This window comes from Siphateles boraxobius, unplaced genomic scaffold (assembly GCF_051911475.1).
Source record: "Siphateles boraxobius isolate OS27281-9 unplaced genomic scaffold, OSU_SipBor_1 48, whole genome shotgun sequence".
Classification (NCBI taxonomy): Eukaryota; Metazoa; Chordata; class Actinopteri; order Cypriniformes; family Leuciscidae; genus Siphateles; species Siphateles boraxobius.
Window position 1 is genome coordinate 9,907,185 of NW_027509119.1, and position 72,089 is coordinate 9,979,273.

Consider the following 72,089-nt stretch of genomic DNA (forward strand, 5'->3'; position numbering starts at 1 on the left):
TGAACTTGCACGTCACTACGTCACAAATAACGGCACGCTTGTTCATTCGCATTGAAGCAATAGCGAAGATTAAAAAGCATTCGGTTAACAGAAGAAAAAAAAAGTTCTTTGTACTGCATTGATCTGTCCACCTAAAACACATTTTGGTGATGAGGATGAAAGAGGAAGGGAGGTGATGGCTGGATGACAGGATTTTGTTTGACTAAGAAATTAATGTATAAAATCTAAATTTTATTATAAATACAGTGGTGGCCAATAATATTAGAACGGTAAGATTTTTTCATGTTTTAAAAGAAGTCTGTTCTGCTCACCAAGGCTTCATTTATTTGATCCAAAATACAGAAAAAACTGATCTTTTTAAAATATTTTTATAATTTAAAATAACCGTTTTCTATTTAAATATATATTAAAATGCAATTTATGCCTGTGATCAAAGCTGAATTTCCGGCATCATTACTACAGTCTTCAGTTTCACATGATCCTTCAAAAATTCTAATATGCCGATTTGCTGCTCAAGAAACATTTATTATTATCATCAATTGTTGATACACAGTTGTGTACAATTTATCTAGGATTCTTTGATGAATTAAAAGTTCAAAACAACAGCATTTATCTGAAATAGAAAGCTATTGCAACATAAATGTCTATAGTGTCACTATTGATCAATTTAATGCATCCTTGCTGAATAAAATTATTAATTTCTTTTAAAAAAAAAGAGCCTAGTGACCCCAAACTTTGGAACGGTAGAGACAATGTTACAAAAGCTTTCTATTTCAGATAAATGCTGTTCTTTTGAACTTTCTATTCATCAAATAATCCTGAAAAAAAAATGGACAACTGTTTTCAACATTGATAATAAATATTTCTTGAGTATCAAATCATCATATTAGAATTATTTCTGAAGGATCATGTGTGCTGTGACGTAGTTAATCTGGTTCGTTTGTTATTATGCAAAATTGTAACAAACCTACGCAGGTTTGTGCAGGAAGTAAGGCTGGAATTACTGACGTTTCAGGCAGAATAGGTTCTTACCTTTGGGAGAAAATAACTCCATTTATCTGGATCTTTGAAACTTTTACATTCACAAACAGCTATATAACATCCCAGAGCAGCATAATAGAGGCACTTTGAGAACAGGGACCAGTTGCATATACACACAGTAATTTGTGTCTTAAGAACTAGTTTGAATTACTAGTAGACAGCTAAAGTGTATCAGTCTTACTTTTCAGATTCAAATTAGACCAATATACGTTTTTATTTAACTGACTTCTAAGTCTTGAAGAAAACAAAATTATATGAGTAACTGGTAAGACTAGTCAAGCACTTTATGCAACCAGCCACTGGTTTCCTTTCCATTCATCAGTGTGAATTAGCATTAGCACTCCAAATGTTGAATTTAAAGTTGGAGGAATTTACTAAATTGACATGACAAAAATTACTTTTTATTTTTAAATTAGTCATGTGATTCTCTTTGAAATTAATATTAATTCTACTTCCTTACTTTCACACCTGAATTCTGCATCCTTTTTGCACCTTAAGTTCCAATTCAGTAACTGATTTGGAATTTAGAAGGTATTCTTAATTCTGTTCTAAATGGAGCAACTTTATTTCGTTGTTGTGGCTTTTGAAGTGTTTCACAGGCCTCAAGTCTGCCTGGATGAATTTCAGCCACTGCCATGCTTCCCTTCCCTTCCTCTTTGAAAAACTGATTAAGCTCAGTCTGGTTTTATGAAGATTGTGAATGGACCGCATTTACTTCAGGACTATCGTGTAACTTCGGCTTCATGCTTAGGTCATTGACCTGGAAAACAAATCTTCTGCCGAGTCGCCGACTGAATTGTGTTTTCCTCCAGGATTAACCAGTGTTTTGCTGCATTGATTTCAGAGAAGTTCCCCCGCAGCATCACCACGCTTCAATGGGTGGGATGGTGTGTTTCTGATAATGCACAGCGATTGGCTAAAACCAAACGTGGCATTTAGTTTGATAGCCAAAAGCTCTGTTTCAGTCTCATCAGACCAGAGATTCTTCTTCCATCTGGCTTCAGAGTCTTCCTCGTGCCTTCTGGCGAACTGCAGCAGAGATGTCATATGACATTTTCAACAGCGGCTTCTCTCTGTCACTCTTCCATAAAGCTGTGACTGGTGAAGCACCCACATGACAGTTGTTGGATCCAGTCTCTTCAATCTCAGCCACTGAAGCTTGTAAGTCCTTCATTGGTCACCAGCCTCTTGGTGGCCTCTCTCAGTGTCGTCCTTGCATTTGACACTCGGGTTTTGAGGACATCCTTCTCTAGGTACATTGACAGCCACGCTCTTTCCATTTCTTAATTATTGATTTCACTGAACTCCAAGGGCAAGGGCTAATCAATGACTTGAATCCATCATCTGCCTTGTCGTCTTCAATTGTTTTGTTGTTGTTTTACTTTCAGGCTCTGCAACAAAACACTCACCAGAAGTTGAGTATTGAGTATCAAATATTTATTTTTGAATCAATTGAAACCCTCGGATGCTGCACAAATTACATGCATTTATTAATATTTAAAAGTAGCTTTGACTTCTATTCATTTTATTTCAAGTCTAAGAAATGATCTGCTCTTTTAATTTGATAATTATTTTAGAATAAAATAATAAAACTAAATAATATCTATTGTATAAGTTGCCTAGGCAACATTTCTTATTTTCCATCTACATTTTTTAAGTTTGTTCATCTAATATTTATTTAGATTTTAAAAATCTTCATTTAAACTAATAAAAGACTTTTTCCGGTAACAGGGCATAACAGTGATGCTTTACAAACTGAATCAAATTAAGAGACCAGAGAAATTAAATTAACTTGAATGATCTTGAACTCAAACCGCACAAAGTTTTCCAAAATATAATATGTTGTGCTCCAAATAGCATTCAAGGTATGAAATACCTAGTTTTTTCTCCATCATTAACAGATAAACAAGCATCCAGATAATGGATTGTTGCGTTTGTATTCAACGGTGTGAAACAACTATTCATGGTTCAAAGTATTTCATTGACCAGTCTTTAGAAATCAGAAGGAAAATGCTGGAATCCCAAATTGCCCGAATATGATTAAAAGTTGAACGCTGTAAAACATGAAATTAACCTCATAAATGAGCAAATTAACATGACTGCCCTAATCTTAACCCTAACAAAGATGACCACTGATGTACATTCATTTATTGAAAAAAAATAAAGAAATAATAGCCGAACAGAACTCATTAAATAAATCTCAATCAAACCATTAATAATGATTATGGTCTAAACTTCTTTATTTTGATTGCAACTGCAAAGCTGTGAATGTATTTGTGCAATTTAGGCCCTCCTCAGAAGCTAATGCAGTAAGTATCTGTATAATTTATAATTTTATTTTTATTCAACAAAAATAATAGTGCGCATGAACTTGATTGAGCATGTCTGATATCAAGGTTTTTTTTTTATTATTATTGAAGTAAAAGCTCCTTTACAGAATAAACAGGGATTTTTTTACTCAATAACATAGCAGGAAGTTCTCAATGTCAATAAGGAATGTCAACATCCACATGAATGCTCATGCAAAAAAAGTTGATGGTGGTATCCCTGTCAAGCATTTGCTCCCAATCAATCCTTAGTGCCTAAATTGACCAATTTAACTATGTTTTTATCTGGTGCCAAAATGCACGGCGGAGCTCGGAGCAAAGAGTTATAAAAAAATAATTATATCTTGACGACAAATCAAAACAAAAAAAAACAAAAAACAGACAGATATCTAATGTTGAATGACAACGTGTGATGATGTACAACCTCAGAAGCATTGCACAGCGCATACTGAAATCAAAATGTATAGTCCTTATACCGTTCAGTTAGGTTCAGTATTGAGAGTACTCCTTGGTTTGAAGTTTAGCAACAATGCGCTCCAGTTGCCTCTTAGCCTCGCACTGAGGGAAGTTGCCCATTTCGTAGTATTGTGGAGCGATTTTCACCAGCCTACAGGATGAGACGGTACACAGAATGTTTACAAACTATTTCCTTTCTTTGTTGCAAAAACATGTACTCTTTGCCAACAATGCACAAACAAATCCTGCATTTGCATGTTTTAGCTTACCATTCGGGTTTTATATCAGTGCAGGTGCGGATGTAGTTCTTGGTGGTCAGCACAAACTCATTGTAGAGAACCCACTCGGGCTTGTGGTCCAGTACGGTGGAAGGGTGCAACTGGACCACCTGGTTGTCCTTCACTGTGAGATAGTGGCCGGTGCGCTCCAGGTGAGCAACCTGATAAAACCAGACACGCAAATTAACAAATAAATCAACCACAAGCAAACCAAATGCGCACACACTGACGTTTCTTCAGGCACCTACACAGGCAGTGTGAGGATGTCGAGATTAACCCGGGCAATCAGTCTCAATAAACGGCCGACTCAAACAGAGACGTCGGGAATGCAACTCCCGGTAATTCGTGCACCAAGGTGCAAATTTGTCTCACCAGTAAAGGTTAATGTTGACAAATATTTCAATATTAATGGAGTAATTCAACTAGTCAGGTCACTTGTTTCAGGTACCCCCTTCCCGGAGAGCGACTCGATAAAAACGTCATTTATTTTCGCTACGTGGGACGAAAATTGCCTTGATTTCTTGTATGCATTAAATGGTCACACTTTGATAGAAAGCCTAGCATTACATTAGCAAGCCTCAGTGATTCTGCATTCCCAACAGACACGCATCTTTTAATTCAGACAGAGAATAAAGGGAGAAATCAAGCTCTACTTTAAAACTAGCTGTACTTTAGTTAAGGATAAAAAAAAAGTGGACTAAGACTTAACTAAATCCTTAAGTTGCAAGATCATCCAAGGCTGTTCTATTACAAATGATCATGGCTAAAGGGCGTTACTGTCTTGACACCACTTCAGCTGTGACTATTCACTATACCGAATTGATTTGGCTGTTGGTCATTTTGACACTGAGGGTGATCTATTGTAACTTGACTGGTCTATATACCTCATATATATATATATATATATATATATATATATATATATATATATATATTAGGGCTGTCAATCGATTAAAATTTTTAATCTAATTAATTACATACTCTGTAATTAATTAATCTAAATTAATCGCATACACAATCTTACAATGTTTACATGGTACAATTTCTGGTAAGCTACGTTTTTATTATTATTGCTTGACACAAATTTCATGATTTCAATTTAATTTAATTATTGTGATTTGATGCAATATTGACTCCTTTGGATAAATATTAGCTACACAAGATAGGCATTCATTTTTCTCAAGAAAAAAAAAAAATCTCACCCAATGCTGTAAAAATACAGAGAGCAATATCAGCTGGTAGTATTTAAGGTTAAAAATAGCTCAAATTAAATATAATGCGTGTTTATTACAAATAACAACTTTGATATAAGTAAAAATATAATACATACGTAATATAGTAGTAGGCTACATAAATTTTGAAAAATACTCTCTATAGCTCTTTTTTTATAGCCAACTATAACATGATACATGGTCATGAAATGGCTTTCCTGAGGTAACTTAGGGCTAAATGTTATGTGACAATTGTTCTCCAGCTGTTTTATTGACCTCTTTTCGCGGTTGAAAAACACTGATTGATCGAGGAATATACATTTCGGTAAGTTTTAGGCTGCCCTACTGTATCTTTCAACATTGGTCATTCGTGTTTATTTACTATAAGCTAGGGATGATCGGTTCACGTGCCGCTATAGGGATCTGTCATGTCACATTTACAAGCGCCAGAACGGTATTGTTTGATTTTCGTAATAAAATTAACAGAATCTGAGAGCTGAGATTTTTTTAATATCATAAGTAACGTGCTCTGTCTTGTCTGTTTCCGTGTCCTCTCTTTGGTGCGCGATTTTTCTGTGCGTGAGAAAATGGTTGTGTGACGTGAGAGCGCGTGAAAAGTTACAACACACACACACAAGCGCGTTTTCTCTCAGACACACTCACCGACTCACGCACACACTCCTGGATGCTTTGCATTGATGTGGTACTTTAGAGTTTGACGAACTCCGTTTGTTATAAGTAAATGTTCCAAACAATGATCCAAGCAGCGCGTTCTTGTCTCCCTCCTTTTTACACGAATGCTAGAACGGCTCCGCAAAGGTCAAAACGGAATGGATTAATCAGCGTTATTTTTTTTAACGCGTTATTTCTTCTCAGATTAATTAATCGAAATTAACGCGTTATTTTGACAGCCCTAATAAATATATATATATATATATATATATATATATATATATATATATATATATATATATATATATATATATATGTATGAGGTCGACCGATAGTGGATTTCACCGATACCGATATTTAGGTTTGACCATACATGCCAATAACCTGGATAAATGGATACTAAAAAAAAAAAAAAAAAACATAACTCAAAGTTAAACAGTGCTGAACTGAAATGTGCTATATGAAATAAATATATAAATAAAGATATATTAAAATGAGAAGTTCTACAGAACAAATTCTATAGAAAATAATTTAAACATTAAATTATTACAAGTTTCTTTAGCTATAACCTAGAAACATACGTACATTTCATAGGTAACACTTTGCAAGTCCCATTTGTTAACAGGATGTATTAGCTAGCTTTCATGAACTAGTATATGCATTTTTTTTTTACAGCGTGTATTAATATTTGAGCAAGACAATTGTACCGTGATCATTCATGTTAGTTCATAGTACATTAACTAAGGTTAACAGATAAAATAAAAATTAATACTCAATTTAAAATGTATTAGTAAAAGTTGAAATTAAACTAACAATGAACAATACTACATTTATTAACCTTAGTTAATGCTAAGTGAAAAGTGTTACCATTTCATAAAAATCTAAAGAGTCTGCTATGCTTAAAGATGGCCAGTTTTAAATATCGGCAAAGGCCAGAGCATTAAAATTGTATAAATGTAAATTATATAGTATGGTCTCTCACTTTATTTGCTTCTATATTAGAACACTTGATTATCTAAATCAAAATAACATGTATTGCTGTGATAAAAAAAATAATAGAATCGAATGCATTTCTGATTTGTTCATGTTTCCGTCGGCTTCATGAACATATCAACGTTGAGAAAGCAATCATATATATATATATATATATATATATATATATATATATATATATATAAAAAAGACTTGGCCAACAAAGATGAGAAAATTGGGTGCAAAAGCATTGGCGTCTGAGAATTAAAAAAATGATATATCAGTGAGCCCAATTAGATATGAACATTAAAAAGTAAGATCAGATGTTTTATCAAGCTATTATTATTTTTTAGATTTAGATACACATGTATGGCAAAAGGCCATGTGACTGGTAAAAAATAATGCATGGTATCTCCGGGTTTTCCTCTTGAAGCCTGGACCATTTTCATATTTGGCTAAAAATAAGTATCTCCTAAAAACAAACAAACAACAATCAAAATGCTCTCATTATGTTCAGAAAACTAATTTAACTAGTAATTTCAAACAAATGTGCAGAAAACAAATTTAACTAGTAATTTCAAACAAATTGTCTTTACCCTCTACAAATAATTCTCTCATTTGTAACTATGTTTATTATGAAATGCTCTTAACATGCTGATTAATATGCCTAAATTCTAAATGTAGATAAAAAAAATAATAATTTAATTTAAAAACCTGGTTTGAATGGTCGGAGTCATATACTGAACGTAAGATTATTTGCTGCGTTCTCGTTTTCTGAATTGTTTCAGCAAATTTTTGAATTTTAATTGTTGGAACGAAGCTGTGGTCCGGACCACGGTCTGCTATTTGAGGATGCCTGCTCTAGGCTGACGACATTGCCCAGGATAAAATGAGGAAAATAGCAATGAACATTGTGCAAAGAGATGTATTTTGGGTAAATTGTAATATCATGCATGGATATCTACAATTGCAATTCAAAACACACTGCATCAAAACCTTAGCAGGACTTTTTCACATTGTTAAATAACCTATAAACTGTCACCCTCCACCTTTTTGAGCATAGATCTGAACTTTAATGGTTGCAATTCATGAAAACTTTAGAATATTGACCTAAGATTGGTCTCTTTTTATAGACCATCAGCAGATTATTGCAGAAGTGAAAGCACTTCTTAAAAAAAGTTATAGCTTACTGTAAATCATATTTAGTCAACAAAACTTTTTATTTCACACAAAATCATCGAAAAAACAAAACAAAAAAAACAAACACCCATATGTTGAAACACGTTGTGATGCAAATAGTTTTTGGTATCACAAAAATTAAGCCTATTAAAAGGTTTTGAAGTACTGTTTCCATAATTTCCAATTTCAAAATAGTTTTCAGTGATGAATTTCATCTTGGGGGGGAGGCAATTAAAATTCAAAAACGCGCCAACCGTCCCGTTATCAGGACACTGACAGTTAACAGGTTAAACAAATGTAAGTGAATATTTGTGTCAGATTTAAAGACAAACACACCTGCATGAAGAACCCGGTGACTAGAGCTCGGCGAATGTTGATGTAGTAGTCTCGGCTGGTGAACTCTGTGCTGCGTCGTGGCAGGTTGAAGCGGTCCATGATGCGTGAGAGCTGCTGCCGCACGTTATCAGCCGACATCAGTGAGCGGTAGTTAACGAAGTTATCATAGCACCACTGCACTGACTCGTGGTCTTGGAATAGAAAGATTAGACATTAAAACCAGGTTAAGGGCAACATACAAGCAGACCTGCACTGCAAAATCATCTATAAACTTAGAAATTGTTATATATGCAGAAATCTGTCATTTTTAAGGTAAAGTGTGTAACTTTTGCAGCACTCGCGTCACAAAATGGACTTGCTAAAAAAAAAAAATTATAAACTAATTTTTCTAAACACTTTTCCATATCTGCTACTGGCAGGCTAAACAAAGTAGCACCCCAAACTCAAGCCATTGATTGTTTGTTTGAACATCCTGACAACATTGGCTCAGTCTCAGAACCACACGCTTCGTGCTTTCGTGGGAATCAACCTACAAATGGCTTGCTTGACTTCAGAAATATTTACACGTCACCTTTTAAAATCATCGTCTAACAATGACAGAACAATATATACATGTAGAGTGTTACTAGGAATGCAAGAAATATTGTGAGCATACCAGCTATTGGCCCATATTGTTTAGTTGGAAGAAATGCAACCCTCAGAGCCCCAGAGTAGTAGAACTGCAACATTTGTATAAAGAAATTAAATACCAAATTGTCATTAAAAATGGGTAACAGAATTGAATTCTGTAGAATTGACCACAACCATCGTTTTTGTGAGGAAAAATAAAACCACATATTAACTGAACAATTTATCTATTTACAAAGTATTTAACATCTAATATTTTTCTTATTTTACTTCTATATAAATACATTAAAATGTAAAATACTAAATTAATGATTTTACGACAGTACACTTACTGTTTGAAATAAATTACTTTTCAATTACATTTGTGTGCTGAATTGTGTTGTGAATACAAAACTTTTCACTTTAACTTTGTGTATTGAAAAACAGTGGTGAAAACCCTAAATGGCCAGCGCTGCAATTTTTCCACGGGTTATACCCAAATGAAAATTCTGTCTAAATAGAATGGTTTAAATAACCAATTGCTTCGTAATGGGGTGAAAAAAAAAAGTATCATTAATATCAAAGCTTTGGTCTCTGAGTGTTAACTGTAGACTCTTGTTTATGCTAATTTCAAAATGTATGTAATCTGGTTCTAATGTAAAGGGTTTATACAATTTACACACTCAAATGCACTGGACTTTTTTGTACTCACAAATTAAAATGCCGCAACATGAACCTTGTCAGCATCACATGAACACAAACATACACTCATGGTTTTTAGAATGTTTCAAATAAGCACTGAGTCTACTAAATAACGAGTGAGATGCATGAAACCCCATGTGAGTTTGAGAAAATATGGAAGCTAAAGTGGGAAATGAACTGCATGTGCCTTTCAGAACAGTTTTAGTACCATTGTGCCTCGAAGGCACTGATTTTGATGAAACAAATTACGATTTTCAGCCACCTACAAAAACAACCTGAAATTAGTTATATTAGATTTAGGCAATAAGGCTAATTAAAAATGGGGGGAAGGAATCATTTCACATGAGTATAAGATGCAAGTGTATATGTGTGTGTGTATACGTACTCTGTTTAAAGGCATGGTAGACGTTGAGCAAGGTCAGGTGGTCCCCGTCGATGTGGGCAAACCTCATTTTGGACTCGTCAGCTGCCTTCTTGGCTTCGGTGGGACGCACAAAGCACTGTGGGACTAAACAAGGTTGGTATGGGCCCCAACATAGCCGCCCATAGGGATGAGTCAAGCGTTCACCCAGACAGGACAAAAGGCCTAGTTCTGAGGCTAGAGCACGGCACAGGGTAGACTACACCAAATGGTAGGACGGGGTGGGGGGAGAGCTTCTGCTTTCGGCTTTTCGTTTTGCCTTTTTGGAAGAGAGAAATTATTGCAGTGGAAATTAAGCTAAGCCTGTGGCCTGATCATTTCTCTGGGGGGACGAGGTCCCTCGACACAGTCAAACCTGACTGACGTTCATTTAAAATACATGCTGCCATTTACACAAAAATACTTAGGCCTAAATTTATTTACTTTAATTGCATTTACATTAGTTTGGATTGCAGTTTTAAACGATTCAACATTTTTTAATGAGTTCATTATTACAATTATTTATATATATTTTTTCACATTATAAACAATGTCACGTTTTTTGAGTGCAGAAAGCTTGTCCGTTTCATTTATGACTGACGAATATGCGCCACTAAGTTTTTAATTAGGATTAAATAAAAAAATAATATTTAAGTTCCTTATTAAATTTGTTAAAACAGTAATCAACATGGATGTAGATTTGATTTACATACAAATACATAAATCTTAAATTTAGTCCTGACAGTGAATATTAAATATTAAAATATATATTTATATTTTTTAAATGGGAAACTGTGAGGTTCATATTTTTTATTTTAGGTTATATTGGACCTGATTTGGAACCCAGAATTGTTTGAAGGGTTACTCGAGTCAGTTCAGATCTGACAAACAAAGCTTGAACCTCTAAAGTGCTAGTAAGTGATAGCTCTTAAGCCAGGGGTGTCCAAAAAGTTTGTCTATTTAAATATATAACGTGTCCCGCCACGCATAATTTACAAATCATGCAGTTTCACAATGTCAACATAAGGTGACAGCACTACATTTTTCGCCAGGTGTAGCAGTAAACCGTGAGTTAGCACAATTTGATAACCAATAAGTGCTGCCATTTCCATTGTGTATGAGGAACCTTAAACGCGCCAAAAGCGGATCAGCACTACTTGTTTGAACCGCACCACATATACCATTTATTGCGTTTGACCAAAAGACAGCACAGGGTGAGCTTAGAGCAATTGAGTTTACTCGCTGAGCACAACACCGCTCTCAATCACGCAACCAATAAACAGCGCAGTGAAATCCAGTGAGAAGTGTTCCAGTTCGGTGCAGAGTTCTAATACAAACACAAATGTCTTGGTGATTTAAACTAAAGTCAGATAAAACAATGCTGACATTCTCAACACTGACACGAAAAATAGGAGAAAGATTGTGCCACAACAATCCAGTCAGAAGGCTCTTTAAATCCACAACATTGAATCTGGGCTCCTTTAAACAATGTTTGGAATACTGTTGTCACGATACTGACATTTCCAAATTATGATACCTTGAAAAATAACAATATTTGATATTTTTCTATATCATTGGGGAAAATGGACTATTCACCAGAACACTCGGCAAAATGGGCATTTTGACAATTTTTTTTAAATGTATTTGACCGTTTAAGAGCAACAAGCCACGAAAAATAAGTCAATTTGGTACTCGCTAATGGTTTGAGAGGCGGCTTTATGTGAACGGCACTTATATAGATCAGTGGTGTGCACGCTTTTGTGTGAGCGTGAAACCTGTGGTAATTACTAAAATTGTGCGCAATACAAGCACTATACAACAGGGGCGATCGAGACGAGTGAGTGAGAGGAGGGTTGTGTGTCAATTCCCTGTCGAAGGAAAGAGAGCGAGAATGTGCAGCTGGGATTGGTCAATACTGCAGAAAAAGAGAATTGGAACCGTTTCAGATATTTCAGTATCGACACGAATCGAAATCTCACAACACTAGTTTGGACACCCCTGTGGTTGTATCCTATGTCCTACTCTCCCCCACCCCTCTGCATCACAGACATTTAATATCTTAAGCACCATTCTGATTTGGCAGTCTTACAGTGCGACACATTAAGAGACTTGACTGTTTGCGAGTCCTTCCTTGAGAGTCGTATAATGACTAAAAGCATAAACTGACTGTTTATGCAACCAACTTGGTTGGCAACTTAAAATTGTGGATATGTAGAAAATAAAACAAGAGACTAACATCTTTTTGTCATTTTGTCCTGAGCATATTCAGACACACTTCTAATTGATGAGTGAGCTACAAAGCATTTATATTTCATAGTCCGTTAGATTAAATTTCATAGCCATTCTTTGTCTAATAATTCATATGCAGGGGTCATGTGTGTACATGAGCACATACTACCTGATAACATTGCGGTGATGGACAGGATCTCATTGGAGCAGTTGAACTCGCAGCTGGCGATGACCATCTTGGCCAGCTGAGGGTCGAGAGGGAACTCAGCCATCATGGAGCCCAGCTCCGTCAGGTCACCATCATCATTCAGTGCTGCAAGATAGTTCAAAAGCTCCAGGGCTCGCATCAGGGTCTCAGGAGCTGCCAGAAAAATATTAAATTACAATACAATAATACACTGAACTTTTTGAAAATTAAACTATGCCACTGGAAAATGCCATGGGTAGTTGCCAAGCTGTTGTTGGTGTTCTGTGTGTGTGTGTGTGTGTGTGTGTGTGTGTGTGTGTGTGTGTGTGTGTGTGTGTGTGTGTGTGTGTGTGTGTGTGTGTGTGTGTGTGTGTGTGTGTGTGTGTGTGTGTGTGTGTGTGAATGGCAAAAATGATATTTTTGTTGAACAATAATTGGACAATATTTTGTCAATTGGACCTTAGTTAGGGCAGGACTAGGAGTGTGCCCTATTATACCACCACGATAACACCCGTTAATTTTTACATGATATTTTTTTTTAAAAAGTGTAATATCGCGTTATCAATGATATAGCGACGCGATGACGTATGGCACATTTACGTTCCCTAGCGCGCTCAACACCTGTCTGACCATAAGAGCAGCATGTCAGCCTCCGATGACAATTTATTACCTAAAAATGGAGCTTCAAAAACTTCAATAGTATGGAAGTGATCTGGTTACATGAGGTCAGACCTCCAACAAAGAACAATGTTTTGTAAAATATGCAAGAAAACTGTTACCGCTAAAGGTGGAAACACAACAAACTTGTTTTACCACTTCACGTCGAGTACAACCAGGCTATGAAGGTACGCGAGGAGGAGATACTAGCACAGGGCTCGAATTTTGGAGCGAGGCTGCGGATAAATACACTTACAATGCGGGAAATTCCCCTCGCAAATGTATGAGTAGCCGAAATTAATCCACACAGATTATACAATCAAATCACTCATTTTAAAACTTTCTCCGAGACACAATTTCACGTTTTAACTTCTTTCAAGGCAAGTGCTGCAGGCGTCGATACTACACTCTCGCGTTTAGGAGTCGGGACATGATGGAACTGTAACTTGCACAATCGGGCCAGCATTGCATCGTAACTAAAGTTTATAATTTTCACGTCTTTTTAAGTCTTATCAGTGTAACCATCCAAGCAATTTTAAACTATCCAGTACTTGCGCGCTCTCTGAGAGAGGTTTTTCTCTGCGTGCATACAGTAAAGGCGCCTCACTAACAGCTCGAGAGTAACAAGGTATTTTTCGCGGATTATATCGCTTTAACGGGGGGGTGTCAAAAGTGTCGACAACATTAATGACAGACACATATGGCTGCTGTCAAAACAAAAGATAGCTTTAATTGTAAGGAATCAGAATTAATAGCCCAAGTATTTAATTTAGTCAGGACTCAACACTGATAGTCTTTTAGTCCTATTTTACATTTGATTACTTTATCCAGTTTTTGTAGTATCTCTGAATACTAGTAGTGTTAGACCTACCCAAAAACTTCTTTCTCTTTATTTGTACCTTTATTATTTTGTACACATTTTTGCTACTTTTTTTAATTTCATTGAAAGATTGAAATCAAGCTCCCTTGTGTAAAGTGAAAGTTAAACATCTATTGCGATCTCAAAATTCTGGCCAGTTGATTATACCTAGAATATCAAAATCAACTGCTGGCGGTAGATCCTTTTCCTGTTTAGCACCAAAACTTTGGAACAATCTTCCTAACATTGTCCGGGAAGCAGACACACTCTGTCAGTTCAAATCTAGACTAAAAACACATCTCTTTGGCTTAGCATACACATAACACATTATAGATTGCTATAATTCAATGTTAGGCTGAATAGTTTAGATCAGCCTGAACCGGGAATACTTCCCATAAATCCTGATGTACTTTGTACATCATAAGAAGGATGGCATCTACGCTAATATTAGTCTCTCTGTTTATCCCGAGGTCTAGCGCATACTGCCGGATCCAGGCCATATCCAGATCTGATGAAGGACCATCACATGGACACGATGACAACGCATCCCTGAAGTGCCAGCCTCAACACTGTGAAGGCCTCATGGACACCTCAACAAACTCATCTCCATACCGGCGTGAGGACTCCGATCCCTAACCAGATGAACTGGACCAATATTGTGAAAGTTCTGATCCAATCTGACTTCTGACCTTTTATGCCGCCTAAATCATAATCATACACGGTTGGTTTGTTGGCCAAAGGAGAACTGGCCCCCCGACTGAGCCTGGGTTCTCCCAAGGGTTTTTTCTCCATTCTGTCACCTGATGGAGTTTTGGTTCCTTGCCACTGTCGCCTTTTTTTCGCCTTCATTCGCCATTGGCTTTTGGCTTGCTTAGTTGGGGACATTTAACATTTAAATTTGAATTTAACAATACTATTACAACTTTACTTTCCTGTTATCTCTGTAAAGCTGCTTTGAAACAATTTGTATTGTAAAAGCACTATATAAATAAAGGTGACTTGACTAGACTAAAGTCTTAACAAAATTACCCCATTGTAAAAACACAATGAATGAGCAAATATTTAGGTGAGATAAATGTAATTTAAAAAAATTAAATAAATTTTTTTCCTATATTGTCAAATACCATTATCGAAAAAATTCTTGAAATATCATGATATAATTTTGAGGCTATATCGCCCAGGACCATATTTAATGAAAGAAATTATGAAAACTAGGCACATTCTTAAAACAACAATTACAATATTATAATAGATGATACATATCACTCATTCTAGACCCAAGCATGAGCAAACGTATGGGATACTTGCATTAGCTACATTGGAGGTATATAAAAAAGCAACATAAGAGGCAAATAAAAGCCATCGGTTTGCAGTAAAAACATTGTGGCTGTGGTCCCCTGGACAACAAATAACTTTTAATTCAAGACAAAGGGGGCTAATTTTTCATCTGACATGCAGGCAGTTCCAAACAGCAGCGCCACTAATTCAATTATAGGGAGGAAGCTCTACTTAATGCATCAACACTGGTCACACACCAACAAATTCAATTACTGACCTTTGGCTCTAGAGAGTTTGGCTCTAATGACCAGTTGCATGTTAACTGAAAATTAGCATTGCCTAAGGTTTGGAGAAGTTTGCTGAATAGGATGAAAGACTATGGCTGTCTTTATCAATGAGTCAGGCAAACTTCATTTAAAAAAAGTGCAGCGGTCAGTTTGTTATTATGAACAAGTATTGATCTAATATATCAGAAATACTTTTTCTATTTGTTTTGAAAGGATGTAGCATTTACTCGTGCTAAGGCAAGCAATCCGTTTTGGGCGATAATTAAGTATAGATAACATGCAGTGAGCCCGTCTGGAAAAGTAATTTACACTGCGGACACCACATCAGAAATGAACTATAACAGGGAACGTGCCGATGTGTTAACTGAAGGCAAATCAATGAGAAGGAAAGCTAAAAGGTACATTAAAGTAAGGAAAGTTGAAGCGAGTATTTGGGGAATGTCAACAGGCAAATGGCTTCCATCAGCCTCATCCAGTGCTACAAATTCCTGCTGTTTTCAGTTGGCCTCTTGTGTGCCAGATTGAGTGCATCTAATCCCGTGCTTACTAAATACAGGTAAACAAATACATAAGCTATGATTCCCTGGGAACTTCAACTAAACAACCAATATTAGTTTCAGCATATTTGTTAGCATCATCAAAAAAGTTGGCTTTTTTTTACAGTTTTTAATATATTAATAAATAAATATAATTGTGCGTGTGTGAGAGAGATATAATTTTATTATTACCTCTTATTGTTACATTGGTTTATATAAATGAAGTCAATAACTAAATTTTCATTTGTATTTTTTATTATTTGAATTCATTTATCTATAAATCAATTTGACTGCCTTGTTTATATAATGATCCCGCTTTATTTTTTTCACCCAAAAATGAAAATTGTCATTTATTCACCCTCAAGTTGTTCCAAGGTGGTATGAAATTCGTCCTTCTGCTGAACACAAAAGAAAATACTAGGAAGAATAATGGTGACCTAACAGTTGATGGGCCCCATTGATTTCCATAAATACTATGGAAGTCAATGGGGCCCCATCAACTGTTTGGTTACCGACGTTCTTTAAAATATCTTCAAAATATCAAAAACCTGAGGGAGAGTAAATGCATATTTGGGTGAACTATCCCTTTAAGGTATTTCAGAACAAATGCACAAATAACGTTACAAGGGCTGCCCCCAATAGTTGACTAAACGTTAGTTGACCAAACGTTAGTTGACCAGAAGAGAGTTAGTCGACCAACATTGTATTAGTCGGTTGGTCGCAGAAAAAAGAAACTAATGGCAAAGTAACGAAGTCCATGAGGGACAGATTGTTAGCGGCGGTTCTTTGTGGTAGTCGCAGTATGTTGGGCAGGAAATCCAAACATTAGCCTTTCAACATCGCCCTTAAATATGCCTCAAACGAAACAAGTAACTTTACATGGCTGCTCGCTCCAATATTAACCAAGATAGACGTGTGCTATTATTGTGCTATATCCAAGTGTTTGTGCAAGTGTGAAAGCTAAAGTATAGCTTGCTTATTAGTGCATGACATGGAGTTAACAACGTGATCACTTGAAAAAAGAAGAAAAAAGAAAAAAAAAAAAAAAATAACAAATTTCTACATCATTCGAAATTGTAAACATACTTTTGTGTAAGGTCACAATAACAAGAAAACACTGTGCCTTTGTAAAATTAAGAAAAACAGAATGCCGCTTTCTGCCATCTCGGGCTCTATGAACTGAGCGCGTCACAAAAATAAACCGAAACTCAAGGGTATAGACTACTTGCCTCACAGACATGAGAAATATATCTATAGAAAGCTTGAAATATCTAATTTCAACCTAACCAATTTAAACTAAACTACAACTATCTGCTAATGTAATCTGTATGAAAGGGACATTTCTCTCTATAGGCAGTCACGTTCACTATACTGCGGAGATGGCAAGTCAGCATCGTCAACATCTTTGCAGCTGACATGGACACCGAAAACACTAGTTTATTAATAAATAATTAAAATGTCGTCTTGCTCTTTTTTTCAACATTCATAATCATTACTTTTGCCGATGCTTTGCGGCAAGCTTTATGTGTGCACTTCAGTGCATCCATACATTTAGTTAGGTGGTTTTAAGTAGTCAAATATATCAGTATTTCAAGAATTAGAAAGCTTCAATAAGACAGCATTTTTAGGGTGACTTTAGATATCTTTAAGGTCATGAACCGTTCAGAAAAGATGAGCCAAATCACAAGGAAATGTTCCAGTCGTTACTATTCAGCGACTACAAGTCTGGTCATCATGCAGTTTTAATGAATTTCCACATCAGCCTTCATATAGCATAAAAGCAATTACACTATCAAAGCAATGACTCAGAAATATCAGTCCATTTATGTGAGGAAGTGTGCTGCCCCATAACACAGAACCATTTTATAGTATCAGACACTGAGGAACAAACTCAAAACTTTATTCTATACCTGGTGGGTCCATGAAGTCAAAGTGCACTAGGTCATCGATTCCAAGCTTCTTGAGCTGTAGCACCACAGAGCCCAAATTCGACCTGAGAATCTCAGGGTATGTGTTATCCTGACAGGAGAAATGAGGATAAACAAAGAAAAAGGAAAACAAATTAGCTGATGTTTTCTAATTAATACCCTCAAGTTGCAGCTCCTGAGGAAATATTCAAACTCATTTAGTTGATATGGACATTTTCCATTTGTACGTGTGTACAGGCTAGAAGTGACCAGAAGTACTAAAGACTTGTGAAGGAACCAGTGTCTGGCTTGACCACTGAGTCCATCTGTTGTTTGATCAACAAATGACCCAACCAACATCGCTGGCATCAAATCGCTTACCAGATGCCTAAAGCAGTAATGATCCGTTACACAAACCTGCATCTCAGTCTTGTAGGCCTTCTCGGTGTAGAGCCGGAAACACTTTCCCGGGCGTGTACGTCCAGCACGACCGGCTCTCTGCTGGGCTGAAGCCTTACTAATAGCCGTTACGAGCAGCGACTCGACACGAATACGAGGGTTATACACCTGCGCGACAAGGAAAGAGCTGGGTGAATAATAAATGCACACCATTGCACCACAGCAATATGCCAAAGCGAAGCCATCCTTCATCTCTGACTGGACTACATGTATGACAGCAGCAGCTGGGCTAGGGAAATGTCAGCAGAATAAATAACTAGGTTTTCCATCTCGAGTCGCTGTCAGAGCCCCGCCACTGGGTTTATCTGGGGATTTCAGAAGCAAGAGAAACAGATGATGGGGTGAGATTAGACAAGTGAGGCAGAGAAGAGAAGACTAACCTTTTGCTTGGCAAAGCCAGGATCAATTACAAACACCACGCCATCGATGGTCAGGGACGTCTCAGCGATGTTTGTAGAAACCACAACCTATGAGAGGCGAAACATTACGGTCAAGACTGAGATCAAACTGGCCAATAAATAAAAGCAAAAATCGAAGTCCATCTACTTTTTTAACAAGTTGTACAAGACACTCTAAAATGACCTGGATGACTACGCATAACATTTAAAAGCAGCCACAATGGAACTTGGGAGGTTGACAAGGTGTTGCTATGCAGATAGGTTGGTGTTCTGAGTGGTTTAAGTATGTTTCAATAAAAATGCAAAGATGTTCAAAATGGGTTTTAGAACATTGCTGTGTGGTTGCTATTGTACATCGCTATAAAGCAAAAAAGTTGTAAGAGCTACTTAGAAAGTAACCATGTTGCTATGGTTATCTGAATATTTTCAGAAAATTGCTTTACAGTTGCTATGGTGTATTGATTGATATATTAAGTACGTTGCTATAAAAATGCAAAGAATATCTAATTGATTTTTAGAACGCTGCTATGAAGGAATTACTAAAAGGAACAAGAGAGCCCACCCTTAAGTCTGAACAATATTTCTGCTCTCTACACATGGTTACGGTCCTTTTTTCCCCATCACACTTTAAAATGTCTGGAGGACATTTTATATTTTCCTGATATTATATTTTAAGGACTGCCACAATTCCACAATCAAATTCAGAGTACTCGATTTTTAAAAATCCTGTGCTATTGTAAATTCACAAAGCCCAATTCAATTAAATCTATGCACTGCAGGTTCAATATAAACATTTTAATATTAATAATTATTGGTTTAATATTAATTATTTCCACGCCTGTAGGTTACGTGCATCTCAGATCGGCACCGTTCACACAAACATGTCTCAAAATAAAAGTTTAAACCCTCACTCTGAGTTGACATGTTTTGATGTCCACATATTCTTGTTCAAGATATTGCAGTGGCTGTAGCTTTCCTATCGTAAACAAGAGGCCAAATATCAAAGATTATTTTTTTTAATTACATGTCGTTTTGCCAATATTAGACAAGGATTTGATCTGATGCATTTTAACACTGTAATTCTATAAAACCATGATTGCTTGCTTTTTATATTTTATTTGAAACAAAGATTATTGCCTCATTGTTATTATTTATGTATTTTAAGTCTTTTTAAAGGCTATTGTTTGCTTGGCTCCATTTTCATTATAACAAAAATCTGATTACTCAATTACCAAAATAATCATTAGTGACAGCCCAAAATATCACTTCACTTAAGTTACACAATCTGAGAAATCATTCATGTTAATTGCACAATTGTATGGGACAACTTATGTGGCCGAGTTGAATACTTGGCGTAAAGTATTTATTCAAATCTCTAACCACTCTCTACACCAGAAGGGTTGCTTTTTTAGCACATTTCATTGGTGATTAGACTCTTCTGCACTGATCTGGGCAAACTAAAAAAAAATCTAATTAAAGAAAAAAGTTATGTGGTAACTGGAGAGAGGGTGTAAAAAGGCACAAAAAAATCAGTGGGAATGAAATCCTTAAAGACACTTCAGTGAGCTGTCGCAAGCTGGAAGACTAATACAACCCAACAGGGGAGTAAGGCAACAGTTGCTGCAATCAAGTCAAATTGGGAGCGTGCTGGCTGAGCCGGACTGCTTTCCGCCGAGCAGCCCGTCCAGACACATTACTATTGCTCTTTTTGGCGGCAAGATACATGTCTGTGCACAGCACGCAGCCATCTTCCCCTCCCTGGAGAAGCACACCTCTAAGAAACTGTATTATTAATGTCACGTCTCGCTTCTTCGCTCTCTCTGTCCCTTTACAGTACAGGTGGCCTTCATCATGTGTGGTATAGTGACATATTGAATCATCTTTGAGCTAGAGACTGTGGACGGTCTTTGATACGCTGAGATGACAGTGTCCAAGAGGAGAGCTAAAGCTTCAGAAGAGCTTTATAACACCGCATAGGCAACTAGCACAAATTTAAAAAAAGCCAAAAGGGGAGAGTCATGCATCACACAACGAGAAACCCCAATGTGATTCAAGTGCCCGGTAGGTTTAAGTCTCTATAATTTTAGAAGGTTTTGCTTTGTGTTCAACTCTAAACTATACGAGTGGCCCGGAAAAATCTGAGCAACCCCCAGAGCTGGAGAAGGATGTTCGTCAATGACAAAAGAATGTGTACATCCTTAGAGAACAATAGTTTTGAATGTCGCTCGCATGCAAGTCATGGATTAAATGACTTTAGACGTCTGGTGTCTGTCGTGTCACAGGAAGATCAGGTTATAACCATCTTATTTGCAAGATCAAAAATAAATCAATAAAATGAAACATGCATGGATGCATCATTCATAATAAGATTAATAAATGAATAGGGTGAATTTCCATTTCGAGCCAACTGAGTCTCTATGATATTCTGGTTCCAAAATATGGCTCAGGTTCCCTCTTTCGATTAAAATCAATGGGATTTTTGCACCTTTTTATCAAAAGAATTCAGATGTCTTGCGGCAATACGCACATAGTTTGAGTTATAAATAATGCCTACAGCAAAAAACACTGAAGCACTGAAGTTTAATTCATTAGGTTAGGGATTTATTTAAAATCCTAACCTTAAGTGGGAGCAATAGTATTATAAGTGCTCGCTTTAGGAAGCTCCACTAAAAAAAAGGTTTTGCCATGTTTTGCTATGTCTATTTGCTAAATTTCAATTGAGTTTCATAATTTCTGGCTTCTATTACTAACAGAAAACAAAATAGAGAGAAAGCTTATAATAAGCCTTCTCAAAATGCCTTTCAGGCACTTAAGTCCATCTTTTATAAGTGGATTTCGCTCTAGCCACAAAATACTTGGCTTCAGAAAGAGGGGTTTTTTATTTATTTTTTTACTCCATTCAAGGAGCCTTTGACCTGATGTAATTCAGCAGCTGAAAAGAATCATCTACCTATATATTCATAGAAAGGCCAGGAGAATTTGCTGAAAAAAGGCCGTCTGGAGACTGGGGGCCACGACCCAATGACCACAGAGCGTGCTCCTAACAGACCACTGAATGACAATGGGGTCCAGAGCGCTCCAGACATATGATCAAAAGAAATGAGGGTTCCTAACCAGTCTGCATCCTTTCAGAAAATAGGGCCACCTGGGAAAGACCTTTGAGATAAAATATATTCCAGTGTGGTAGCCATGGAAATTATCGAAAGGTGAGCACCATTGGAATGAATTTCACAGCAAAAACACTAAATGCATTACAAGTACTTAGACATACTCACTGAACCATGAGGTGTTGAGAAATTGCATCTTTTAGGAAGCAATGATCCATAAGCAAGTGGTCTGGAAAAAAGTTGGCGGGCTGACTGAACAAGGCTAATACCAGCAACAATTCACTTGAATAAGTGCAATTTCAATTCTCTCGAATGAGCCTCTCATTCAATGTTCATTTTTGGTCAAATACCTCAAGGTAGAGACATACACTACATACCCTACTGGTCATAAGATTGGAATAATTTAGCCTCTTTTGGACACCAATCGTTCACTTATTTGATTAAAAATCACAGTAAAAATAGTAATATTGTGAAGTATTTAAAACAAAACATTTTCAATTTTAATATACATTTCTAAATGTAAATCCTGTGGTTACAAAACTGAATTATCAGTATCATTACTCCACTCAATAAATATTATTATAATATATATATAATGTTGAACATATCAATGTTGAAAACAGTTTGATGATGCCATTTTCTTTTCCCAGGATTCTTTGATGAAAAGAAAAGTTCAAAAGAACTGCCTTTATTTGAATAACTTCAATTAGAGTTCAATTTAGTGTTTTTTCAATATAACAATATTAGATAGTGTCACAACATATATCGCAATACAAAAATGCAACAATATGTATCGTGGATAGACTCTTTGTATTGTGTATAGTTCACCGAAAAAATTAAATTACTGCGTGAGAAAATGTTTTCAGAGTTCGTGTCAGTACTACAATAAAATAATACATATAATGTTGAAAATAAAGCATAATAATGGAATAGGGGAATATTTGTAGGTTCTGATAATGCCAAATGTCTTATGTTACCAGTAAAAAAGTGGCCAATACATTATTTTAAATATATCTATCTAGTCAGTGACAGAGTGCAAGCATATTATTCTAAAATAATTCTGTATTTTCAGCTTCAGAATCATGAATATTTTACTAAAACTTTTAAAATGGTACTGTATCTTAGTTTCCACAAAAATATTAAGCAGTTTTCATCATAGATAAGAAATGTTTCTTGATCACACAACACTGAAGACACTGAAGATCTTCAAAGTAATACAAATCACATTAATAAATAACTTTTACTAATTATTTTATAAAAAAAAAAGTTCATTTAAATTTAATATTTGACAATATTACTGTTTTTACGACAATATTACTGTTTTTACTGCATTTCTGATTAAATAAATGCAGCCTTGGTGAACATATTGGGGAACAGACTTATTTCAAAAGCATTAAAGAAATCGCAAATATCTCAAACTTTTGTGCAAAAAGTGACAAATGCTTTTGCAAGTGCATTTTTGCATTACCGCAGTGGCACAAAGCCTCTGGTGGGTGATAACAATATTCCACTGACAAAAGTGAAAGGGATAGTTGACCCAAAGAGCCTTACCTTCAAATGTTTGTGCCATTAAATCGGATGTGCTGCTATTCAGGTAATTAGCTATAAACATGTCAACAATTTTACATTATGAGAATTTTTTAATTTTTAAAACAGAAGTTTCTGCATTTCATATTTACAAAGATAAGGAAAACTGCCTTCAATCACACTGAATTAAAAGTGACTATGGAAACCATGGAAATTGCAAATAGATCGAGACTGTTCTCGTCTGTCTGTTTTTGTATTGAACTAAACAGACATTTCGTCAGCAATAGCGCAATTCCATTGTGCCTCAGGATTTTTGAGCTACATGAAAGGAAGGAAATCCAAAAATCATCATCATTACTGGGCGTATCGACAACCTTTAAAACAGACATGTTATATGACAATCTTTAGAGTGAAGAGTCACATATCAAACGGTTTGACTACAAGCAAAGTTATGGCTGAACATGGTCTCTATCAGGTTAGAAGGGTCTAAATACCTTGCATTCTGCACCATCTGGAGGAAAACCACTTTCTGTCCAGAAATGGTTATTAACTAGCAAGATTTGCCACCCAAAGCAGACATTCATTAAGGATTGTTTTGGGTGGTTAACGCACACACGGCACACTCAGTCTCCTAAATTCTTCCATAACCCTCCATTCCTGCAGACAGCACAAGAGACATCTCACCACATCCCAATTAACTCAAGAATCAACAAGACTGTTGCTGCCGAAATATGCCACAGTCCTCAATTCCCATTCATGTGACTGCTGAGTGTCACATGAAGCTAAATCCCATCTAATAAATCCATGCATCAGCAGTGCAATAGGGCTGTTGGATTTGTCCTCGAGGAGGATGTGACTGCACAGGTGCGGATCTCAAAATCCACACACGCACCCCGTTGCCTGCTAAAGGTGGCTTATATGCATTGTGTTTAATATATGCCAGAGGGTGTGAAGAGTTGACATTTTTACAAGGTAATCTGAGCCTATCCTTATGTACTGCTGTCACAGAAGGACAGAAAAACAAGGTGCCAGAAAAATAAATCAGTATGAGACACTGTACAGATACTGCACACTCAAAAAACTATTTTTGCTGCTTGTTCAAATTACTTGTTAAAGGTGTGTTGCATGAGGTCACTTTAACATTCTATCACAATGTATATTGACACACAATGTCACCTGTAAAGGGCTGCATGACAACCATGATGTTTTATGTTGCTTCACTCAAGGAGCAATAACTGTGCTAGTACCAGTTTTGAGACCATAATAATCTATAAATAATAATAAACGATTACCTTTAGCATGCAAGTTAACCAACACAGGAACTTAAATGTATTCAAGTCATGCAATGGATTAGGTAGGCAAGCAGTTTATTTCGAAACAATTATGCAAGGGTCCAAAAAACCTTCCAAACAAGTGATTTTACTGAACATAAAGAACTACTTGTGTAAAAACCACAATAAAAGTACATAGAATAAACAACAAGTAATAAGATCCTGGTGGATGAGTGATCTTTCAGCACTGTTTTAAATGTGCGTTCCGATTCTATGGCGCATAGTAAATCAAGACCTGTCAATCTTGAGTGATAGAACCAATCCAAGAGTGCTCCAGTGGCAAAATGGTGTTCGATTGGTCACTACACATTGTCCCTACCCACTATACCCACCCGCCACACCAGAGATCCTTTTTTTAATTGGTTTAACTTTCAAATAAAGTTGTAAAACACTGTGTGATCGTCCTATTGCTTTAGCCAAGCAGCATGTGACGTCAATCCGTGACCTACACATCGTCTTATGTTGTGTTTGGGCTCATTCGAGACCAACTACTATGGTTTACTAATGTTTTAATAATGTTTAAACAAGTTACAAACAAAAACGTGGCGCAAAAGCATCGTGTATACCGTTTACAGGAGCACCAGCGGCACTTTTTCATACAAATACTTGGCACAGTTAGGCCTCTAACAAACAAATGTGCTTATAGTCTGCTACTTGAGACCTTTTCAATGATATATGACTTATGTACAATGATTTTACAGATCACATTTTCATGTAAAACTTTTTTCTTTTCTTTCCTTTTTTTTTTACACTCTGAAAATAGAGCACATCTAGTGTCAGCAAATTTGAAAGCACTTGTTAAGTGGTCAAATTCCCTATATTTACTGTAAAACAGCAGCTATTTTGGTTAGTAACAGCTAAGTGGTTGTTAAGTAACGTGATAATTGAGAACCCATGCTTTGGACCTAAGAGGTTAAGTTAACGGATCAATCGATCGTTAATTTAAACTCAACGATTAAGGGAATTTATGTAAATAGAAATTCCCAAAAGGAACAACAAAATTACTAAAACAGAAAAGATAAATATTTCAAAATATTACTTAAACTATAATATTATATCTAGAATACTGAAACACTAGTTAGTTAAAAAAAACATTGCATTGAAAAACTTATGGACCTAAAGTAATTGCATGGGAAGGTTCTTAAACCTAAAACAGGCAACGTGTCTCACGAGATACATAGTTTTTATTGTCTTTTTTTGGGGCATAAGAAAGATTTTTTCATCAAATTCTTTTATCACTTATGCCAGCCTGGTCTGTCTTGAGTATGCTGGTCATATAATTTGCTTCAAATTTTTTGCGATCAATAAGTTAGCCTGACCTAAATCCAACATGGCTGCCAATGGTGCAGAACATTCAGATTTTGAGATAAGTAAATATATATTAAACTTACTTTTCTTCAAAAAACAAAAAAAGAATACTGCTAACATTAATTGTGAAAATCGTCTTAAGGTGCTGAAGGAGAAAATTAAGTAATATGTTGTTCATGTTGTTATTTAGCACGTTTTGAAATGTATGTGTCTCCTGAGACACGTTGCCCGTTTAGGGTATAAAAAAGGGATTAAACTAGCTCTATTTAAAATGCACTATTCAAACTTAAATGATTGTAATTCAAGAATGCTTTGGAATATAGACCTAAGTTTGGTCTTGTTTTAAAGAAAACAGTCAGCAGATTACTGCTGAAGTGAAAGCACTTCAAAAAATCAAAGTATGAAAAAGTTAAGGAAGTTTAAAACTTACATTAAATCAAATATACTGTACTTAATATTTATTCTTTTTTTATAAAATATTTATTTTACAAAATATTTTTTACTATAAAAATACTATAAAATCAAAGCCATATATCTAACCAAGTTGTGTTCCAAATTTGGAGTTGATATCACAAAAATTGAAGTTCCCATGAGATTTTGTTTAGGCATAATACCAAAAATAGCCACCAGGTGACTTACATTCCATTAAATTTAATTGTATGCATTCTGCCATAAATTAATACATTTCTGTCCAAATATCACTTCTGTTACAAAATATGGAACCTTGAGACTCAGACCTTTCTGACAATATGTGTTTTGTCAAGATTAGAAAAGGTTTTGATCATAAATTATGAAACGTGACGATGCCCAAAAGGGGAGGAGCCCATTTAAAGAATTTAGAGTACCGTTTCTACGGTAACACAACGTCCAATTTCAAAAAGTACTTTTTCGGATGACAGCAAATTTTGCATGTCATTCGGAAATCAAGGTGCCAGAGTCTGGAGGAAGACTGGGGAGAAGGAAATGCCAAAATGCCTGAAGTCCAGTGCTGCTTCTCTGTAGCCCATGTCAGGCGCTTCTGCCGCTGTTTCTGGTTCAAAAGTGGCTTGACCTGGGGAATGCGGCACCTTTAGCCCATTTCCTACACACGCCTGTGCACGGTGGCTCTGGATGTTTCTACTCCAGACTCAGACCACTGCTTCCGCAGGTCCCCCAAGGTCTGGAATCGGTCCTTCTCCACAATCTTCCTCAGGGTCCGGTCACCTCTTCTCGTTGTGCAGCGGTTTTTGCCACACTTTTTCCTTCCCACAGACTTCCCACTGAGGTGCCTTGATACAGCACTCTGGGAACAGCCTATTTGTTCAGAAATTTCTTTCTGTGTCTTACCCTCTTGCTTGAGGGTATCAATAATGGCCTTCTGGACAGCAGACAGGTCGGCAGTCTTACACATGATTGCGGTTTTGAGTAATGAAACAGGCTGGGAGTTTTTAAAAGCCTCAGGAATCTTTTGCAGGTGTTTAGAATTAATTAGTTGATTCAGATGATTAGGTTAATACCTCGTTTAGAGACCCTTTTCATGATATGCTAATTTTTTGAGATAGGAATTTTGGGTTTTCATGAGCTGTATGCCAAAATCATCAGTATTAAAACAACAAAGGACCTGAAATATTTCAGTTGGTGTGCAATGAATCTAAAATATATGAAAGTTTAATTTTTATCATTACATTAGGGAAAATAATGAACTATCACAATATGCTAATTTTTTGAGAAGGACCTGTATTTGAGTTCATGAAAAGTAGCAGGAGGGGAAACATTAGTAGTTACTTTTATTTGCTAGTCAGAGCTTGACAAAATATTGCATTATATGTTTTTTTTTCTTCTTCTTTCTTTCTTCAATTGGACCCAAAAGCCACCAAACAAAAACATTGTATCAAAATCACAATGTTTAAAGTTAAACTATTTTTTGAGTGCATGGAAAGTAGCTGGAGGGGAAACATTTTTTAGTTACTTTTATTTGTTAGTCTGAGCTTTTGACTAAAAATATGACACGTATTTAAAAAAAACAAAAAACAATAATTTCTATAAATAGCAACAATCAAATAAAAAGGTTGTTTTAAGGTTGTTGTTTTTTAAATAGGACAGTTTCTGAACAAGCAGTTCTCTGTTCCCAACATTATTTTGCATCACAAGGGCTGCTGCATATTCACATCAGCCCCTGTGAATCCATGTTCACTTTCATTTTCTTCTGAACAGTGCAGGCAAACAGTGGCGTTTGTTTGAACTTCTGAAGCACCTAATGCCCTGGCTTACGAGTAATCAAACCTTGGAGAAACCCAGAGCCTCTTTAAACATGGACATGGTCAGGGGAGAGATGAAATGACACAATGCCCTAGTGGAGAAGAATGGGCGAGGCAGATACTTGATATATGAAGCAGGCGGATACTGATGCTGTTTGGTACATCAAAACACAAACCAGGCATGTAGCGAAGACTTCGTTAAGGCTACAAATACAGCCATCAAGTTGAAGGAACAAGAATGAGGAAATTTGCAGATCAGTGAACGTTTGCGTTCGCTCATTAGGACATCAGTAATCTTTGCCAGCAATAATGACAAGCGGATCGGGTTCTGTAGGGGAAGCTGGGGCGATGACTCATTAATCAACTCCTCATCAGATGTTCAGCTAAATGTTTGCAAACTCATAGCTGATGATCAGTTATGATATTCTGTCAGATTTTTGGCCAGTCACGCAGACGTCCAGGTGCTTTTCGTACTGTAATCGTCAGGGTTGTTTGAGAGAAGTGAAATGGGAATAGAGAAAACAAAAGGACGATTGCGTCTGCACAACCTCCTGCTAAGAGAAAAGGATGACGGATGATGAAACGCTTTACAGTGGATGAGCTCTGATAAAACATCTGCACAGTGAATCTCATTCTATCAAAGACACCATGCCAAAAATGGAAAAATGGCAAGTCAGGCGACAGACGGGAAGCAAAACAGGAGGGAGTGAAGGCAAACAGTCAAAAACAGACTATAGAAAAAAACTGCTTACTGTTACTGCTTTAACACTTTTCAAATGATTGAAGGATTAGTAAATTTCATTTCCAAAATTTTAGGAAAAAAATCATATGGTGAAAAAAACAACATATGTTATGAGCCATTGCTTCACCAAAGCTAATGATGGAAGGGGAGAAAAAAGAAAAACCTAATTTCCACCATTCCTTGCTCCTCATTCTTCCCTCTACAGACAAACTTGAGTCAATCTCTCATCCTCTACTTTTTTAAATGGATTAAAAAGGCTACTATGGCTGTGCCAATACGAATATCAATATTTTGATTGTTTTATAACAATATTCCACTGACAAAAGTGAAAGGGATAGTTGACCCAAAAAATGATATGATTTATCCTCCTTACGTTGTTCCAAATCCATTCGAATTTTGTTCACTACTTTTACGATTTCTTCTTGCACTTTTTAATGCATGGAAGATTTGCTTAAAATAGACATTCAATGCTTGAGGAAAAATATCTTCATTGTGTTCCAAAGATGAATAAAAGTCATTTTTGTTAAGTGATTTTTCATTTTTAGGTAACCTATCCCACTATCACCCATCACCCTATTTCACGGTTGTCTTTGAAATATTGCATCAAATAATGGAAATATCTCAAAGGAAACTACAGAGCGACTAAATGCAATACCTTTCATGAAAATACTGTGTTTGCAGCAGTTCAAAACACAATCTAGTTCCATGTATGTATTGTAATGTGGCGGTGATGGTTACCTTCCTGCCGATGGCGCCGCTTGGTTTGCGTGGTGGAGGTGGCTCAAAGATCCTCTGCTGCTGCTGTGGTGGCAGCGTGGAGTAGAGCGGGATGATTTTGATGTCACCAACATCAGGCCCGAGATCGTCAATCTCTCTTTTGATCCGTTTGCAGGCTTCATCGATTTCCTAGAATATAAACAGACTGACATTAAAGGCCACAGACTGAGAATCAGGTGCAAAATTAACACTAAGTCCCAAAAGACAGACATTTTTGGTGAGTCAATTCAATAGAATTACTACACATTAGGAACAAAATGTGCCTCTACATTGAAAAAGAAATTTAGGATGTCCTAAGAATTTTCTCAGAAATTGCTAGTAAATCGCTAACAAACAGTAACAAATACTTAAAGAAAATGCAGGTAACATTTAATGAAACAAATTGTAGAAGTAGAAAGAATTAAAAAATATTTAATTTCACAGTGAAATTAATATATTTTTGCAAAACTCCAAAAACGCATAGAATATACTGCAGTTTAAGCAGAAATGAACTCTACAGTGGCAGAAAAACACCAACAACTAATTCCTTTTCACACAAATTATGATTACAGGTGCAGAATATGGATTAATAAAGACTTATTCTAGCAAAGTTCCTTGCACAATACTATGTTATGACCTCAAATGGTGATTAATGTGTGTAAACTAATACATTTTGACTCACTGGACACTTTGAAAGTGGCATGAAACATGCAATTAAGCAGCAACGTAATATTTTGCAGATTATTTCACGGGCAAGCTTTTTTCCAATGAGCCTGGGAGATTTTATTATGAAACGCATTTTTCCATCCAGAAAATGGCTAGTTTTTTTTTTTCTTCTTCATTTGAACCCAAAAGCTACCAAACAAAAACATTGTAACAAAACCACAATGTTCCCTTAGGATTTTGTGACTGGTTCAGTTTCCCTGGGATTAGACCATATTTTGAAGGATGTTTCAAGTATTTTTGTCCATACAGCAAATTGGTTTGGACTCCTCTGACTTCCATTGTATAGGCTAGAAAATATCTTAATGTTACACAAAGTCAGTCATACAGGTTTGGAATGACTATGATATGAGTAAATGATGAAAATTGTATTTTTTGTGAACTGTCCTTTAAAAAAAAAACATGGAGAATAGAGTGTTTTGACAAACAGTAATGATTTGTGTAATCTGCCCTCTAAGTCCAACTTCAACTCATATCAACTGATTCTGGATCAGCTACCCACTAATCTCCACCTTAGCTTCTTTTACAAACATCATTAACTGCTGAATCAATTCCCCAGAGCTGGAAAAACACCAGAATCACTGAGGCTTGGGTGGTTTAGTTGCGGTACACTTGACATGCCGGTTGTGTCGACTGAGTTAGAAAACGAAAGCTGGAGTGCATAGCGCTTGGGTAAGATTCCTATGGCTGCGCTATCAACAGCGGCAGTCACAAGGGTACGTGTATACTCACACGCAAGCTTTATTATTCCAGATGGCAATGTAGTAGGGCTAAAGTGAGATGAGAAAGCTGCAATGATGCATAACCAGGAGCAAATCACAACAGATCAGTTAAGTGATGCTGAACGTCACAAAAATTGTGGGCTTGAGATCTAGAAATACATGACAGTCGTCACAGCAAATTAGAGATAGCACTGAACCAACCAGCTCAAAACGGTTTGAAAAAAAAAAAAGCATAAACCATTAAAAAGCTACATTTTACAAGAATGTGTCAAAGTTAATCTAGACCACTATTACTAAATGCCTTCTCTCACGAGTCAGAAAATATTCACTATACTCACAAATGAAGAATGCTCAGCATTTACTAAAAAGCTGTGTCTTCATGCATGAGCACATTATGCTCATCACAAGTGGAACGGACCTCCTGATTTCAAAGTCACAGCTTATGCAGTACTGCCATCCTCAGGTCAAAGTGAGTATTGCGACTTAAACAGGAAAGAGATCAACGATAAACAGTCAAGCAATGATCTCTACAAAAACTTCAGGCTGTTATAATAAAGCATTTATCGATATCAAGACATGCACTGTGACATCAAAAGGCCCTTAACATTTTACTTGAAACTCTTTCATTGCGTATCCAAGCAGCCATAGCCGATCATTTGTCCATAAAAGCATTAAAGCTCGTAAGCGCGCTGATATCCCAGGCATGGTAGTCCACGCACGCTCTGCACTGCTCCCTGGGGTACAATATGCGCAGAAAATGGCGCCGGTGGCCATGTGCATCTTAATCAAAGCTCTGCCACGACGGTGCAGGACAAGGCAAATCTGAATGGATTGATCAAATTAGCCAAAGTATTAATAGTCCATCAGCCCTCGGGAAGCGGCAGCTGTCAGGAGGACTGCTATCCGTGCTGCCAAGGCGCCGGGGAGAGAGGGACACGCGGCTGTGCCAATGCAGAAGAGCCTGCACCTGGAGCAAGGCGCCAAATCCAGATCCCTCGCTTCTCACAGCGGGCATGATACAATGCTGGAGGAAAATATTTTAAATGGACCCTTTAATCTACATGCTGCAGATGCAAATTAGCTGGCACAGATCTAAAGGAGAAAACTAATCTTAATCAGTGGTAATTTAGACCTGATTTGAACGAGCAAAGTTGAACAAATAACTGCAACTCTTTTTTCTCTTTTTGAGAAATTGTGTGGTTTAAAACTAATTGCTATTTGCAAGTTCACGAAAAGCCTAGAGAGTTAAGTCATTTGTTTCTTCTGCAGAGTTTCATTGCATTAACGGGAAAGATAAAGAACCTTTTCATCCCCTAAAACGGAGGGGACAAACAGTGCAAATTGCTCAACTAAAATTTGGCGCCTTAAAGGGAAAATTCAGACAAAAATTTAAATAATCCCATGATTTACTAATCCTCAAGCCAACCTAAACGTATATGACTTTCTTCTTTCAGACCAACACAATCAAAGTTACATTAAAAAATATCATTGCTCTGGTAGTGAATGGAGGTCCTGATTTTGAAGTCCAAAAAAAGTGCATCCATCCATCATAAAAGTAATTAATTTGGCTCTGGGGGTTAAAATAAAGGTCTTCTGAAGCGAATCGATGCGTTTGTGTAAGAAAAATATCCATATTTATAACTTTATTAAACTTAGCTTCCGACATACAGCCGTACGCATCAATCTACGATGAAAGTGACCTCTGACCTGACACATGACGTATTGGAAAACGTGGAATAGAGCAAAACAAACACCGGTCACGAATTAGAAGTCTATAATGAGAAATTTTATAAAGAAATGTTGGAGCTTGAATTTGTTGCCCAGCCCTATTTGAACCGTGAGAGGCACCAAAGCTTATGCTACAACATCCTGCATCATACATCGCATCAGGGGTTACTTTTTTGGCATACTTGCGTAGGCCTTCTGCTAGAAGCTAGTTATTTTAGTTTATATAGTTTTAAATATGGATATTTTTATTACACAAACCCATTGCTTTGCTCCAGAAGGCATGTAATAACCCACTGGAGTCGTATGGATTACTTTTATGATGGATGCACTTTTTTGGACTGCCATTCATTCCCATTATAAAGCTTAGAAAAGCAATGAAATTTTTTAATGTAACCATTCCTTTAATTGATCTAAAGGAGCAAACTGAGCTACTATGTGACCAGCCTAAAATAACATTCTTGGCCTAAATGTTAGCTTACTCAAACATTTTTTAAATGGGTGAAATATAATAGCCAACTCCACTACTGTGATCATTAGTCTCATCACATGCTTTAGATGGGAAATGCTTAAGCACAGCACCCTTTCAACTGCCCTAGTCCATTTGAAGTCCGTTAACCTAATTAAAAACACATTAACAAGCCACCAGAGCGAATACCTGCAAAGCTAGATCTGAAATTATTTTCTGTTCTTCCCTTACGGGGTAAAAAAAAAATTTGAAATACCTTTGTAGCTATATACTGTTAGCAAACATCCCGACACCCCCCACATGCTAGCAGAGGCATTTAGATGGTGAGAATATGTGCTGCATGCTTAAGAATAAGAAAGCATCCGATTATAGCAATGTGTCTAGTAAGTCAAATCACGTTTATTTGCGTAACAATTTAAAATAGATTGCGTTAAAGCAAGTAGCTTTACGGTCTTAAACATGAAAAACAGTGTCTGTCTCTTTCAATTATAATTACAGCTTTAATTTCTACTCTAAAGCAGTTCTCCAGTGTGTTCATGTTTTTAACTGGAACAATAGCGCAAGTTTGGGACAGGACTGTGTTTGGCAAAACAATGGTAGATGGGCAAGTGTTTGGAACAATTTTTTTAATCACAATTGAAACCACTAACAACGCAGAAAACACATACTTAAACATCACATATGCAAACACGGAATTGATCCGTTCATGATGAAGATGAACCCGTGTCCGCTGACATTCTGGACTTGATAATGATTAGTTCACTGCAAAGAGAACAATCCTGCGCATCAATAAATCTCCACTGAATTATTATCCAATGGTGGAGACACTCCAACTGCAACTTACTTTATTCATTCATTCTGCAACGAGCCAGTGATCAATCTCACACCTGCAAATGAAAACGGCTGTACACGACCAGACCCACTGGAGAAACTAATGACGGGAGTCTGCCGTTAATAAATAGGGTGTCAAATTATCTGATTAGGTGGATGGAGCGAAGAACTGACTTCTCTTTGAAAAGGAAAGTGAGAGACATAAATGAAGGAAGTACAATGTTCAGTTATTTGACAAGTCAGGCTCAACGCGGCATAAACGAGGTTCATTTGCCTGGCATTTTTGCGAAAGCAGTTTTAAATCTTCTGAATTATTGGATTAATTGCATAATTCATTGGTCTTCTAATTATCTTTATGTAAAGCATCTAAGGACATTAAGTTAATTTGTCTTTGAGCCTTGCAAAACAGAACAAATATGCAGGGAATGCTGGTGATTCTCCATCTGTGACCGTATTTATCATTTGGGTGGGTCCCTGACCCTCCACTGCGCTCAGGTGAGCACTGGTTGCAGGAGACGTAAAATAATAAATGGCTTAATTTCAGGGCTGAATCTAGGTCATTCTCTGCCATCTCTCACAGGCTTTTGCCTTTGCGCCAAGGCCAGCTGTGTTCATGGCCATTATCAATCTAAGCATTGATCTCTTCTGCACTATTTAACTGTTCTGTGCGAGGCAGCTTGAAAAATGTCACAAATGACAAATGTGGCTCATAATGAGCATCTTGAATATGAAGTCAAAGCCACACACAGCCAAAACAACAGGAAGCACCCACAGTTGGGTTTTATTGTTTCTTCTATGATATTTGTATTTTCTTTTAATGCTTCATAAATTCCATGCGACTAAATCACTTTGGAGCAGCAGATAGTTACTTCATGACAACGCTGATTGGCTGATAGCACTAGAAACCCAAACAATCCAGAGCTGTGATATCAATCGCAGCAGACAAACAAATTTAGTTAAATTTTATTTGCAAGCAACAATTAAAATTTAGGCAAAATACATGACTATCCCTATCTGACAGCAGTCTGGTTTATCGTTGTTCAAAACCAGTTACTAGTAGCAGTATTATTTTAGTACGCTATGTATACATATATCGGTCGGGTCGGGGGGTGGTGGTGGGGGTTTGTATGGGGGTCGTCGGGGGTCCAGGAGGAAATTGCATAACTCCTGAAACAAATTAAGACAAATACTGAAACTTGAGTCTTATATCTTTTTAGTTTGTTAAGGTAATAATATTACATCTGATAGTAATGTTATCGGTGGTTCTCCAATTTTTTAGAGTGCCGTACCCCTCTTCCACTTAGACTGCAGTCACACCTTTTACCTTTGTAATACCTTTAAAAAATAAATAATTCATTAAATAAAACAATGTTCAATAAATAGGCAATGTTAAAAATCGTATAATATTAATAAAAATATTGTATTAAAATCGCCAGTAGGTGGCGGTAATTCATTGTCTTTATGTGTGTCAGAGTCATTCATTGAATCTCACGATTCGTTCAAAGCCACAGATTTGGTTGCAAAATAGAGCAATAAGCCTGACTATACTGTTTTAAATGTAGTAAATCACTTAATGTTACCCTTTTGTTTTGTTTTTTAACTGTTGTATAAAATCAATATCACATTTGAAATCGTGTGGATATTCGGGAAACATTGCATCAACATTAAAAACACTGCTGGATATCAGCCTGCATTTTTTCGCACAAACAGCGCAAGCGGCTCGTGACAGAACATAGACCGACTGAATGACACTTCAATTTAAGTTGAAAGTCTCAAATGAAGATTGCTGAACTCCAGCTTGTCTGTGTTTTCAGATCATCTGCCCTTCTTGAGCAGTGTAGAGTGCGCGCGCATGGTTGCCAGCTACTATTGAAAAGACCGGGTAGAAAACAAGTAATTTTAACAGAAAAGCTCTGATTTGGGGGTTAAATTATTGAATTCTGGCATTTGTGGCCCCAGCGGATTAAACTGAAACTTTCCTATTTCAGACGACAAACTACGCTTGGCTAACGTTACTATCTTGTTCTGTAACTCACTTGCCTAGTAACCATAGTAACAGTGCGCACGCTTTCGCGCTTTCTGCTATGACGTGGGGTGCGAGGTGCACTCAACGTTGCATGAATCTTTAGTAACAGTTAATTTTGTTATGGTGAACTTAATCCTAGTAAATCCTAGTAATAAAAAAAAATTTAATACTTTTATAACGAAATCCAAGACTTTGTACACCAAATTCAAGACTTTGTACACCAAATTCAAGACTTTGTATACCAAATTCAAGGCTTGTAAGGCCTTCATTTGAGATTATTTTTCAATGCTTTTAAGATCCCTGGTTAATGTGTCTTGTCCCCTCACAATGGCCCTCATTTATCCTTCTTGCGTAGAAACGGGCGTATATGTTGGCGTAAGATTATGCTTACACTCCTCTCACCGCCTGATTTATGAAGCTGTGCGTACCTTTGAAATCCAGGTGTACGCAATACCTGCCCTTGATAAATGCCGCGGCTGAAAACGATCGTCATTAGAATAACACGCCCCTATATATTCAAGTATCCGCTTCCCCCACACCCTCATTTTACGCCATGGACACACGGAAGACGGCAAAGAGGAGACACTTCTCTGGAGATCGAGACCATCACCATCATGAAAAATTATTATTAAATCAAACAACAATATTGTTGATGATAAATTCAAAGTTAATTGTATTTTTTTTTCAAAACGCTATAAATCCATCCATTTTTTGTCTAAAAAAACAACAAAAACAACAAGAGAACATGCAACATATAATCAGGGACTCATACCATAAATTAATATAAATTAAATAAGTGCAACTGCATGAAATAAATAAAAGACAAACAAAATAAATAGTAAAATAAATTAAATATTAAAAACGAAATAAATATTTCCAATGTCACGTTCCAATATTGTCCACCACATAAAACAAATAATTTAAAAATAACACACAAATACAGTCCTTAAATACAACAATGTTAAAAATACATTCAAATCATTTAGTAACACATTTAGGCTAATAGTAATTCGTGCCGAACTTGAAAAAAGTAACAACAATATTCAGGCCTACTATTAGGCTACGTGTTGTAGCCATTAACTAAGTGCATCTAGTTTCATATTTGTTAAAAAATAATAATGTTATTTTTTTCCCCATCTTTGTTATGAAAAATGAACATAGGCTAAGATAGGATGCGCAATATATCGGGAGACATGCTCAGACATGATTTTGGCCACTTAATTAAGTTTTGTTTTGTAGAAAGCCTTTCTTTAAAGTGAATTTCGTTTTGTATAAATTGTATCTTAATTTTAATATTTTTTTTCATCAACCAATTGCCTGGATTTAATAAATAAGCAGCAAATAGCAGACAATATAATCATGAGTCATGACATGGAGGCGCGGGCGCGGTCCCTTACATTGCACGTGAACTGGAGCGCATCTCATCACAAATTACATGATAAATATATCTATAAAGAAAGCTTGAAATGTCTTTAAACGAAACAATTATAAACGAAAAGGAATAGGCTACTGTCTCTATAGGCGCGTTCACTACGGAGATGGTGATCATCAATTTCATCTTTGCAAACACAACACTAGTTTATTAATAGAAATAAAATAAAAATTTATTTTTAAAAATGGCGTTTATCGCGTTTTGGAAAAGAGCTCCTCATATCTTTTAGTTTGTCAGTGCGTTTTGTGGTGTTAGGAATTGTTTTTCTGCTCATCCGCACTAACTCAAAACGTGCGTACATGTACACCACCTCCTGACCTGGCGTAGGATTTGAGCGTGCCGTACGCCAACGTCCATATTGATAAATATCAAAGTCACCGTGGTTTTGGGTGTACGTTGGAAATTTGGTGTACGCACTTTTGATAAATGAGGGCCAATGACCGTAAACTAATTATTAGGCTAAGGTTACATTACATGAGTCACGTCACATAGTGGTCTATTTTCAGTTCAAAATGGCGAAAATAGACAAAAGTTTATTAGTTTGCCTGATTATTTTTGTGATTCGTTTAACATTTATGACCTAAAAAAAAAAACTGTAGAATAGGAAATGTTTAGTTTAGCAACTTACATCTTCTCGCACTTGACCGACCGTAAACTGAAGTGCGTCGAGTCGCTCCTGTCTATGAGTCGCTCTCTACTAAAATTCGCGCTGCGAACATAAAGCCCGCCTACTTTGATTTGATTGGTCATCTCAAATATTCTGACATTGACGAGCAGTGACAGACCAATGAGGCTCAGATGAACACACACACACACACCCTGTCTTCTGTTTGTTCTGACGTGCTTGGCGCCGCTGTGGAAGAACGCGCTGATTACAAGACTGAAGCGAACACGAAGGCTTATCACATATTTAAAGATTGAAATTGAGAAAACAGGACAGAGTAACTCGGCGGATATCGCTCATATAATTTTTTTTGACGACGTAGTTAAGGCGGCAGGCGTGTGTTGCTTAGGCGGCCGCCTTAGTAACAAAGTGCTGCGGGTAACCATATATATATATATATATATATACAGTGTTTCCCCTACCATTGTTTTGGGGGGGCGCCCCGCCCCCCCAAAACGACCCCCCGCCCCCCCTAAAATGCTGACGAAATCCAGTCATAAAAAAGGAATTTAGTGTATAACGCGGAATTTCACGGAATTTGTAAATTTGAGGAAAAAATAGAAAGCAGTTCAGTACACTTGAAATCAAATCGCGATGTAGACTAGTGTGTGTGAATATTAAAACACAAAGACTATTTAAATACGAATCCTGCATGTTCTGTGTGAATGAATGGTGCCGCCGACGCGCAGTTTCATTTACCACACACACACACACACACACACACTGAAGCACGTGTGACGCTTGCGCTATTTTTGGCCTATATGAAGACACAAACGCATGAACTTCCTCTCCAGGCTCTAGATCCACTCTGAAAGTCACTTCGTAATAGGGTTGGGAACCGAGAACCGGTTCTTATGCAGAACCGGTAGTGTTTTTGGTTCTGATGCGATGTGTGGACGAAGTGCTGGGAGCTTATCCTTTAATAGCGACGTCTCACCACATAAATATTAAAATTGTAATGAATGCACTGTCCCTCGCGCTATTCGTATAACAAGTTAAAAAAAATTGCGTCAGATATCAACGCAGAGAGAGAGAATAAGACAGTAGAGCTGCACCATTAATCTTTAAACGATCTCGATTCAAACACCCACGCGATCTTATTCCTAAATGACAAAAACTTCACACCGGGACATTCAAATCTGTTTGCGCTGTCGCTGACATGAAACATCTAACGTTAGCTTTACTTTCTGTCTTTTCAACAACACAGTATCGATATTTCTGTGTTAAAAATATTCAAATGATCACAGAAGTACTGAGATAAAAGTTTATAGTTCGAGAATAAACACTGATGTTAAAACAGTTAATCACCTTTTGAAAGTCGCTTCAAATAACGAAAATTCGCTTCAGAATTTACAAAATGTATATAATGAGCGATTACATCATGAATGCCTTTTTTCAAAACGTGTTTTTGTCTTATCCTGAATCACTACGGTAAGGCTGTAATAAGCGTTTAGACTCAGACTACTTTACACTGGTCGGTTCGGCACTGCTGCGGAGTAGCCCAGTGCCTGCGTGACTCACTCACATTGACATAAACATAGAGAAGTAGCTCCGGCTACAATGTTCTTCCGCAAGACGCATGCATTTCTGTTTATTAACTGCTAGAGCACTTTAATCCAGTAAGGAAACAAGTGAAGTTTCACAGAAATCAATCATTCAAACCGATTTAAAAAATATTATGTTTCACCTGTCTGGATCTTACATGTGTGTTCAAGCATATTCTACCCCTTCTGAGAGGGTATTCCACTGCTGGATATACAATAAGATATAGGAGAGGTCCCAAATTATCCTTGAGAATGCAACATTTTTTATTTTCCTTCAGAAAAAAATATTGCTAAATAATATGTTGCATTTGTTGACATTGCCAGTCTGTTAAACTCATTTGACAAGTAGGGCCTATCAGAAATAAAACACAAAAAGGATTGTGTATTTTCCCCGTACTACTATTTGTATTAGTTTTAATCATTTTTATTGAATGGGAACCGGAACCGGAATCGTTTGGCGGAACCGGAATCGGAACCGAAAAATTTCTTACGATTCCCAACCATAGACAGTATGTTCCCAACCCTACTTCGTGATCATTTAACCGCTTCATTTGAGAACAACTATCATCATGACATAAACACACAGAAACTCAAAAGGTCTTCACGGCAACCCGTCAAAATAAAAGTTCGGTTTAACTTGACAGAAATATATTACTGTTGTACATTAGAATTTAGATATGTCCCAATGTAATAATACACTAACACTAATCCAAATAAATTATCATCAAAACTGAAATTTTTAAGGAATAATCCATGTTTTAATTTTAACAGTAAAGCTCATTGTGCAGCAAGTTATTTGACAAAAAGTTTATTTAATTTCACATGATTAAAATTGATGATAAATGATACAATTTTTGTTTTATGTCTTCATTTTATTACCAGAAAAAACACAACACAGAATTAGTGTTAGTGTGAATTAGCGCAGAATTAATTAGTGTGACATTTTTTTCATATATTTTATATATAATTATTTTAGTATTCAATATTTTGAATAAAACTTAATTTTTATATACTTGAATTGTAATTTTAGTTTGAGAATTTGGTTACACTTCATTTTAAGATGATGTAGTTACATTGTACTTACTCATAAGTACTGAGTAATATTAATTAACTACATGCACTTACTATAGAGTTACAGTTAGGGTTAGTTACTTGTAATTATGCATAATTTACTGTAATTACTATAGTAAGTACATGTAGTAACGTGTAATTACGTCACCCTAAAGTGTTAGAGTATTTTTTGTTGTTTATTTTTATTCGTTTTTTAAGCTTTGATTCAAATCTATTTCAGTTTTAGTAATGTTAGTATTTGAACGCAAACTTATTTCAGTTAGTTCCCAAGGCAACCTTTCTAATTTTCAAAAAATTTCTAATAATTAATTGTATTATTTCATTAGTTTTATTTATTTTTAATTTCATTTCATCTTTACAACAATTGATAAAAATATTTTTAATATTTAGGGCAGCTAGGTTGATTTCCCCCCTCAAAAAAATAAATAAAGCAACACTATACTAGGATAAAATCATAATATAATATAATAAATAAAATGCTTGGACTTTAGACGAAGTTCATGAGTGAAATTGAAGGACTTCTCCAGCATTTTACAAGTACAGTCGGTGCTTTTCAAGTGCAGGGAACGCAGATATAATAAAATAAGGAAAAACTATCAAGCATTTTTAATAACTACACTCAAAATTCAGGCACATTTCAAACCTTGAAAACATAATGGTTAAAATCAAGCGTTTTCCACTCTACACAAACCATTTAAACAAATCCACCAGGACATCAGTAACATTACCTCCTGTCCAGTAAGGAAGAGCAGTACATCTCCCTCATCTTCCTCACACATGTGTATCTGGATGACAGTGCGAATGGCCGCTTCCAAGTAGTCTCTCTCTGGCTCGGGCGTGTAAAAGATCTCCACGGGATGCGTCCGGCCGGGAATGGTGAGCAAGGGGCAGTTGTCAAAATAAACCTGGAACTTTCCAGCGTCCAGGGTGGCGCTCATTACGATGACCTGGGGAGGAGAAAATTGACTCAATTGGCTTTTGAAAGGACACCATTTCACACAGCACTTGGTAAAAGCTGCTACCCCTTGCCCGTGTCTACAGCGAGCACATATCGTTCTCTCTGGGGACATTAAGATTCTAATGGAGGTAAAAACAAAGCAATTTTGAGGTCCACCCGGCACCTTTCCACATCATAACGTGTTATAATTGCTCTTAAAGCATATTAAACTTTAAATCTGATGGGGACACTGGGCTGAGGGATCACTTGGAGTCACCTAGACCTTATTTAACAGTCTCTGAACACGTGTATAACCTTTGATTTGTTCCTGACAACAAGTAGTCATTACCCATCTGCTTTATGAGAATCTGTCCAGCACATTTCAGCCATAAAACTCACTGCGCTTCTGCTCTCCTTGGGCTGATGGCTTTCAAATGGGCTGACCCAGCAGTAGTCGCTTTACCTCCACTAAAGCGACTGGCGGTACATTTCTGAGTGGAATGGCCACGTTTGTCTTCAAACAAACAGCCACACAGCTGTCAGGTGTGCGAACGGCATCATCAGCAACAGTCCGACAAAGAATATACAGAGCCAGACGCTCACAGAATGATTTGATTTGTTAAGAGGACGATTTCTCCTAGCTCAGCTTGATTCCGCTTCAAAACTGAAGCTTTTCTCTCCATGACACTGAATGCAGGTTTATATAACAGATTATTAAATGAAAATGATCCCATAATTTACTCACCCTCAAACCATCCTAGGTGTATATGACTATCTTCTTTCTGAGGAACAATCGGAGTTACATAAAAAATATCATTGCTAGTGAATGGCGGTCCTGATTTTGAAGTCCAAGAAAAGTGCATCCATCCATCATAAAAGTATCACACAAGTAATCCATACAACTCCAGGGAGGTTAATAAAGGCCTTCTGAAGTGAATCGATGCGTTTGTGTGAGAAAAACATCCATATTTAAAACTTTAAAAACTAAAATGACTAGCTTCCGGCAAACAGCCTTTATTAACCCACTGGAGTCGTGTGGAGTACTTTTATGATGGATGGATGCACTTTTTTGGGCTGCAAAATCTTGTCCTCCACTCACTGAAATTATAAAGCTTGGAAAGAAGAAAGTCATATACACCTACGATGGCTTGAGGGCGAGTAAATCATGGGGTAATTACAATTTTTAGGTGAACTATCCCTTTAATATTACTCAATACTCATTTGTATTTACTAACAGTGCAACAAGGGCACCTTGAAGTGTAAAGTGTAATCGATCATAAAGATGCATTTAGAAAATAGACGGGATGAATTTTTATTTCGTGTCGACTTTTAACATTCTTCCCTACATGTCCCCCACTTTACATGTAATTAAAAAACAACCACAAGGTGGTGCAAATACATGATCAGCAGCATCACATACCTTAAGGTCGGACCTCTGACGGACCACTTCTTTGAGGACGCCCATCAGAATATCTGTGGCTAATGTGCGCTCGTGAGCCTCATCGAGAATAATGACACCGTATCGCTCCAGTAAGGGGTCGTTCATAGCCTCACGGAGTAACATACCATCAGTCATATATCTGTAGACAGAAGACATGTTTTTAATCTCTCTTCATTATCTCAGGTGTCACCAAAAAAGATCAAATGTCTTTTTTTTTTTTTTTTTTTTTTTTTTTTAATGTACTTGAAAAATCATGTACACATTATTTGATGTCTAAATCTTTGATTTCTATAACTTACTTCAGTATGGTCTTTGCAGAGCTACAGTCCTCAAATCTGATTGAGTACCCAACCTCCTGCCCCAGCATGACGTCCATTTCATCTGCCACTCTCTGAGCCACACTCATGGCTGCCACCCTACGTGGCTGCGTACAAGCAACGCCACGCTTCGGGCCAGGGAGGGACCTCACCATGTCCACACACCACTGAGGGATCTAAAAAAAGAGGACGCGACAAATCATTATTATGCTCTACTGGGTTTCTCAGTTCTTTAAACCAAATGAATGAGTACTCACATTTGTGACTAAAAATAGATGTGTGCAAACTGTAAAATGTATTTAGGGGAAAGAGTGCGACTAATAGCTGCCGCGTGCACGCGCGTGACCCAATTGTCATTTTCTTATCTCTTATTTGTCAATATTTTAAATGGTATAACAAACATCTTAATTGTACTTTAAGAGGTCTTCAATTTGTGAAATGGAAAACAGCGATACAGCCTACTATGATTATTAAACTTATAATATAAATTTCAGCTTCAATAATAATGAATGAGAAGAATGGCATAATGTGATTAATGAAAATGCACATTCATTCTCTGACAGCAGATGGTGCAGATGTTACAGGAGAAATGCAGCAGTTACACTGGTAACTCTATAAACAAATCAGCTGCGCTACTTTCTGTTTCTCAACAGTATTTAAATGTTTCAAACAGCCATTCAGATGCATGTATAAATTCAAATACTTAATACTTAAAGACATAATAGGCATTTATTTTCAAACTTGTGCACTCACTTTTTTTGCCTTTAAATTTACAAAATGTATATAGAGGAAAACACTTTTTTGTAACTTAATTCAATACTGTGATAATACCATTTACTATGATAAAAGCTTTATAATTATTGTGATATCTAATATATATATATATATATATATATATATATATATATATATATATATATATATATATATATATATATATAATTTGCCTGTTAAAGTCCCTTGTATCCCTTTATTATGGTAAAACACATTTTACCAATTTTAAATTGCGCCCCCAAAGTTTTTTTAATGCACTCCTAAAAAAAAATGAAGTGTCAAGCTCTGCGATGGTCGGTGCACGTTGAGTTTTCAAATGAAAGTTATAATTGACCCAAACACAGAGCGCTTGTAGTGGAGCAATATAATTAAAGTCACAGAATTTGTGATTTGATAATTGCACTAAGCCACATAACATTCTCAATTGCCGCCCAGTTGGTGCGTAGCACTGCTTTATACAGTATACTCGGTGTAAAAATACAGATTTTTACTCATGTGGCACTTGGCAAGTGTTAATTTTGGACACTGGGTGAGATGCTGGCTCATGCAATCCATGCATGAAATTTGTTTATAAACATTTGAAAACGCACCAATTTTTTTTTCAGATTTACACAATTATAGAATATAAAAGAATATATTATAGAAAATAAAACATAGAAATACTTTTGAATACAGAAATTGGACTAGCTTGTGAAAAGCTATAAGGCATTAGGAAAACGTTGTGCTGTCTGACCTGTGTGGTCTTTCCAGAGCCTGTCTCTCCGACGAGCACAAAGCTCTGATGACGGTTGAGGATGTCATTAAATCGTTCTTTGTACTCCCAAACGGGCAACTGCAGCCGTTTCTTGAGGATCTCGTAGTAACGCGGTGTGTGAGGCAGGTTGGTAAAGGGGTTGATCTGCTGATTCATGGCTGTCTGCTTCAGAGGAAGTATCCCAACGGCAGGTACGCTGAGGGGCACGCTTGATCCCTTGCTGTCCCTCTCTCGGTCCCGATCGCGGTCTCGGTCTCTGTCGCGGTCACGATCGCGATCCTTCGACCGATCGTCCCGATCTCTGTCCCGGTCCTTACTGATGGGAAGACAAGCAATAGTAACACGTAAGCAATAGTAACACGTAAGCAGGGATTTTGATTTAATGCCCTGGTTTTAGTTTTCTGGCAAACCAAAAGTTAAAAGTGCAGTAGGTGATCTGGGAAATGCTAACGTTATAGCCTGCTAGCATTTAAAGCATAAGATCCCACCCTCCCTGCAAATCGCCATCCAAAGCCACGCCTCCTGCAAAAACACATGAAGGCACACACACACACCTGCTCTCTGCAAAGCTTCACAAGAGACGGCGTTAAACTACTTCATGTCTCAAAAGAACATAATATGAACATAAACAACTTAGAGAGCCTGTACCTGACTGCTGCTGATTCATTGCGGTGTTGATACTGTTGACATTGAAAAGCATAATTCCGAGTCTGAGGACGTGAACAGCTCCGGTTAGAACGTCAAGGGGTTTCATCTCTTAATTATGATAGTTATGGCGTGGACGCAGCATAAGCCTGTTGTTTTGGAGGAACTGTAAATGGTGGATGCTGTTTGTTTGCGGTGCTCCGTGACCGACGTCTGTCTGTACGCGCTGATGACGTAATGCCCGTGCGAACAGGGTGCGCGAAGGTATGTAAAACAAACGTTGACAGGCAGGTAGGACATCATATTTCATTCACCGAATATACCAAATATAATGATTGGATTTAGGCTACATATAATGGTCTTACACCTTCCACAGAAGGTATATTTATTAGGGCTGCAACTAACGATTATTTTGATAATCGATTAATCGGACGGTTATTTTTTCGATTAATCGATTAATCGGATAGAAATTAAATTAGATTTTTTTTTTATTATAACTAAATAAAACCGTAAATCAGGGTATTTATGTGTAAAAGTGTACTTTAAAAAGTGCAAAAGCCACACATTGAGTTTTACTAATATCAATATTTGCATTGTTTTTAATGATAATTGCTGATGGCAAGTTGACAAACATGATTATTGTTAAAAAAAATGATATCCAACATATTATGTTTTAACACAATTTTTGTTAAAACAAATTTACACAGACATGTTGTTCAGATGTGAATATCTGAACTAAAAACAAACTAAAAACATCTAAAATATATAATTCATTTAATTTTTATTTAAAATTAATTATATATAAGGAATATAAGGATAAAGAATATAATATATATTATATATATAATATATAAAAGAATATAATATAAGGATAAATTGATTAAATATAGAAAGACTGAAAACAATTGTGTGAATGTAGAGCCGCAGTAGATCGCGTTTGAAAAACAATTAAAACTTAGTAGACAAATGCTATAAAAAGAGAACGGAATGGAGGTAACGTTACCCAGCAAGCTAACAGGCTTGAGTAAAGGACAGGAGAAATTATGCATTAGTGCACAAGCATTCGCTGAAAACCACTGAGTACAGTGACTAAAAAACAATATTTTACTGCTGCTGTTATTAACTGCCTTTGTATTTAATGCTTCACTTTGTAAACACCGTTTTAATTTAACCTATTTCTGCGGTAGCGCTATTTTAATCCATCACATACGTTGCGAGCGAACTGATTGCACAACCTGATGCTCGAGACAAAATACAGACATCCCGGAAGTCCCGGGAGTCTCCCGCATATTGATTGCGGCTCCCTGATGCCCGCGAATTAGTTCAAACTAATGCTCGAAAATCTAGAGCGCGCAAGCAAGAGCGCGCATGCGAGACGGAAGAGACTGCTCCAAACCGTGTAGCGCACGCGCTCGGCAGAGCGCCTGAGGGAGAGAGACCTTGCGTGTGTGTGCGTACCAGTAAACGCTCCCCGTGATGTAAGCAGACCAACTAATCGATAATGACATTCGTTGACAACGATTTTCATAATCGATTATAATCGATTTTATCGATTAGTTGTTGCAGCCCTAATATTTATAAAAATTAATTTAGATCATTTAACAGATTATTTTGATAGCGTCTGGTTCTGAAATTGATCCGTCATGACAGCAACAGTTACTCACAATCACTTCGTCTGAAGAAGTGATTGTGAGTAACTGTTGCTTAGTTCGTCTTTAGTGATTTTGCCTTCAAAATTAAAGTACGAGAACGCTTTTGTAGCAATGTTTTATTTTTAGATTAATTGAGAGCTTTTAATTTGAAAAGTACTGAAAGACATTCAAAAGAGTCAGTGGATCGCTAGACACACCTCTAAAATAGCCGTCATTAAATGTATAATCTTATATTCTTTGTAAACAGCGACAACTTCATTGCAAGATAAGACCCACCGGCTTAGCATTTACAAAACTAGGTAGGATGAAAGGTTGTCTTTCCATTGTTCTTTGTATGCCCTATTTTCGCTGTCAACTTTCCAGACTCTTTCATAGTACCATTTTCTCTCACCAGCTAGCTTAAATGCTAACATCACTCGACATAATAGCCTACCTCCAGCACGCAAATTAAAAAAAAAATGCAATTTAGTACGCAAGGATCCCAAAGAATAATTCTAAGTGTAAAAGTAAACTATGTCAAATAATTATTACAATAAGTTAGGCTCCATAGTGTAACAAGCAAATTAAAATGATATACATTTATTATTCACAACATGGAAAGAGGAAATAAAACAGTTCGTTAAGAGCATGACTCAAACATGCCATTAATGGGCTTATTCACATCCTCTTATTTTCTGAGTTATTTTTATCCATTCCGCATCTCCCACATGCGTGTTTTAGCAAGGCAGAATGTGTTGCAAGATGCCGCAATATATCGGGAGACATGTGGGTCAGACATGGTTTTGACCACTTCATTACGTTTTGTTCAGTAGAAAGAAACCCTTTGTTTAAAGTGAATTTTGTGTTGTATAAATTGTATCTAAATTCAAAACTGTAAAGCTTTTGTAAAATACAGAAAACAAGCACGATGCCGTTTTCTGCCGTCTCGGTTTCCTTTTTGTGAACTATGGACCCCGTCGCATTAACCGAAGCTCTGCTAAATTTTTCCTTTCGTTTTGTTAATCTGTGATTGTTTAAGGGAAATAGCTTATATTTCGCGTATAGGCCTAAAAAATAGTTTTATACTAGGCTTGGACGGTATCCAAATTTTGATACCGTCAAACCTCCTCTCTATTTTACCGGGGTATACGGTATTACCGTGACTTAGGGCTGGGCGATATGGAGCAAAAAATATATCTCGATATATTTTGCTATATCTCGATATATATCTCGATATCTTTACAGGAAAAATAACCCAACAAAAACTAATGCAAAAACAAATATGCCTAATACCACAGTCTTTTTTTTTTTATTGGAGTGCAAAGAGGTAGTAGGCAGTTCATGTAGTCCAAAGTGCTTCTGCGACATTTAAAAAAAAAAATCCCTGTATACAAAAATAATAATTGTATACAAATTAATTGCTGTATACAAAAATAATTGCCACCTGTCCCTTTTTACCGGGATTGTCATCCTTTTTAATAACATGTGCCGGGAAATGTATCGTTTTCGAAAGGCTGTGTGAATGTTCAAACCATGGTTCAAACCGTGTAGCGTGCGCACGGCAGATAGGGAGAGAGCACCGTGTAGCGCGCGCACGCCAGAGAGGGACAGAGAGCGAGAGACCTTGCGTGTGTTTGCTAGTGTGCGTGTGTGCCTCAAGAAGTGCATGTAAGACAGCATTTAAGACGATCTTTTTAGACGAGTTCTGTAGCCTCCGGGCTAGTTGCGGGCGCCGCCATGTTGAATGAGACAACACGCGAGGGGAGGGGGAACAAAAGCAACGAGGCGGGGGCGAGCACAGCGCAGAGAAGACAAAGCGGCGAAATCAGAATTAAATATAAACAATATATCGATATATACGATATGTCAAAATCCATATCGTGTTTAAAAAATATCTCAATATATTTTAAATATCGAGATATCGCCCACCCCTACCGTGACCAATTAAAAATTATGACATAAGGCTCAGACAGCGTCACAAAACTGTTGGCTTGTGCCGACACCGTTCAGAAACTGAATACCAGATCGGGCAAATTTTTTTTAAAAATTTCAAGGCCAACCTGTGCACTTTGTGTCAGCCGTAGCCTATTTAGACTCGACTATTTTTAATACGTGGGCCGTTATAATATGGTGGCGCCAAATAATTTTTTAACCCAGGTGCTGAGGGGGTGGTAGATATAAATACTATCTATAAATGAGCAAAAATGGGACAATTAATCATATTTAATCATTTTAATTATGACAATTGTATTCATTTTATTAATTAATTTAAATTAAATTAACAAGCAACAAGCAAGAAGCGCATTTGTAAATCCGGTGACACGCGTCCATTGATTTTTATTAATACAACTTATCTGTCAGTGCTGCAAAGATTAAGTTGACAATCGCCATCTCCTAGTGAACGCGCATATATAGAGAGAAATGCAAGTCATGGATTACATAATCAGACGGTATAGGCTAGCCTTTTTCTTTTCGTTTTGAATTGTTTCGTTTAAAGAAATTGACGATTGATATCTCCGTAGTGAACGCGCCTAGAGAGAAATGCACATCATGGATTAATCAGAGAGTATGCTGCCTATATTTCTTTTCCTTTTGAATTGTTTCGTTTAAAGAAATTGACGAATCGCCATCTCCATAGTGAACGATAGAGAGAAATGCACATCATGGATTACATAATCAGAGAGTAGGCTAGCCTATTTCTTTTCGTTTTGAATTGTTTCGTTTAATAAAATTTCAAGCTTTATTTAGATATCTGTCATGTCTGTGAGACATACACTGAGTTTCGGTTAATTTATGATGAGATTTCAATGCAAGTGACCGCAGCGCGCCAGCGCACGATCATGTCATGATTAGGTTGTCTGCTATATTTGATTCTTATTTATTATTGGTTGATAAAAAAATTATTAAAATTAAGATACAATTTATACAAAACGAAATTCACTTTAAAGGCCTTTTATTAAATGAAACTTAATTAAGTGGTCAATGTCTGACTCCTGATGCATCCCATCTTACTCGTGCTGTTCAGTTTTCATTATCAACGTAAAAAAAAAAATATTATAATATTTGAAACAAATATAAACTAATGCGCTTATTTAATGAACTCGGGGCAAAATGCATCCTCGCAGCAGTGAGTGGGAGGTTGTTTCGGAGATGCAACATTAGGTTAGAGGTGTTTCCATCTCTCGCGGTCACCTTTTTTATTGCAACATTTACAAATTGCCTCGTCAGAATTTACTGCCTCTCCCTTCTCTCTCTCTCTCTCTTTCTCCTCCACACTGTCACTTGATGACAACTACATAAGCATTTTTAGGCATTGAAAAAATTATATTTATATATTATATATAAGTGCCGGTAATGACGGAATTGAAACTGATACCGTTGCTATTTTAAGACCCCGCGGTATACAATATTACCGAAATACCGCCCAACCCTATTTTATACATTTAGTTTTATTCTGTTTTCTCGGTTCACAGAAGCGCTTTAAGTGCGTAATGTGACGTTGTGTGAATCCATGTTCTATGGATTCATTTTCACTGAATTGTAGGCCTAATTGTTGGACAGTTGGTGATAAATACAGTACATCATGACTTCGGGAAAACTAACGCCAGCTCATTGCCATTGCGACTTATGATACCTATGATGACTTGACAGCTGAGCATTCCTGTCTTTTTTTTTTAACCACCCCCATGTGCTCTGGCGTCAACTTGCCAGCGTCAACTTGTCAGTGCCGCTACTTGGCACACTTGTTGAACTGAGATGAACTGAAGATGCCGAAGGCAAAACACTCCACGGTTTGGCTGCATTTCACGTGTAAAATTACACGTCAAAATGCCCTATGGGTGTGCCGATTGTCTGAAGCCCATATAGAATCTTATTATATTAATCTCCAGTATTACTTTGTTTGATACAATATTGTTATATTTGATATGTAAATGTGAATTTTTATTTTATATTGGTTTATTTATTATTACCATATGTTACTTGTATTCATATTGTTTAAAGTATAAATATATATGCCTATATATATATATATACAGGTCCTTCTCAAAAAATTAGCCTATTGTGATAAAGTTCATTATTTTCCATAATGTAATGATAAAAATTAAACTTTCATATATTTTAGATTCATTGCACACCAACTGAAATATTTCAGGTCTTTTATTGTTTTAATACTGATGATTTTGGCATACAGCTCATGAAAACCCAAAATTCCTGTCTCAAAAAATTAACATATCATGAAAAGGGTCTCTAAACGAGCTATTAACCTAATCATCTGAATCAACTAATTAACTCTAAACACCTGCAGTTCCTGAGGCTTTTAAAAACTCCCAGCCTGTTTCATTACTCAAAACCGCAATCATGGGTAAGACTGCCGACCTGTCTGCTGTCCAGAAGGCCATCATTGACACAAGGGCTGGACGATTTTGGCTAAAATCATAATCGCGATTAATCGAACAAGTTACCTCGATTACGATTATTGAACGATTATTTAAAATAAATTATTTCTCATGCGTCACTGGCAAGGCTTATACTGTAAGTATTCACGGTTATTTTTTTTAATGAAAGAATGCATAATCCTTTCTTTGTGATTCTAAAGTAAGGAAACACACAGATAGCTTTTAATGCTTACTTATTAAATATTTCAAACAATTGAATCAAACAAAGCATACAATGCTTGAAATAAAAATGTCTTATAACAAAGTAATTAAGTTTTAATGTAAAAAGAAAGTTTCCTAAAAATGTAGAAAATAGTTATTTTTGTAAACAAAATACATTATTGTAAATATTGCCATCTTAAAAGTAAAATATAACTTGTATAAAACTAAAAAAACTAATCCTTTTCATATTTTGTAGCATTTGTAAATGATTGTGTTATCGAAACCTGCTTTGTGGAGTGGAGGCACTTCTTGCTGGGCGTTTGTCAGTCTGTATCTTTTTTCGCGTGTTCCTTTGGTACAAGCGGCTCCTGTTGCTGAGTTGACTCAGTGTTTGAGTTCCCTTTCACACAGAGATTCCGGAAAATACATGGATAAAGTGGCCCGGGATTTGACCCGGGTTCGTTTGACTTTGGTTCATTCACACTGCCAGTGATTTTCCGGAATCAACAGAGTGAGTTCGCACAGACATTAGTTGTTTCAGATGATTAGGTTAATAGCTCGTTTAGAGAGAGCATCGGCGGATGTTAAATAGAAAACCGATTTTCCAACAAGTCGACGTAAACCACACATTCAAGTTAATCGATAAAATCGCTCCTAAAGCGCCTCATGCTGGCACCTCTTTGTAAACAGCATCATTTTGTGGAAATCTGTATTAATACTAGTGTGGACTTCAGGGTCCGAAATTAACACCCGCCAAGCGCCAAATGCGGGTAGATTTTCCGTTTGGCGAGTAAATCTCAAAAGGCTATCCGCCACACTGGCGGGTGAATGTTCCAGACATCCAAAGTCTTGCGGAAGTTCCGGAAGTCTCCCGCATATTGATAGCGGTTCCCTGATGCCCGCAATTTAGGTCAAATCTCCAGTAATCTAGAGCGAGCGAGAAAGACCGCGCTCATACTGTGCTCCAAACCGTGTAGCGCGCGCACTGCAGAGAAGGAGAGACCTTGTGTGTGTGTGTGTGTGCCTCAAGAAGCGTGTGTGAACCTTCTTCACACCAAAAATAGACCAACACTAAATTTTTTTTTTAACTTAAATAATTAACAAATTAAGATGACAAAAAGAAAACACTGAATCAGTTTGAAGCTTTGAAAAAACGGCTGTTTTTTCAGACTACGTTTTTTCGTCAAATAAAAATAGCAGGCTTACCTCAATCCACAGCTTGTCTAGTTTTTACTTAAAAAAGTAATATGTCTACATGATGTGGGGTGAGTCTGGGTCTCCGATGGCACAGATGTCCCGGGAATACAGAGATAACGTCTCGCTAGAGTGGCCAACTTCAGAAAGCGCCTTTCATTTGCTTGTGGATGTTTGCTTTGCAAGTGATAGTGCATTGTACTTGCACTAGGCCTACTGCTATTTTAATACCACGTAGCATATTTTGCAAATAACTTTGTCGAAATGGTCCCACACAGTAGCTACTTCTTTTCGCTTGCTTCATTGTGCTTGCTCAGTGAAATATGTCTTTAGGCGCGTGTAGTTGCGCGTGTCGACGCACCCCATGATTTAACAAATATAGGCTATATACTGTTTTTTTTTTACCATGCAGCAAACAGACAAAAAAGCTAAATGTGTGTGTATATTAGGGATGGCTCGATACCACAATGTTGGCTTCGGTACGATACCAGAACCTAATACCTCGGTATCGATACTAAATCGATACCACAGGTAAAAAAAAAATAAAAAAATAAAAATCTCAATTTAAGTAACACTTAAAAAACACTGCTTGAAACTCTCCACTACCAAAATGTGCAAAGAAAAGGTATCAAAATGTAAAAAGAAAAATAATAATAATTCAGTCAGGGAACATACAGTTAAATTTTGATTTTGAAAAAGAAAAAAACCCTGAAATTATACAGTTAAAATAGGTTATTATCTATAATAATAGATTAACATATAATAATAATAGAATAATGACATGACATGTAAACCATTAGCTGTCATGCATCAACAGAGAATTATCAACATTTATTGCATTTATTCTTCTTGGTTTGGTTACTGTTTGGGTTCATATTAGTTTAATGCATTGCATAAAGTAATGTTAACATGCTAAAAATGGATTAGTATATTTAATTTGCTAGGTCATTTAATTACTGATTGATATAGATTAATAAATGCTATAATACTGTTAGGTCAGGTTACCTAATGAATGTCGAAAAATGTAGCTTAATTGTAATATTAGTAGTAATATTCATATTACTACTATTACTCTCTCTCTCGGCTTATTCCTCTAGGGGTCGCCACAGCGGCATTAATATGCCATTCATTTTACTATAGCGTGTCATGCAAGCAGATTTGAGCTTTTGTGTTTACCGTATCATATATAATTGATAAGCTCTTACGTATGTGCGCTGTTCAGTGTTCAATAAAAGTCTAAATTAAATCAGTTGAATGATGGATTAACCTGTCGATCTCGGAACTCTTTGAACAAGTCAAGATGAGCAACGGATAAGTCAAGTGCTAAAGGCAGATTTGTTGTGTGCCTCCCCGTTTGCAGAGTGGTGCATTGAGATCTGTTTCTTTACTTTTCTCATTACTTTTGTTGGCAAAGTAATGCCTTATTTCACTCATACTGCTCTCTCTATTTATTAATTTCGGGCGTGTAGAAATTCGTTTGATCCATCATGTTCCTCTGTTGTCACCGTTTGCCGGTTTCGTGTGACCCGCGTCAGTTTAGGTAGCGCACTGCCGCCTATCGGTGAACTTCGAAACATAATATATACCGCTATTTTTGCAGTACCGGTACACCGCGCATCCCTAGTGTATATATATAATTTTTTTTTTTTTTTACTTTTAATCTGTTTAACTGATAGGTAAAAATGTTTACTTTCGGTAAAGTATCTGATAGTTTTACAAAATCAAATGTACTGTTATGAGCACTAGTTCCATGCTCACATCTTCCATGTCTTACTATTTGTTGCTCTGATTTGACTCCTATGTGTACTCTTATTCATTCAAAATAATACTTATCTCAATTAAATGTACTGAAATGAAATGTATATGCGACACAAAAAGGCTGTTTTTTATTTTGGCCGGTAAAAAATATGCTTGGCTGGTGGATTTTTTCATCTACCAGTCCCCGTGGCAGGTGAGCCAAAAAGTTAATTTCGGACCCTGGTGGACTTTTTATACAATATTCACTCATGACAGTATACTAGCGGCTAAGCATAGTATTATTTGGCATACTAAGCATACAGTATACTAAGCATACTAAGTCAATCTACTGCAATATTTTCTCTCTCAAATCAGTAGAAAATGTGGTTAACACCCAGTCATGCATGAAAAAAAATGCCGTCATAAACCGTGAAACCGGTTAAATTTTGAAAAATACTGTGATATAATTTTTTGGTCATACATTTTGGAGCTCCGGTGAGGGCAGCGCGTCTTGGACGGTGAGAGCAGCGAGGAGAGTTGAAATCAGGTCAACTTTATGGTAATGAGCTATGACGCGGTTGATCGGCAACCAATTGGAATGTAGAAGTGCTCCGTTTGAGAGGATTCCAGAGAACGCAGTCCTGTAAACTTTGGTTCAGACCACATTAGTTCCCCAGCAAAATAGGAGAGGTTGATCATTTGAATTTGATAAGGCGGCGCGCGACACTATTCAGGCCTATAGGCAAGATTTTCGCACTAGAACAATTGTTTTTCAGCGGGAATGCAAATTAGAATAGCATTTAACCATGAACACAAAAGGCACACCACACAAATGGCTTTTAATTGGTTTATTTCATTAGCAAACATGTCACTACAATTAAGTTAAATTGTTTGTTAAAAAAGACCAAGCATTTGATTTACGTCAGAGCATCCACAAATCTTTCGCTCTCGCCGGCGTGAACGCACGGTAATGTTATACAGACCTTCCTGTAATTAAAGAACTGTTTATTTAACTTATATTTGTTTTATTGTATTTATTTGAGCATTTGTTTGTACTTCGTTCTTATTGTATCATATGTACATAAAACTAGGGCTGCACAATTAATCGAATTTCTAATTGCGATTTCGATTACGGATGCCACGATTACGTAATCGTTCAAGGCCGCGATTACAAAAGAAAATCCACTCTGCGTGTGTGTTTAGAGCATTTATGTTATGAGAGGCGAATCACCACTACTTCAGAAAACCCAGCACAATATGACATACCAGGCAGTGACGTAGGTGTACGCTGAAATAAAAAGTCTTTCACCTCAGAAAAATGGACTTTACTGTCCTGTCAGCCGTAATACTGTGCTCGTAGCGCGCACTCTTCAATTGCATGCACAAATGCGCGGGCTGTGTATCGCTTCACTGTATAAAGTGCAAAAGAAACTACGAGCATGCAACGTCGTTACAATGTAAATTAGTAAGTCACGAAATAAAAGTAAAATACCAATAAATCCAGTGTTAGCTGAGAAGGATTTACATGCAGGTATGATTTTCATTCTATTCACCAGGAGCTGTTTCATTAACAGTTCTTGTTAGTATTGTGTATTTACCATGGTAACTGTCGTTTCCATAACCCAAAAATGCCACTTTATTTTCACTTTGTGTTATTTTTTATATATTATTAAATGACTGTGGTGGCTCATATCAACATTTTATTAACAAAAACTAGTTTGGGACTGCTATTTAATTGCTTTACCATAGTCCTAATGTTTTTCTAGTCTTTACTATGAGTCATACAATTTATGTGTATGTTAAGTAAAGGGGGACAGTACTTGTGTGTGTTAATTTTTGTGTAAACATGTATTATAATATGCCTATATATATTCAATGTAAATTGTGATAATCGTAATTAATAATCGCAATTACAATTTCAAGGGAATAATCGGCAATTATGATTTTTGTCATAATCGACTAAAATCTCCCCCAAAAACATTGCGATTGACAATCAAATTAGAAATTAAATGTATTTTACAATCAGGAGTAAAATCATCGATTCACTCTGTTCACTTCACTCATCGGTTCAACAAGTTGACGACCTAACCGATTTACTATTTCGTCACATAAGAATGATTCGTTTAAGAGTCGGACAACGCTACTCGCGTATTACTACTACGAGCAATCATTTCAAATAAAGAAAAACAAATTTATTTATTTTTTAATTATAATAAAACACAAAAATGCCACTAAAAACGACAAATGATCCAGAGTGAAACAGTAGGCCGCGCATTTAACCGTGGGCAACCAAAAATCCGGCTTATTAACATAAAACCCTAGAATTTAGGCTCTCAAACCCCCACTAATTATTTACAATTTACTTTTTCTAGTTAACGTTAGTTTCTTTACGGAGAGTTTTAGAGCCCAGTGAGCTAACATACATTCCGACACCGGCAAAGTCACGGTTACACAACATATTACACTAGTCTAGTGTCCGTTAAGCGGCCTTCTTCAAAACACATTTTTGTGTATATCTCTACACAGGTTCAAGTCTGCTTCTTCACACACGAGTTAGAACTAGAAAGTAACGAATCAAGAAAGCAGGTGAAACGTAAATAGTGTGTGCTGTACGTCAACCTGCTGTTGTGCACGCGCGAGCAGACCCATGCTGTAGTGAGCGCACGTGCTATCGGCACTAGTCACAAAGACTCGCGCGCAACTACGCAAACAACCCGCATTCCTGAGTGTAACAATAACCTCTGTGTATATCAGCTGTGCATTTTCTGTATATTATTTATTAGCAACGATGTCAGAGTCCTTGCTATTATAAAGCAACACCAGCACAAGTGTGAGCATGCTAGTGCAACCTAGCAGCTCTTTCCCTCCTCAGCGGACAGATAAAACCCTCCTAAAGCTCAACATACCCGTCAGAAGATCTCTTCTTGCTCGACGAATAATCATCGCCTAAATCCAACCGATGCCGTTTTGACATCTCGTGATATAAAGATTAATAAGGTAAAAGAGGAAAGAGTTTGTTGGTTACTCCAACGCAGCCGCTGCTTTCTCTCTCTCAAACACACACACACACATACGGCTAAAACACAAGATGGCGACCGGAAGTACTTACCTCATCATTATTATTTCAAGTGCACTGAGGATAAACACACCACCCGCCTCGTTTATGCCTTTTATTCATTGCAGTTCTCAGTGTATTTTGGCCAAATATTAAAAGAGAAGTATTCTAAATAATGTACGTTGTGGATGATCGTCCTGAAGGACCCGGAGGATATTAAATCTAGGGCCAAATAAGACGACCGCCCCCTCTCAGAGCTGCAGTTCCTGCTTTCACCGCACGGGGCTCTACAGAGTTTGTGTCCTTGGATTTTCTTCACTCACGATTCCAATCATAATTTACATTTTAAAAAAGCCAATTGTTTTATTTTCATACAATATCCACAATATTCCTACGCCCCATGACGCTTTGCGCGAATTATGGGTGTAACTTCCGTTAAGCTGTAAACAAGCAGTGAAAGACTTGGTCTATGGACGCAATAATATATATATTTTTAAACTGTGTACAATGACATTACATTATTCTACTCACCCATTGATCATTAAAAGTACATTTAAAAGTGTAAAAGCATCAACAAGGTTCTTTCAACAGACCATGAATAACCCCAAAAGTGTGAATCTTTCAACAGCAAAATCGGACGGTTAAATATCACTGTGGTAATCTGTATTATGTAACATACGTTGCCTTAATAAACTTATTATACAGATATATGACAGATAATACATTTTATTTACCTGTGAAAACAAACCTGGAAAGAGACGATTTGGGGAGAGAAAAAAAGAGATTCTTCATGCATTCCAGTGAATTATTAATGGGATATATCGAAAATTAAATCGTTGAGAACAGACCACAAATGTGCAGTAGCTACATATGTTGACCTTTTTCATACTATTACAGCAGATTGCAAAAGGAAAAAAGAAAATAATCACGAAAAGAATGCAGCGACTAAAAATACTTCTTACCGTTGATATTCTTGTTATAACATGTCACGTTAAAATACCAAGTGTAACGTTATTCTCATGTTATTCTTAAATAAAACATGAAAGAAAACTGATAGCTTGACTGATAGATTGAGTCAAACTGACGGATCAGCTTTATTTTGAAAGGCAACCATATGATTTGAAATGATTCGTTTCAGTCTTTTTGAATGGAAGTTCCCCAAACCGGAAGTGCCGCCCATAATTCGAAACGCAGTAAACTCGTCAGGAATAAGGTGGATAGGCCTACATGAAACTACATGTGTTTTTATTTATTTATTAGAAGTGTCACTATAAAATATTTTTTCAGCAAACATGAAAGAGAACGTTGATTACTTTTGTGAAAAAGAATCCTACACTTAGGAGCGGACTGAATGTATTGTTTCTTTTTTTTAACTGTATACTTGCAGATAATATTACATTAATGAAATACTAAAGGCTACTTAAGTGAGCAGTAGGACTAATATATTTTAACCTCTTGTAGTCTATTACAGAGCAACTTCATCATACACATATTTAAATACATGCCATACAATGTTCAATAGAAATTACAAGTACATTTTATTTATTTTTGTTTCTCCATTCTGTCACTTGACAGAGTCTGGCCTGCTTAGTTGGGGACACTTTATATTATACAGTTTTATTGATCTGACTGTACGCTGTGTGAGAATTGAACTGAGCTGGACGATTACATAATTTTATTGCAGAACTGCTTTATAAAACAAATTTAATAACTAATGATCTTTACAAAGGAACTGAATCAACACTGATTTGACTTCAGTGAACAACAGTCAAAATGCATTATTTTCCTGTTATCACTGCAAAGCTGCTTGAAAAAACACTATACTGTATAAAGTGCTAGTGCTAAATAAAGGTGACTTGACAAGTACACATTCAGTATACAAAAGCAGACTTATTTTTTATAAAGGAAATTTTATGTGATGGGAGTCTTACAACAAAAATTACAATTCTGTCATTATTTATTCAAACTAATGTTGTCCCAAACCTGTTTTTTTTCCTGTCTTTTTTTCTGTGGAAAACAGAGGAAGAAGTTTGGTGCAATGTTACCTTTGTGCAGAAGAAAGTTACAGATTTGCATCATGTGGGGAGTAACTCTGATAAATTGTTACCACACTGTCAGAAAAAAAAAGTACAAAACGGTACCTTTTAGGGTACAAGTGGCCATCACTGGAGTGGTACCCCTGAAGGGTATACCTCTTTGTACCTTTAAAGAGAGGTACAAAATTGTACCTTATAACTTTGTACCATTTAAGGGGCAATGTTGTACCCCAAGGTACAATTGTGCATATAATGAAAGCACAAAATTGTACCTTATTAAAAGGATCCCCAGGATATAATGACAATACAGTTTTAATCGTATATGGTGCGCAAAAACAAAATATCTTAAAGAAACTGGCTTAGATATACAGATGTTACAGATATTCAATTGTATTTATTAACTTTCTTTTACAAAGAGAATTACTTGAAATGTATTACATCATCTCACAGCAGCAGGTGCGAGTCGAGACAATTAACGGTTCAACGCACATAAAAATTCATCAGACATTACTCAACAAATATAATCAAGTATAATAAATAAAACTAGTATAAAGCAATCGTTTAAAACTGTAACACCTTCAGAAAAAGGTAAAAGAAGAACAAGAAATTATCTATGTTGTTGAATACTTACAAATCAAATAAAAAAATAAATAAAATTATATATTGATATTCAGCTAATTAAACAGGCTATATAATGAACTGAATTGAACATTGAGGTTTACAGCAGTTTTTCTTCAGCAAGAATACCTTGTGCTAATAAATAATTTTTCATCAACATTGTAGGCATCTTTAACACCATTTATAACATCATTAATCTCTACTTATTACTCGCTGAAGCTATTTGTCTTCAAAATTGACATAGCTGTACTTCTTGAATGCAAATAGAGCCGAAGTTAAAGTTGCTGAAAAATTTGCCTCATGCATGAATGAGAGCAATATGCTGGATTTCTTTGACAATTGTGAATGTTCTCCGAGAGCATTTGGGACAACAGAACAGGCGATGGATTTGTGCAGATGTTACTGTAAGAGGTTGATTACTCTGGTAACCAGGCTTGTCAGCATCCACAGAAAGTTTCAAAACATACCGCTGAAGAAACATCAGGGTGTTCTTCAAGTGTCAAATCGAAGACGAAATAGGCACAAAATGCAGAAAGAACCCCTCGATTCACACAGCTAGCCAAGCAGATCTACTCTTGATGACTACATTGACTCTTCTTGTAAGCACATTTTTCCAGTCAGTGGCTTTTCATGTTCTGTACTTGAACAGTTGGATATGATGAAGATGGCTTACTGTAAAAGACAAAAGCACAAAATAGATTTTTATCTCAATCAAATTTTATGATCATACAAGTTAACTGATGTAGACATCGAATTGTTCAAGCTTCTCTCTGAACCAGGCAGGCAACATGAGAAGTGCTGCTTTAAAACCTATTCCTGAAACAAAAGATATTGACATGATATTATTACCTCTCTGAGCCTTGAAAGTGGTAGTTGCACAGCTGTTAATGGAGGGCCAGGAAGCTTTCAGACTTCATTAAAAATATCTTCATTTGTTACAAAAATGAAAATATAATAACAACATTTCGAACGACATAATGGTGAGTAATCAATGACATAATTTCCAGTTTAGGGTTAACTAACCCTTTAATAAATAGGGTAAAGTTTAAAAAGAGTCAATTACCAAGATGGTCTTCAATGAGATTCTGCATAGCTTCTTTGTGCAGCTTCGCTAAAAGAGATTTCCCTTGAGCAAGATGTCGGCACACTGTATGCAATTTTTCCAAAATTTTCTTGAAAGTGTCAGCAGAGATTAACAGACTTATCCAGGAAACCAATTTCTTGATAAAGCTGTAATTAGATAAAAAGACGAGCGTAAGAAATTCTGCATTTTATACAGTTTCAGTGTCCTACATGTTAATTGGTTTCTGTACTTTTATAATTTGCACACTAATGGACTGTTTAAGACAGATATTTGTTGACAGCATCTTCAACAGTCATCCCACCAGTAATCTCCTTCCGCCTCCAGGCAAAGGTCCTCCTCATTCGCTCTTCATCAATTAGAGTACCTGGCTGTGTCTTTCGATATTGGTCCTGTAGGACTTGCACATGTCCCTCTATTGAGGTAGCATTCTCTCCAACAACATCCATGTTATTTCTGAATTCAAGGCAAGAAACAGAAAATGTTTATTCTTGTCACTCATTATAATGCTACATTTGAGAACAATACACAAGAGCATATATAAATATATGCTCTCACCACAGGCCTTGCAATTTGATTGCATGTGCTTTTTTCAGGTTGCAGAGACTCTTTTAAACGACCAAAGTCTTTTCACTCCTTCGATATCAGCCAAAGGTGTACGCTCAAAGGTAAACAATGCGTTTCAGAGACATGGGCTATATGTGCTATTTAAATTAGTATTTGGTCAGTTTTCTTTCTTTTTTTACACAAAATAAGAAACTGTAGGAACAGACCAAGAGTAGTAATATTAAGATTAAAATCATCTATTTACATATCCATTGCCTTCTTAGTCCTTTAAAATGGGGTGCCTCAGAGTCAGGGCCTTAAACCGATCCGTTATAAGTCAAATACCTGAAAAAATATTTTAAACACTTTTGTTTTTTTTAAATGTAATTAAAATGTGACCCATTAATACTTTGGCACAGTTAATGAGTAATCCTTACATACTGTACTGAGTCATGCTTTCATACAATGTTCTTTTTATTTTGATCCTATCTGATGCTGAAGGTTTCCTTTGTTTTTGGTCCAATTTAGCCTGAACATCAAAAAGAAACTGAGGACCTTCAAAATCAGAAAACCTGCTGATGGGCTTCTATGGTAAAAAAAGAGAAAATAATAATTTGGCAATGTTACAAGGATACATAAAGACAACTAATACTGTAAAGTACAATTTATTACTGAAAAGACAAATTAGTACATTAATTATTCTATGGCTGCCCCATTTGGTGGCCGAGGCGTGTATAATCTGAGTCGCTGCGTTCCGTTTTGTGCGGCCTAACAAAATCACGCAATCCAAACGGCAGGATATTTCAAAATGTAAAAACTGACATAAAACACTAATTACAATGGCTAACCCTGCAAATATATAGTGTTAGCCAAATATATAGTGTTTATTAAGGAAATAAGGTATGAGAGGCTAAATCATGAAATTCTAATCATGGACAATGGTGTTGTCACACAAAGAATAATCCTCGACCACATGTGTCAGAAACAGTAACAAAATATATTTTTGACACTTAAAACAACTTGATATGGTGGTGTAAAAAAAAGAACTAGTTTCAAAAGCTACAAAATTTACCTTTCACATCTAAACCTAAAATGCTGTACCTTTATAAGCCATTTTGGGGACATAATTGTACCCTAGGGACCTATTGTGGACCTTTAAAGGTACAGTTATATATTTAGTACCCCTAGGGACAAAATTGTACCTGCACAGTATCTTTTTTTAGAGGTGAATTTTATGACTCATTGTTCATCATATTTATGTAATGTTTATTGTTTAGTCAAAAGTTCATTTTCTATCCAATGTTCTTATATCCCCAAAAACTGTATTGGCATCCCATGAGAGAATCTTAAATCGAGTCTCTGAATTTAAGGAGTTCTCGTACATCTCCTTTACAGGCCTTGATAATTTACTGCAATGAATCAGTTAGTGCAAAGACAATCATTGCCACCGACACAGGTAATTACACAGCCAAGGCATGGCTAACAAGCTACATGATAGCAACTGGATCATTGGTCGTGACTAGGAATTGATGGTGATGGGAAAAACAAAGTTAACATTAATAAGACTTTGCTCTGCTCTCTGTATAAATCTGAAAATACAAGGCATTTTTACTTCCGCTTTCAAAGACAATTAAATAACAGTACAATTGAATGTGAAGTATTGGCTTGCCAGACTTGGGACATCAGAGTCTGTAGAAATGGTTTATTGAAAAAGAAAAACTGTCAGATATTCACTTATGTGAGATAAATAGCTGCTATAAGAAGTGGTGTCAAGCATGAATTTCAAGTTGAATTGTACACTAACTAAGAATTAATGTGGCACAGTTGAGTCACCGAATGAAGAGAAGAGGAATCTAAAGCAGTAAAAAACAGAAAACAATGATGATAATCTACACTGGAGAACATATTGTGCAATGCAAGACAAAGAACTGAATAAACTGAGTGCTATATGTAAGTCGCTTTGGTTAAAAGTGTCTGCTAAATGACTAAATGTAAATGTAAATATACACAGGCAAACAAAGGGAGCTAAATGAAACACAGGTGAACTAAATCAGTGATTAACAGGCTAACGGACTATCATGGTTAACTTGTAGCTCCACATGAGTTCCTAAAAGAGCAACCAAAAGTTTGATTGCAAAGGAACATTCTCTACCCCAGTTCAGGATTGCACACAGATTAAGTGTTGTAGTATTTTTGGGACTGCAATATTCAGGCTCCACACGGATTAAGGACAACTTTTCACCTATATGGTAATACACCTTTGCTGGTTTAGGTTGACTGTTTTTTTTTTTTTCAAGTATTTTCAGAAATATGAATGTTGTCTTTTGTTATACCTGCCCTTGTGAAAGTACACTTTAGTATGCTTTTAAGAAAAGTACATATTATTCAAAAGAAACCTGTAAAAATATATGTACTTAAGTGCAAGAATATAATGTTTTCAGACTTAATTGCATGTTTATGCAATTAAATGAAAATGTATTGTAGTTTTAAATGTATATTAAACTGTTACCTGACTGAAGTACATCTTTATTTGTAACTTCATAATTACTTGTATTGTCTTTGAAATGTGGTTAAAGTGCACTGCTGAATGTACTGAGATTTCCTGTGCATTTATGGTCAACTAAAATGTATATTAATATAATTTCTATTTAAATCAGTTACATTTGCTGGTACATGTATGAAAATGTTTAAAACTAATTTTCTGCCTCGCGACACTCTGGCACTCACCCACAGTCACGTGTACATTAATCAGCAGAGGTGGGGGACTCAAGTCACAATTTTTAGGACTTGCTTGATTAAACTTTAATGCCATGCATTTAAAAATATACATGCAATTAAAATTGTCATAGGCACTTAGGCTGGCAGGTGTGAAACTTGTGAAAGTGTAGGTTATGTACTCTTAAAGGGCTTTTTATAATTCATCAGTGTTATCTGCAAGTAGAGCTACAGTTTTTTTTTAAATTATACTTTCAATATACTACTAGTACACACTCAATACAAATAAGCACACTTTTTTTCACAAGGGTACATGGCAATTAAGAAATATGCAGTTTCTTATATGGTTTTCTGTTGCAAACTAATCTGGTTGTGCTATTTTACCTAATGCAACTTCCATTCTCAAACCTCCCTGCAACAAAGCTTTGACCTTTATTCTATCAAATATTACATTCTTAACCCAAATGACATGATTTCACTAAATCCACTCTTCATTGTAGGCTTTAAAGATCAATATGGAGAAAATCATCCTAATATTCCCTCTGATATTGCTGGTCCTGCATATACAAGGAGGAGAGTTCTCTCAAAATCCGGTTTGTTCGATTGCCGAAGCTCCACAGCCGGAAGTCGTGGAGTTCGACAACACAATCTATGCCACTTGTGAAGTAACTCCCAGCCCTAATTTGCCACCTTGCCAGCCAAAGATCTTTGGGCAAATCCTCTTCAAGCAGGTCTTCCCCAATGGAGATTTAGAAGTGAAAATCAACCTCCGTGGTTTGCCTGCCATCGATCATCAACAGCGTGCCATGCACATCCATCGGTATGGAGACCTCAGTCAATGGAGCATCACTGTTGGTCCTCATTACAACCCACACGGCGTTGACCACCCTCATCATCCTGGAGACCTGGGCAACTTTGCTTCTGAGCAAGGAGTTATAAGGCAGTTCCTGAAGCTCCCAGAGGCCAAGCTATTTGGGCCTTATTCCATTCTGGGACGTGCGGTGGTGGTTCATGAGAAGGAAGATGATCTGGGAATGGGTTCAGATGAGGAGAGTAAACTCAGTGGGAATGCTGGACAGAGAATTGCTTACGGTGTGATTGGCATTACTACTCCAAGTCTGTGGCAGAAGACTGAAGTGCTCCCCAAGAAAAAATGTGGAGGAGGGCACTGAGACTCAAAGATGAGTCGGATCTGGTGGAAGAGCAGATTCAAAGGAGAATCATGATATTCCTTGTGTATTCTTTGTGTCCTACAATAAAGTAATATTTAATAACCTGAACATTCCCGTGTTTTTGTTTTCAGAGACTTTTTGGCAATAGCTTCCAATAGGAAATGGCTATACGCTTAAAAATACATGTACGGTCAATGCAGGTAAAGTGGGCCGTTTAAAGCCTGGTTCACACGGCAGGATAATTAGGGCGATTTTAGCCCCGATTTACCCCTTCCGACAATCTTAAGTATGCTCCGATTATCGTAAAATAATCTGTTTGGATATTCCTGCCGTGTGTGGTGTGTTAAGAGTGCTCTCGTCTGCTCTGAAGGACGTCGGGACCGCTCCAATCTCAAATCGGGGATATCTAACGTGTTGGATTTTTTTTTGGCCTGATTTCTCCTCATGTGTGGTGTCCCCCGGGGACAAACGAGCACACAGCCTGTGGACTGTAGCGTGTAGCCAATCAGAAAGCGAGGTGACGAGGCACAGAGGAAGCACCGGGAAACAAAATCAAAACAGCCGTCCATGCTTGCGTTGTCTCCAGTTCTTTGACCATCGCCTTTTCTTTTGATATTTTTTTTTCGGTTAAAAACAAACTATCGCCACTGCATCCTCTTCGTCCGCCATGATTGTTTATGTTCTGAAGTCACGTTTGATCTCGAGGGATTTTCCGTCTGACCTGGGAATGCTCGGGAGTCAAATCGGTTCGTGTGTGATGTGTTGATTTTGCCATGTGGGTGCGCACCACACACTGTAGGACCAAAACTGTTAGACCTGTGTTTTTTTTATTTTTTTTTATTTTTTATCGCCGTGTGTGGGGTCTCTCAGGTTTGGAAAATCGGCCGACAATTTTAAAATCGTCCCGTGTGAACCAGGCTTTGATTGTACTGTGCGTAATGGGTTTACATTTTACATTAAAACCGACTTTAATTAAAGATGAACTATTTCTTTAAATGATAAATTTGGTTGATGCAATATGACATTGGTGGGTGTGGCCACATCTCAAGGAAGGACACCCTTATGGTAAAATTTAGAAGACCCTCTGACATAAGATTTTATCATCTAAATTAAAAGATTTCTCTTTGTGTAAACAAATAGGCATATTTTTGTGATCACTCCGGTTTTATTTGTTACTACGGTTTACCTGGCAATTTTCTTTTAAAAATGTGTTAATTTTCTTGTAAGGTGTTTTAAAGGGGTCCTATAATGCCTTTTTTTTTTTTTTTTTTACAAGATGTACAGCAAGTCTCTGTCCCCAGAGTGTGTATGTGACGTTTTAGATCAAAATTCCTTGCAGATAATTTAAAACATGTTAAAATTGTCACTTTTTGAGGGTAAGCAAAAACATGCTTGTTTTTGTGCGTCTTTGTAAATGCAAATGAGCTGGTCCCCTTTCAAAAACAGGGCGGAGCTTCAGGAGTTAGTGTTAGCAGCTCTGATTACCTCACACAGACAGGCACTCACAAATGTCAGAAACTGTTCAGCCTTTTATGTTCAAACGGGAGTCAGACAATGATGGAGAGACTCAAGAACTGACAACAACTAGAAGGCAACAGGATGTTTCTGAATGGTTAGTTGATGAATTTACGTGGCTGATGTGAAGTTAACTATGTTCAAGTCATTGATTAGCATAAATCTGTCATATATAAATCGTTCCCGTGGGAACTGTTGTAAATTTCCTACAAGTCAAGAGAATATGCTGCATGAATGTAGAACTGGCTTAGTTTAATTATGGTTAACTTACGGTGTAATCTTGCTTTTATGATATGCTATTGCATTTGTGCTAAAGTGTATTGCAATAATTGTGAAAAGACGAATGTGACAGCTTGAGCAGACTCCCAAATGTGTTTTACTACAAGTTTTCCTATTTTTACCATCATCATGGCCTCATTCCCTTTGTTGCATTCTCCCCGGGGCAGGGTTTGTGTAAGTTTAAGGGTTAGTGAAGTCATTAACCGGGGAAGAAGTTCGTTATAGTCCTCAAAGTGATTTAAAAATATATATATTATATATATATATATATCTCCCTTTACATTGAAATTTGAGCGTCATAACTTTGCAGATGTTGTTTATGCTCAAACAGCAACATTACACACTAACTAAAGTTAAAAAAAGTGAAATATTCAACCACCCCCTTTAAATATTGCTGACCCATTTTGGCTCAATGTGTTAGATAAAGTGGGCCAGTGGGATTTACTGTAGGTAAAGTGGATGACCTTTAACCTTCAGTAATTATACTCAAATTATACTCCAATGAAAGAAAGAGCAGAAAATAAGACGAGGAATTAAGTTCAATCTGTAGAGTGAAGAAAGGATGAGAGGAGCAAAATGTAGATGCAGAATATAACGCTTTAAAATATGGACACAATTTAAGTTCATTTACAGTGTTTAGAGAAAACAGACAGAAAAAAAAGTTGTACAATATGGTTACCATTTTAAATGTTCCTTTTATTGAATTTGTTAGCCTTTTTGTTGCTTGTTTTGTAGTTGCATTTTTAATGTACAGTTCATTTTCAGCCATATTCGCATATCTGATATTCAAATTTAAAGTCAACATAACATGTTCTATCAGTTGTTTTGAATTTTACACATGCATTGAGTGAACTGATGAATATTACTCATCATAGCCTATCTGTTAACACTTTACAATAACAGGGCATGAATAATCATGTACTAATACCTGAATTAACAGTTAATTCAACATTAACTCATGATTAGTGAATATATGAACTAATCATGTACCAATGAAGAGCGATCCTTAACTTCAACAGGAGTCATACTGATTCATGGATGAATAACAGCAATCCTAAACATGTTTGATAATGCATTAATTAACGTTTAGGGATAAACGAAATCAATCAGTCTCCGTAAGAATAAATAAGAAGTAATCTGAATTAAACATATAATTTAATACTGCCATAATTTAAAATGTAATATCATAATCTGCTATCTGCAGCTTTGTGACAAATAATTGGAATGGCACATGATTTTTTAGCCATTAATTACACAGATCCATCTAATCAAACGTGGAAAATATACTAATAACTAGCACTAATAAATGTAATTTGATCTAAACCGTTTTCTGATTTGTATAGTTTATTTAGGCCTATGTTTAGTAACAGCATGAACTATCTGATTAGGTGTGTGTGTGTGTGTGTGTGTGTGTGTGTGTGTGTGTGTGTGTGTGTGTGTGTGTGTGTGTGTGTGTGTGTGTGTGTGTGTGTGTCCTCCCTCATGCCGTATAATTAGTTGACACCTCATGTATGATTGACAGGGACAGAATGGCTGATCAGACAGTCGAAACGAATGTGTGCGCCTTTAGGTCTATATAATAATGTTTTGTTCTTTGAACTAGTCAATTATTTTAAATAAAATAAAATAAATTCATTATTTCATTATTACATAATGATTTAATTTCTATAGGCTATATTTTTAAAAATAGAGTCGGTTCATTCGCGAACGACCCATCACTATTAGTGGCACACTCGGTGCTCGCTCGGCACGTTGGTTGCCTTCCTATGGTAATGATGGCATTTTAATCTCATAAATGTTGACTTATTTGGTAAACAGAATTAATAATTAAAGACATGTTTGCATGCATGTTGTATTTGGGAGGTTTCAGCAGGTTATGTACAATAATTAACTGTAATGCTTCAATTAGCATTAGCTTATAGTTTATTCCCTATTTTACATGTAAACGTATCGTATATGTGTCTTTACAGGTATGTTTGGACTTTCTTTTAAGTCCATATATGTTTAATTGTATAAATAAAAATAAAAGACCCTATTGAAGACATTATTACTAACTCATCATTAATTCATACTTATAAAGTAACATGAATTCATGACTTAATGTATCATTATGTAATTTCTTGTCTTGGCCCTTTAAGAGTACATCTTCAAAAAGTTATCAATTACACATGTTCTATACATATTCAGCTCTTCTAAATCAGGTATCATTTGGAGCTTTTCGGTGGTTTGTAAAGAAGTGGAAGAGCAGAGGTGCTGTGCCCGAATTTGTATGGAGAAGGAACTGAACGGTAGGAGGAAAGTGGACACATTTTGCAGGGGCAAGAAAACAAGACTAACATCCGACTGCATTATGATATAAAGACAGTAAACCAATCCACAAAATAACCACAGAAATTACTATCATCTGTGCTAACACTGATTTTAATTTAGAAAATTGCATCTGTTTAATGGATATGTTAGTGTAGGTATTCCACTCTTGATGGCAGAAGGAATCATTTAAAACGTAATGAGATTAAATTGTTTTTAATGATGAATGCATTATTGTGTGTTCAATGAGTAAGGTTAAATTTAATATTTCAGGACATAGTGTCATTCAATGATGTATGTGACAGTTGCTGGTGGCAAATTTATGAAAAATTTTACATTGTGCCCTTTTCTTTCTTCTAAATGAGCATGTTTGATTTAGTTTACCCCAAATTGTTAATTAATACATTAATTAACAAGCATGTACTAACCTGTAGTTAAGATGGTATATTTATGCAGGAATGCATATGACTCATGTCGTAGTTAAGGTTAGTTCTTCATTAGTACATGTCTTAACTCATCATTAGTTCATAGTAAAGTAATTATTAATTCACAGGGCTCCAGACTAACTTTGGAGCTAACCACTGGTTGCACTGGTGCTATAAGTTGATTATATAATGTCTATAATGTGTCATTGTCACCTAACTCTGACCACATCACATCGATTTCATAACTGCGTCAACTATTTGTCGAAAAAGAAAATCCATTAAATCATACGTTTAGTTAATATATCTGATTTTTCAGCCATTTTGCCAAAATTCTCTTAAAATTGCTCCTTGCTGCAGTTGGTCTGAAACTCCCAGCCATGTTGGCATGTCCTGTCGTCTTCTTTTGCGCTTGGCCCCGTAATGGCTGCTTGCAGCTATATTTTTTATATGCCTTAATTCCTGCATTCCTAATTGGCGCGTTTCACCATCAGCAGAGGTGGGTAGAGTATCCAAAAACTGTACTCAAGTAAAAATACAAGTACTTATAGAAATATTTACTCAAAGTAAAATCAATAATCTTAATAGTTACTTGAGTAAGAGTAATAAGTACCCAATGAAAAAACTACTCAAGTAGTCAGTTCCCTTTTAAGGGAACTCGAGCTGCGTCAAACGCTGTGGGAACGCCCCTGCGTTGTGCGTCATGAAGCACGTATGGAATCAGCCCAATGGAGAGATGGAACGTCATAGGCGGGTGACGTCATCGACCAGGAAACTATAAAGCACCCCATAAACACAAGCGCAACAGCTTTCTGTGCCTTCAGTCGCGCTATATGTGAATCTGTCCCTGTGTGAATATTGTCTGTCTTTACATACTCTGCACCACACAAACAATATATATATATATATATATATATATATATATATATATTAAGAGAGATATGGCGAACGAACAGCAGTTTTAGAAGTGTGTCCCTCCCTGCTCGCGTTATTTTACGAGTGGGGATACACACGTTCTTTGTGTTGTTTGTTTGGGAGTGCAGCATGCCCAGTCAGCTCTCGAGGGAGCTGATTGTGAGCATTGCGAGCGTCTGCCATTAAGGACGCTCAGCTCCCGCCGGGC

The 72,089-nt window shown here is 36.5% G+C and overlaps 2 protein-coding genes across 3 annotated transcripts; one reads left to right on the top strand and one right to left on the bottom strand.

Moving 5' to 3' along the window:
- Positions 1-3,427: 3,427 nt before the first annotated feature.
- Positions 3,428-58,552, bottom strand: dhx15 (DEAH (Asp-Glu-Ala-His) box helicase 15). 2 transcript variants are annotated; one of them, XM_077201928.1, is made up of 14 exons: positions 58,330-58,552; positions 45,395-45,731; positions 43,870-44,063; positions 43,550-43,709; positions 41,921-42,139; positions 29,968-30,135; positions 18,960-19,046; positions 18,538-18,687; positions 18,124-18,232; positions 12,579-12,770; positions 10,166-10,288; positions 8,473-8,663; positions 4,094-4,263; positions 3,428-3,975 (listed from the first exon to the last, which is right to left on the bottom strand). In XM_077201928.1, the coding sequence occupies exons 1-14, from the start codon at positions 58,335-58,337 to the stop codon at positions 3,858-3,860; spliced, it is 2,226 nt and encodes a 741-aa protein (XP_077058043.1). In that variant the 5' UTR covers positions 58,338-58,552; the 3' UTR covers positions 3,428-3,857. The 2 variants fall into 2 exon arrangements, with proteins under 2 accessions (XP_077058043.1, XP_077058042.1); XM_077201927.1 differs by lacking the exon at positions 58,330-58,552 and adding an exon at positions 58,127-58,317.
- Positions 58,553-64,674: 6,122 nt separating this feature from the next.
- On the top strand, positions 64,675-66,545 carry LOC143710745 (uncharacterized). Its single transcript, XM_077201873.1, has 2 exons — positions 64,675-64,805; positions 65,772-66,545. The coding sequence occupies exons 1-2, from the start codon at positions 64,803-64,805 to the stop codon at positions 66,441-66,443; spliced, it is 675 nt and encodes a 224-aa protein (XP_077057988.1). The 5' UTR covers positions 64,675-64,802; the 3' UTR covers positions 66,444-66,545.
- The last annotated feature ends 5,544 nt before the right edge of the window (positions 66,546-72,089 follow it).

Coding starts and splice junctions, on each gene's coding strand:
- dhx15 (XM_077201927.1), bottom strand. CDS start 58,194: ATGTCAAAACGGCATCGGTTGGATTTAGGCGATGATTATTCGTCGAGC. Junction 44,064..45,394: donor GCTCTGGAAAGACCACACAG/GTCAGACAGCAC, acceptor CTCTTTTTTTAG/ATCCCTCAGTGGTGTGTGGA. Junction 30,136..41,920: donor TCTTCCTTACTGGACAGGAG/GTAATGTTACTG, acceptor TTTATATTCTAG/GAAATCGATGAAGCCTGCAA.